Source organism: Neofelis nebulosa, chromosome 12, assembly GCF_028018385.1.
Source record: "Neofelis nebulosa isolate mNeoNeb1 chromosome 12, mNeoNeb1.pri, whole genome shotgun sequence".
Lineage (NCBI taxonomy): Eukaryota > Metazoa > Chordata > Mammalia > Carnivora > Felidae > Neofelis > Neofelis nebulosa.
This window is the reverse complement of record NC_080793.1, coordinates 89,062,982-89,119,539: the sequence shown is the minus strand read 5'-3', so window position 1 is coordinate 89,119,539 and position 56,558 is coordinate 89,062,982. Positions and strand designations below refer to the sequence as shown.

At 39.7% G+C, this 56,558-nt stretch overlaps 1 protein-coding gene across 2 annotated transcripts; it reads left to right on the top strand.

Annotated features, from left to right (window-relative positions):
- The first annotated feature begins 8,535 nt into the window (after positions 1-8,535).
- PLGRKT (plasminogen receptor with a C-terminal lysine) lies at positions 8,536-52,469 on the top strand. Of its 2 annotated transcripts, none has more exons than XM_058695851.1 (6): positions 8,536-8,636; positions 9,883-9,981; positions 11,825-11,911; positions 47,612-47,742; positions 48,320-48,429; positions 52,174-52,469. In XM_058695851.1, exons 3-6 carry the CDS (start codon positions 11,831-11,833, stop codon positions 52,293-52,295), a joined length of 444 nt encoding a protein of 147 aa, XP_058551834.1. In that variant the 5' UTR covers positions 8,536-8,636; positions 9,883-9,981; positions 11,825-11,830; the 3' UTR covers positions 52,296-52,469. The 2 variants fall into 2 exon arrangements, with proteins under 2 accessions (XP_058551834.1, XP_058551835.1); XM_058695852.1 differs by having other exon boundaries at positions 8,620-8,640.
- The last annotated feature ends 4,089 nt before the right edge of the window (positions 52,470-56,558 follow it).

Genomic DNA, 56,558 nt, shown 5'->3' with positions numbered 1-56,558 from the left:
TACTTATGACTTGAATCAATGCTGTGGGACTTTGGGACTCTATGGGAAATGACTTAGTTCTAAGGTATCTCAATAAATGAAGTTCCACTAAAAGTAAAGTTTACAAGTGGGAGATACCCTTTTAGAGGATACTAGAAAATATTCTTTATTGATTTAATATCCTAGACTAAAAATTACGTAAGTGAATGTTATACAAGTCAAACAGTCCCCTCTGAGTCATTTCACTTGATTTAAGGGCATGATTTAGTTCCAGTGTCTCTTGTAGAATTGCCTCCAGAAGTATTATCTTATACTCACACTGAGATTTAAACCAAGAATTATGTGAGTTCTCAATACCGAAAAGTCTTCAAAGCCTCTCCTTTGAAGGAAATAACTGATTTTTCTTCTCTGGTCTGAATAAGTGCTTATTCAAAGGTTATAGTCACATCCAAGTCACAGGATTGAGAACCTACTTAATCTGCCACTGCTGACTGCAGACTCATCATAAAAGAATGAGAAGTAGTTGTTTTTTTCTTCTTGTCCCCACCTTTCACTGAAAGGACATTAAAGCCTTTCTGTTTTGAGAAAGAGAGATAGGCAGGGAAGATAAGCAGTTTACCCATCACCCATGAGGGCTGGCCTAGGTTTGGGTTGGAAAGGTAGTCCTAGTTTTGCTTCTGGTGCAGTAGGGTTGGTATCTGTCACCCTGTATTTCACAGACTCCAATAATTCTGGAAATAACCCTCATTTGATTGGTTTTGGTAAAGGGGATAATTAATGCCTGCTGTAACCACAAACGATTTAACCCAGTTAGGTCATCATTTTTCATGTGTTTATGGGGGGCAAGAGGAAGATGGGGAGCTGACATGGGGAAGAATACATTCTAACATTGAAATGCTTATTCCCAGATTCACTTAGAAGAAATCAATGGGACTATAGCAGGCCAAGTGGTACAGCATTTCCAGGGATGCTTGCCATAGGAACAACAGAAACAGAATGAAGACTGAGGTCTGGGTATGATTTTTTGGTGTCCCTGGGTAGCACAAACATATGTTGTGCCCTTCTTGTGAAGAGTTGAAAAGGAAAGGTAATAGATAATAAAGTGGATCACCTTATTCATCACAGTTCAGAGACTGTTCTCAAATTTTTAAAAAGGGTATTTGTGCTGATTTCTCAGGGGGGCAGGAGGCTGAGAGTCACAGGCAGAGAACAGAGTCATGTGAGCCGCATGGGCTGGAGAAAGAGGAAGTCAGCCCGGGTCTAGTCTAGTGGTCTTCTCATAGTCAAGAAGAAGGAAGAAGGAGGAGAAATATAAATAGGTACTGTGAGTGGAAAAAAATTGGGAACGAGAGAAATATATACAGAAGATCTTGGAGTCTGTTAAACAGGCTGAGGAGAACATTTGCAGGAAATTCTTCAGAAAACTTATGTATTATTTTTCAGTATTTCAGCTGTCAGTTTATATTTCCTTAGAAAGCCATTACATGCTTGGACTGAACCATGTGAAGCCTTGGTTTTATTCACTTTACACTCTGAAATATAATCACCCTTCGCCCCTGCTGAAAAAAGCTTTCCTTGACTCTGCTGCCCCCTTAAATTACTGTCATCTCCGATTACGCCACCTCAATGGCACACCTCAGCAAACTATATCATCACTTTCTTCAACTATCAAATTAACAAAACAAAAAGCAATCATTATAGTAAAGATTAAGATAGTAATAGTAAGACATAGATTTTGTACATGTCGGACACTGTCTTGGTAATTTCCATATATTAGCTTTAAGTTTTATCCTATGAGGAGGGTACCGTTATCACCCCTATTTCAGAGATATGGATACTGAGGCACCAGTGCTTAAGTAACTTGTGTAAGCTTCCACAGTCAGAAGTAGCACAGCCAAGGTTCAAACCCAGGCACTTTGGTGCCTAAGCTCTTAACCACTATACAAGTGTGCAGTGAAATTGGTATCCTTGCTCACTGCTGCTGGCACTGTGTATTTGTTCAACCTCAAGAAGTGAAAGAGGCAACTGGGTGACTCAGTCGGTTAAGCATCTGATTTGAACTCAGGTCATGATCTCACGGGTCATGGGTTCAAGCCCCACGTTGGGCTCTGTGCTGACAGCTCAGAGCTTGCCACCTGCTTCCGATTCTGTGTCTCCCTCTCTCTCTGCCCCTCCCCCACTCTCTCTCCCTCTCTCAAAAATAAACATTAAAAAAATGAAAAGAAACCTGAAACACACTTGCTATCTGACCCAGTAATTCCACTCCCATATATCTATATCTATATCTGTATCTATATGTATATCTACATCTATATCTATATCTGCCTGAGAACTGTTCATAGTAATGTTACTCATAATAACAAAAGATAGGGATAATATAAATATTCATCAATTAAAAATTTTTTTTAATGTTTATTTATTTTTGAAAGAGAGACGGATCGTGAGTGGGGGAGGGACAAAGAGGGGAAGACACAGAATCTGAAGCAGGCTCCAAGCTCTGAGCTGTCAGCACAGAGCCCAACGTGGGGCTCAAACTCATGAGCCGTGAGATCATGACCTGAGCTGAAGTCAGAAGTAACTGACCGAGCCACCCAGATGCCCCCAAACATCCATCAATTTTGAACAGATAAACAAAAGATGGTACACCCACACATTTGCATATTATTCAGCCATAGAAAGGAACAAAGCAGTATTATATGCCACAACTTGGATGAAACCTGAAACCTTATACAATGTGAAAGAAGCCAGAGTCAAAAGACCATATATGTTGTACGACTCCATTTATGTGAAATGTCCAGAATAGGCAAATCTATTGAGACAGAAGGCAGATTAGGAATTGCCAGGGGCTGGGGGAAGCAGGAGAACGTACAAAACTCAGTGATGTTCTCTGTTGGTTCAAAGGTATAAACATGTTCCATGATTCAAGTGTAAGGTTGTAATTTAGACCGTGTTCCCCACAGCTTGGGAAACTGTTCCAGAATAGCTTACTACTGAAGAGCTTCTGGCCTCAGCCCACACTGTGCACCTAGATGCCTTCGTCACAGACCAAGGCTCTTGGCTAAACCTCATTCTCAGATTAATGGAGAAATTCATAGTCCTTGGGAAAGCATCTCTGTTAAAAGGAAATACTACCATACATACCTTGAATTTTCAAAAATGTTGTTTTTTTAAAAACTACTTTATGGTATACAGGGAAATGGTGAATAATTTTACGGTCCTGGGGGGAAGGACTTTCAATGAGTTGAGGATTTTACATCAATTCTAAAATATGTGTACTACTCAACTTGGTATTTACAATCAACATATTAAATGGTTATATATATGAAGCTGTTTATCACAGTGTTATTGACAGTAGCAAAAAAAAGAAAAATCCAACAATGAAAATTGTATACATACTTGCAGAAAGTCATACACCTTTAAAAAATGGGACATATGGGGGCACCTGGGTGGCTCAGTTGGGTAATTGTCCAACTCTTGATCCCAGCTCAGGTCTTGATCTCAGGGCTGTGAGTTCAAGCCCCGTGCTGGGCTCCGTGCTGGGTGTGGAGCCCACTTTTAAAAAGTGGAATGTATGAATGCTATCTAACATGAAAATCATGCTACCATGCAAAATGATTAAAAGCACCTATTTGTGTGTGTGTGTGTGTGTGTGTGTGTGTGTGTAAAAACATACAAACATTTAGTAATTCATACAGTTATAAATAATACACATACTCATTAAAGTTGTATGTTTTTTTTTTTTTTTAAGAGAGAGAGAAAGTGGAAGATGGGAGGAGAGAGAGGGAGAGAATCTTAAGCAGGCTCCACGTCTAGCATGGAGCCCGACACAGGGCTCAATCCCATCACTCTGGCATCATGACCTGAGCTGAAATCAAGAGTCGGACACTCAACCAACTGAGCCACCCAAACACCCAAAGTTATATGTCATTTGATACTGAAATACTTTCCTTTAATCCTCTTACCCGTATTCCATTGTGTTCAATAACTATACGTAGATTTCTCTTAATTCCAAAGGTATATATTCTATGGTCACTTTTTTCACTTCTATCTTAAAATTGTGAACAATATCGGGGCACCTGGGTGACTCAGTCAGTTAAGCATCTGACTTCGGCTCAGGTCATGATCTCGTGGTTCGTGAGTTCGAGCCCCACATTGGGCTCTGTACTGACAGCTCAGAGCCTGGAACCTGCTTCAGATTCTGTGTCTCCCTCTCTCTCTCAGCCCCTCCCCTGCTTATGCTCTGTCTCAATAATAAATAAACATTTAAAAAAATAAAATTGTGAACAATATCATACATATAAGAGCATAATGTAGGTATATCGTTTGAAGTGCATCCATTGGGTTTCCACTGGGAACTGGAATTCTACTCGGTTCAACTGAAGAGATGTTAATGAATACACTATTTAAGAGGGTGTGGGTGAGATTAAGAGAACCATGAAGTTGGGCCTGAACCATCAACAACTAGCAACCGTGGGAAGTCCATACCATCTCTGCACTAACATGCAAAGGAGGAAAGCATTTCCAGAGCTCCATGAGCTAGAGCCACAGAAGAGAGGCCTCTGGTCAAGAGTTCCAATTGTGGAAGGACCCAGCCACTACTAGGTCATCAGTCCCAAACAGAGAAGGAAAGTAGAAAACATATCCTACCTCTTTCCTCCTGCTTCCAGTCTCCTTTTCGAAGTGTCCAAACACAAATGGAAACAAAACGAGCTGTGGTGAGCCCAGGTGATACTCTCCAAAAAGATCTGCCTCTAGAGGCATAGAACAGGGCAGGGGAGGAAGAGTGGATTATGAGGAAAGGCAAACAGAAAACCCAAATGGTCTGCCTGTTTTGCCACTCAGCAATTATTCTTGCCATTGATCAGGTGAAGAGAAGCTCATCCCCTACACATGAGAATCAGAAGCCTACCAACCACTATACTGCTTTGAGGTGATGTCAATTTGGGTATACTTTGACCTAGAAACTAAATTGTAATATTTGTCTCCACCAGCACTCTTGACACAAGGTAACAAGGAAAGAAGGGCAAGGAAGAAATGATCAACATTTTACATGTCTGTCTGTCTCAACAGCTTGTTGCAAGGCTAAAATGGATAATTATAACTTCCTACTTCATTTATGTTTCCCTTGCCCTGTGCGGTTCCTTTGTAGATCAGGAATTTTTTGCCTGGTGTGGTGATACAACATTTAATTTCTGCATGTTCTGAAATTTAAGTGGTCTCGACCTTATCAAGTTCCTGCAGTTATTTAATGACCATTAGTACTGCACATGGGAGTATTCAGATATGCCCAGTGAATCTCTGGTCATCGTGCAGAGTTCTCCTTGCCCTGATTGTATAGCTGCAACCCAATTTCTCCTTGATAATTGGGATCAGTTATCCCAATTCCATCACAGTGAGAAACCAAAATGATGAAGGGGGCAGATCCAGCTTCCAATTCAATAGAACCACAGCTGAGTCCTGTAGTAGAAACATTCCTTTCTTTTGAACTAGGACTTCCAAACATGGTCAAAGTTTGTAGAAATGGTGTGCTGGACATTTTCCATTTGTCCCAGCAGTCTTTGTGCCTAGGAGGCTGACCTCTAAAAACTGCATGAGCCTGGTTTCCTCATCTTTGGCTTCGGGGTAGATCCAGCTAATGGAAGACCTCAGCAGGATATCGGAGCATGAGAGGACACAGACGGGCCTTTCTTTTCCACTCTGTCCTCAATTGGAGCTGAGGGTGTGGCAGTGGCTCCAACGACAGAATCTCACCCTGCTGGGCTAATGGTCAGTACTGACTGCCTTCCTCTGCTGAACAGCATAGCTTCTGTTGGGTAGCCCTCACCTACAGCCACACCTGTGGCTCTTGCCTGGTTTTAGTAACTGTTCCACCCCTCTGGCCCCTTCTGCTCCCAACTATTGCTGGTTATGGCTTGTTATTGAATACAAACTATGTGCCAGACACTGTGAGAATTGCCTAAATACATTATGTCATTTAGTCCTCACAGTCCAATAAGTTCGAAGGTTTTTAGTCCTATTGTAGAGATAATATAGTTTTAGAGATTTATAGAAGCGACAGTGACAGAGTTTGACATAGAATCCAGGGGTCCCTATGCTAGGGTCTCTGCACTCAAATACTATTCCCTGCTTCTTTTATCAGTTGATATCCTGCCTTAAAGAATCGAGGTTCCATATGGCTTTGCTCCTGTGGCACCAAGGATACCTTGACAACACACCCACTCCCACAGTTGGGAACATGAATGCTGGTAAGATTTCCCCATCCAGCCATTCAACAAACAGCATCTGGAATGTAGGACCCAAGCTCCAGAATACTAAGGGTCAGTGCTGACAGCATTAAGGCAAGCCTAGGTAGGAGGTTGGTTTGGTGCTTACTCACAGGGAACAGGGAGCTTTGTGTCTATTATTTTTTGTGTCTATTATTATTTGTGTCTATTATTGTGCAGTACCATACTATTGTGCAGTGACAGGATAGACAGCCCAGAAATAAACCCCACATTTATATGGCCAATTAATCCACAAAGGAGGCAAGAAAATACAATGGGGAAATCAAGTCTCTTCAACAAATGTAGCTAGGACAGCTACATGCAAAAAAATGAAACCGGGCTACTTTCTTACACCATACACAAAGATAAACTCAAAATGGATTGTAGACCTAAATGTGAGAGATTTGAACTAGGACTACCTCCCATATGGTTTTATGAAACCATAAAACTCCTAGAAGAAAACATAGACAGTGATTTGTTTGACATTGGCCTTAACAAGGGAAATAAAAGAAAACAAACTACTGGGACTACTCCAAAGTAAAAAGCTTTTGCATGGCAAAGGAAATCATCAGCAAAATAAAAAGGCAACCTACTGAATGGGAGAAGATATTTGCAAATGATATATCTGATAAGGAATTAATATTCAAAATATAAAAAGAATGTATACAACTCAAAGCCAAAAGACACAAACAGTCCAATTCAAAAACGGGCAGATGACCTGAACAGACATTTTTCCAAAGCAGACATACGGATGACCAACAGACATGTGAAAAGACACTCAACATCACTAATCAAGGGAAATCAAAACCATGAAAATCAAAACCACAATGAGATTTGTGGCTAGAATCAAAAACAAAAGAAGTAAGTGTTTGCAAGAATGTGGAGAAAAAGGAATTCTCATGCACTGTTGGTGGGAATGCAAACTGGTATAGCCACTGTGGAAAACAGTATGCAGGTTCCTCAAAAAATTAAAAGCTGAATTACCATATGATCCAGTAATTACACTATTGGGTATTAACCCAAAGAAAATAAAAACACTGATTCAAAAAGATATATTCACCCCTATGTTTACTGCAGCATTATTTACAATAGCCAAGATACGAAAGCAACCCAAGTATCCATTGACAGATGAATGGACAAAAAGATGTGGTACACACACACACACACACACACACACACACACACTGGAATATTACTCATCCATAATGAGATTGTGCGATTTGTAACAGTGTGGATGGAGGTAGAAGGTAATATGCTAAGTGAGACAGGTCAAAGACAAATATCATATGATTTTACTTATATGTGGAATCTAAAAAACAAAACAAATGAATACACGAACAAAAGTAAAAACAGACCCATAAGTAGAGAAGAAACCAATGGTTGCCAGATGGGGGGGGGGGGGGTAAGGGGATGGGCAAAATGGGTGAAGGGGAGAGGGAGACACAGGCTCCCAGTTATGGGATGAGGAGAAGTCACGCGGATGAAAGGGACAGCCTAGGGAATATAGTCAATGGTATTGTAATCCGGTTGTATGGGGCAGATGGCGGCTCCATTTGTGGGGAGCACAGTATATAGACTTGTCAATCACGAAATACACCTGAATGTAATGTAACATTGTGTGTCAACTATACTTAAATTTTAAAAAAATGCAACTGTGGATCATATGTTTTTTTTTTTTTTTTTTAATTTTTTTTTTCAACGTTTTTTATTTATTTTTGGGACAGAGAGAGACAGAGCATGAACGGGGGAGGGGCAGAGAGAGAGGGAGACACAGAACCGGAAACAGGCTCCAGGCTCCGAGCCATCAGCCCAGAGCCTGACGCGGGGCTCGAACTCACGGACCGCGAGATCGTGACCTGGCTGAAGTCGGACGCTTAACCGACTGCGCCACCCAGGCGCCCCTGTGGATCATATGTTTAAGTGACAACCTCTCATCAGACACATTCTTTTCTGGAAAACAGACCCAACTGTGTGGTTGACACCGCTCCTGGAGAGTAACAATGAGATGGCTCCTTAAACTCTTTAGAAGCTCAGCTGGGCGCGGGAGCAGGGATTTCTCTCATACATGGGTCACTTACAAACCTCACTGAGGCCTCTTCGTCCCCTCAAAACCTGACAGCTGAGCCGCTGTTGGTTTGAATTTGCCTCTTTGATCTCGCCATTCTCTCCCGGGCACCTGGCGGGACACAGTACACTAGGCCTCGGGCAGGAGAGGGGCGTCTTTCAGGAAGCCAAGGGCTGCGCTGATTGGCTAAGCCTTGGAATCACTGTCAAGGCCGTCCAATCCCGAGGCTCCGCCCTCCGAGTCCCGGTCAAGTCTCGGTGGAGGGGATTCCGGGCCTGGAGGCCTCCGCTGCGGTTACCGTCCGCACCTCGGCCGCCGCCTGCTGCCCAGTGAGTGAGCGCCGGGCCCGCGGGACTGGCCGAAGGCTGATGGGGAGGGGGGAGTCCGCGCGGCCGCCTCTGCCGGCGACGAGCTCCGGGGTCCCGGGCTTGCCGGGCAGCGCGGGGCGCCCGCTCCTCGGGGGCACCCCTAGTTGGCTCTCCTCTCGTCCTCCCGGGTGCTGACCGCTTATCCCCAACCTCGTTTCGAAAGAGCGGGCTCTCCTCGCAAGGAACCCTGGCTTCTCCAGAATCGATGTAATCGAGCTGGGAAAGGAGGCAGAGCATTATCCGCGGAAAGCCGCATACCACTGCAGGAAATACCCAAGTTACGGCATTTGGGCCCAGGGAGCGCGGGTGGAGTTACCATAGGGAAAACCTCCCGGAAGCTGTGGGTTCTGAGCTGGAATTCGCGGGGGGGGGGGGGGGGGGGGGGGGGGAGTGACCTAATTTGACAGGGATGCAAAAACGTACAGGAAATTATTGTAATGTGCCACTAGTCTTAAATGTAGGTAATGTACCATTTGATCAGGAAATGAATCAGCACAGACATTTGGATAACAGGTCATGCATGGGTCATGAATCTTTCTTTCTCTTTTTCTTTCTCTTTCTTTCTTTCTCTTTTTTCTTCCTTCCTTCCTATCTTCCTTCCTTCCTTCCTTCCTTCCTTCCTTCCTATCTTCCTTCCTTCCTTCCTTCCTTCCTTCCTTCCTTCCTTCCTTCCTTCCTTCCTTCCTTCCTTCCTTTCGTAAAATCAAATCATAGTTCCCAGGGGTGACAGGAGTAGGGCTGCCCGGAACTTGCAGCCCCTACCTATTCTCCTCAGATATACCTCTTCCCATCTTAAACGATGGCATAGCTGAGGGCCTGAGGCATTGAAGAGCCCTTTCTAAGGTCTCAGGAGTAATCAAAGGAAAAATGAAGGCAGAAGGGACCCGAATCAGCATTCTCAGCCCCTTGAGACACACTGGTATCTAAGCTGTAAGTAGTAAGACATTTGTCACCAGTGATAAAGTTGTAATTTTTGAAAGACACCTTATTCAATTTGGTGAATTCAAAATTATCCCTATTGCAAGATCACTCTTGCTTATTTTCTGATAAATATTTTGTGAATGGGAGAAAGCTGAAAGTATTCTGGACACCTTAAGGAACCGCTTAGATTTTGGACAATGCCTTTGTTAGGGTGGGGCCGGAGGGGAAGGTTGAAGATACTGAACTCTGGGACATAGTTCACAAGGTGTGGTACACTTATTTTCAGGTGTGGGTTCCCTTGGGGACCACAGGGAACTTCTTCATCCTGATTGGATGGGAGCAAGACCCTTGGGAGCAAGACCAAGAAACTGAGGCCCAGGAACAGGTAAGTCTATACCCTAACCTTCCAGATAGTTTCTCCTCCCTAGATGGCTGATGTGAGCACTGTCTCTCCACTTCAGGAGAGATCCCACCCCCTTCTCAACAGGGGCACTGCAAGAGACACAGTTCTATAATTTACAGGGTGAGAGTGTGTGTGTAGGAATGGGATTAGAGGACAGCCGTTTTCTTCATAAATGTTTGTAACATATGTAAAAATTCAATCATCTACTCCTATGTGCAGGAAAAAAAAAAAAAGAATGGCAAGTGACCTAAGCTTGATTTCTTTTGTATCACTCATGTTCTATGCAAACATTTATGGGAAAAAAACATCATGGGGACTTCCAAGATGGATAATATATTGCTACTTCCTTCAAGGAAGTTCTGGCCTGCTGTTGCAGACAACTGACTCGGGGTGCCAAAGTTCAGAAAAAGGAAAGAACTTCTGTTACATCTCCCTACCCTCAGTGGGTGGCCTCTAACTCTCTGGACAGGGGACGGAGTGGGGCTGTGGCAGAGGGGAAGAGAAACCTCATGACCTGCCTCTTCTCTCCAGTGAGTTGTTCAGCCTCCTATGCCCAGTACTGAGGCTGACTCTGGCTCTGAGGTCCCTGTAAATCAAGAATGCATCTTTGGCAAGAATACAGGGAAGTCACTGAAGTCTGGCTTGGAGTGCCCACTCGCCTGGAACCTAGTTAGCAAGGATAACTATTCTACCACCTGGCACAAAATTCCCTCCCTCCCCCATCATCTTCTCCCCAGCTAGCCAGAACCCACTATTTCATGATAAGGCTGTGAAAAACATAAGCTCTGCTGGGTTTCCTACAGAAGAGTGTGGGTCCATTGGAAAGCACTGAGGCTGGTCGGTCCGACATGAGGTTCACAACCTGCTTGGTAGCCTACCAAAGAGAATCAGCACTGTTATTGAGGGGAGAGCGGTGGTAGCTCCCCTAAGTTTTTTTAATCTTCTGAAAGTAAAATTAATAATAAACCGAAGGCCTTCTGTACCTACCCAATTGGATTAAGAACAAAAAACTGAAATTTTGGCTCCCTAGAAGTGATAGAGCACTTAAGAACTTCCTAAGCATGATAAATAAGATAGGCAATACCATGTATTCATTTAAAAATTGTTTTTCCCAGGACATTTAAGTGTCATTATGGTCTTCCCCTCTTGAGACCTTCAGTAGAAGCTGAAGAGAAGAAAGGTGAAGCCAGAAGAGGATGGCCAAGGGATATCACCAGTGGCTGACACAATAGGGGTATATAGGAGAGGGCCAGGGATCACAGGAAGAGTGTTGACATAGTGACCTGGAAACACCTAAAACTTCCTAAACACAAATGCAAGGAGCACAGAGAAATCTGTCTTCAAGGTGTCCTCAATGCATCTTCTGAATCATCCCTTCTCAGAAGCAAAGTTTCTGTCATCCAGTTGTATAGAAGGCCTATACAACTGTCCCTCACAGAAGAGAGAGTGATCTTTTATTTTGTTTGTTTTTAAGTATCCAGTTCTTCAAGATTTACAGTGGGAAGCAAAATCAGGAAACATGGAGCTGTATACCTATAGAGAAGGAGGAGATTCTGAAATCATCTTCGTTCAGTCAGCTGGTCATAGGCTAGCAAATGTTGGCCATGCTGGTTAAGTTTGCCCAAGATCAGACAGCTACTTAGAAGAAAGGACTGTAATCCACACTGTGTTCCTAGCTCAGAATTTGATTTTTTTTTTTTTTTTTTTTACATTTTTATATGGTATCTGGTATCTGGTATTTGTTATATGGGCAGTCCAAAGCATCCTATATGAGGATACATGTAGAATATATCATTTTAAGCCTCATTGCTTTTTTACATTTTAGGTGAAGATGGGGTTTATATTCTCAAAATCTATGAATGAAAACATGAAAAACCAACAGGAGTTTATGCTTATGAATGCTCGACTCCAGGTACATTTTCAAATAATTAAGTTTTTATGTTGTTACAGTGGTTAAAGTTTCTATGACAGGGGCGCCTGGGTGGCGCCGTCGGTTGAGCGTCCGACTTCAGCCAGGTCACGATCTCGCGGTCCGTGAGTTCGAGCCCCGCATCAGGCTGATGGCTCGGAGCCTGGAGCCTGTTTCCGATTCTGTGTCTCCCTCTCTCTCTGCCCCTCCCCCGTTCACGCTCTGTCTCTCTCTGTCCCAAAAATTAAAAAAAAACGTTGAAAAAAAAAAAAAGTTTCTATGACATACTCCAGCAGTATTGTTCTCTTTGGCCCCAAAAGGTAAAATGCTCTTGGGCCTCTATCCTCGGAGCCAAGATGAAATGGATTACTAATTATCTGGTAAATGGGCGTGTTTAAATCTCCAATCTAGATCCTAGTATAAAAATTTCCATACCAAAGGAAGACGTAACTGCTTAGAGTGTAGGGGAGGTAGAATGATGCCCCTCTCCTCACCAAATATGTGCATCCTAACCTCCTGTGGATATGTTGCCTTACATGGCAAAAGAGACTTTGAAATGTGATTAAGTTAAGGAGTTTGAGCTAAGGAAGCTCCTGGGTTATCCTGGATTATCTGGATGGGCCCAATGTAATCACAATGGTCCTTATAAGGGGTACAGATGGGGCGCCTGGGTGGCTCAGTCGGTTAAGCGTCCGACTTCAGCTCAGGTCATGATCTCGCGGTCCGTGAGTTCGAGCCCTGCATTGGTCTCTGTGCTGACTGCTCAGAGCCTGGAGCCTGTTTCGGATTCTGTGTCTCCCTCTCTCTCTGACCCTCCCCCATTCATGCTCTGTCTCTCTGTGTCTCAAAAATAAATAAACGTTAAAAAAAAAAAAATAAGGGGTAGAGAGAGGACAGAGGATCAAAGTCAGAGAGAAAAAAAAAGATTTGAAGATACTACACTGCTGGCTTTGAAGATAGAGTGAAGGGCCAAAGAAGGAATTCAGGTAGCCTCTAGAAGCTGGAGAAAGCAAGGATGTGGATTCTTTCCTAGAGCCCAGAAGGAACACAGCCCGCTTAGGATTTCTGACTCCAGAACTATAAGATAATAAATTTATGCTGTTTTAAGCTTCAAGTATAATTTGTTATAGCAACAATAGGAAATTAATACACACTGTGAAAACTTGACACTGGATTTAGACATAGGCTGATAGCAAAGTAGAAGTAGCAAAGTAGAAGATTGTCTAATTGCCTGATACTGTCTAACTGCCTAAGTGTCAGGAAGTATTATGAAACGTTGTAAAGGTTTGACTGAAATTATTTTCCTAAGGTTTCAGACAAAGATCTCTTGGCTTCTGGGGTTCATTATGGCCCTGGGGATAGAAGGTCCTACTGTGAGGCAGTATGGTGAGTGGTTAAAAGTGAGGACTAAAGACAGACCAGCTAGGTTTGAATCCCATCTCTACCCCTAACTGTATGACTTGTGCCTCAGCCTCCTGGTTTATAAACTGGAGGTAACAGTATCCCCTTCACAAGGTTGCTTTGAGGATAATGATGGTCGTGTAAAGAGAGTATATAGGACAATGTCTCAAGTCCTCAGAACAGTGTCTTTCACTTTATAAGTATTCATGGTTGCTGCCATGATTGCTATTAAGAGTGTCCTGTGCAGGACAACGATTTCTTTTGGGGGAATGGGACAATTTAAAGAATGGAAACTGAATTTTTGTAACACAGAAAAGTGACCTGGGGAGATTAAACATTAGGCATATGAACCAGCCAAGAATGTCATATGCCCAGAGAGTCTTTTGTCCAAGATCTTTGGAAACTATAGATTTTTACATCCATTCCCTTGAAGTCAGGATATGTGAAGGGTGTGAGATTTTATCCTATTTGCAAGGTAACAAATTAGCCTGTTACTATTTATTGGACGCTGGCAGAATACAGGAGACACTTCCATCAGAGACAGAGGACTTCACTACTCAGAGCACAGTAAGCAGCATGAGCTTGAGGTTGGCATGAGTTTTTCCTGTGCCCCTCAAGTCTCAAGAGGGCATGCAGGTTGGCTTAATTGGATGCTGAGGTGGGTACGATGGGTTCGGGACACAGCGGAGGAACAGTGAGCTATGGAATCTACTACTTCTACCGTGACTGGTTAGCCAGGCTGCTCTTAGGTAAGACTTGTTACTTCATTTCTCAAGGTTTCTCACTGCAAACACAACCCTGAGTAATGGCCCATGTAAAGAACAGTCAGACCCTATATCCTTGGCCTACCCAGCAAAAAGTACAGGAATGGCCCATGCAGTTTGATTCTCCCAACATGTGTTTGGTTAGGATGATTCGTTTTTCTTTGTTGATCAGGATAGACTTTATTATTTATCTTCTAATTTCAAGGAAGGATGATAAAAAGAATGTAGATCAACACTATTAAAGCAGCTTTCCACCTTAAAGCTACTTGAGTTCTGATCTTAACTGGGACAGGCTAGAGAGAAACATAATCTGAAGAAATTTTGGAAGATTAGGTGGGTCCTCAAATATTTCCTGTTTAAAGGAATTCAACTTCTAACATCTTTCTTAGGGTTTAGAGCTATTCTTTTATTGAAAAAAAAAAGTATCACAAAACATTTGATACATTCTAGAGAATATATTTATAAGTTATGAAGCATAATAAAATGAGTACCGATGAACGCATTACTAAATTGAAGAATTTTGTTATCACAATACACCTGAAGCTACCTATAGGTTCCATCCTATATGTTGAGTGAGCCCAAACAGTTAAAGCCGGTCTGGAATTGACCTCATATCCCAGAGCCCCTGGGACTGGGCAGGACTCAGAAAATGTAAGGAATGGGCCACTAGGGTAGAAGATTTCTTGTCTTTGTAAGTTCTTTAAAATATTTTTAAAAATCCCAGTTGAAACATCATATGTACTAATGCCTTTAGCCCATGACAGCATGTCTTTTGGTGCTTTTCCTATTTGATGGCATCTCAATAAAAGGGGTAAAGAGAAGAAATAAAGCAAAACTCTTATTAAAGAAAAGCCCAATGACTAGAATACTTTTCCCAGTTTTTTTTTCTTACTTCTACTTTTTTTTTTTTTTTTGGTAAAAAAGGAGATAAATAATAACTCAATCATTCCATATTATTGGGTGTTTTTTTTTTTCATTCAGGGAAAAGAACAAGAATTAGAGATTCAGCTACATCTCATACCAGTGCCCAGGTTCTTAACTGGCTGTACATTCTACTCACTCAGGGCTTTGGGATATTTAGGTCCCACCCCAGACCAATCAGATCTCTTCCTGGCCAGGCATGCTGTCACTGTTCTAAGCTCTCCAGGAGACTGTAATGCACAGTCTAGTTTGAGGTCTTTGCCCTTTTGCTTTCCATGATGCTACATAATTATAATCAATGATTGGCAGGGATTTAACACAATGCATATTGGAGATGAAACCAAATAGTTTTCAATTTAAGTAAGCTAATCAGGAAATTAAATCAGTCACTGGAGTCTGATTAATAAGAATTTGTAAAAGACTTCAAATCAGAAAGTTTTCTCTTCATTACAACTTTGGTTCAAGTTGAGCTAGAGGGGATTTATACTACTAGTTAGAATGATGTTTTCATATCATCAGCAAACCTCAGTTTCCCATTGCTTTGTTTAGCCTCTCTTACTCATGATGGTGGCTATACTCAAGTAAACGAAGTATCAAAGAAAAATGAATACTTTCTTAAAATGCCATTATATGGCATACCTAAACTAATTTCGTATCACTTGAGTGGCCAGAAAAGCATTTTGATATTATATAACGGAATGGAAACTGAAAACGGAAAGCAGAAAGAATGAGGGAAGATTCCATAAGTCTTTGCTGTGCTCTAGCACTCTGTAAGCAAAGCAGTTATGATCCCTGTAAAGATAAGTCAGGTAGTTTATTCACCGTTTACTGTGTATAGACAACAAACTCAAGATTTAAAAAATACGTGATTGTATGTCTATTGTTAGTTTGGTGTTAAAGAAATGAGGTATAGTTATAAACCAAAAAATACATATTTAATATATATAAAATAATGTGCTGTATGCTAAGCAGGACTCAGAAATGCCTAAGGTATGTGCTCTATATTCAAGGAACTTATCATCTAAATTCAAGGAATTTATCATCAAGGGTGAGTCATGCTGCAAATAACCAGATGTTTGTGTGTATGTATGTGGTAAGCAGAACATTGGCTCCCTAAAGATGTCCACACAGTAGTCTCTAGAACTGTGAATGTATTATTTTGTGGCAAAATGGACCTTGCAGATGTGATTAAGGGAACAGACCTTGAGATGGGAAAATTATCCTTGGTGATCCATGTGGACCCAATCTAAACACACAAATTCTTTTTTTTTTTTTTTTAGTTTTTTAATGGTTATTTTTGATAGCGAGAGAGAGAGAGACAGAGACAGAGAGAGACAGAGAATGAGCAGGGGAAGGGAAGAGAGACAGGGAGATACAGAATCTGAAGAAGGCTCTGGGCTCTGTGCAGACAGCTCAGAGCCTGACGCAGGGCTCGAACGCACGATCTGTGAGATCATGACCTGAGCCAAAGTCAGATGCTCAACCGACCACCCAGGGCTACCCAGGTACCCCTAAACACACAAATTCTTAAAAGTGGAGAGGTGAGGACAAAAGAGAGAGAGAGAGAGAGAGAGAGAGAGAGAGAGAGAGAGAGAGAGAGAAATACCAATGTGGAATTTAAGAAACAAGTGAGCAAAGAAAAAAATAGACAAAAAAATAGACTCTTAACTGTAGAGAACAAACTGAGGGCTACCAGAGGGGAGGCAGGATAGGGAGGAGTGAAATAGGTGAAGGGCATTAAGAGCACACTTACATGAGCAGTGAGGAATGCACAGAACTGTTGAATCACTATAATGACACCTTAAACTAACATAACACTATATATTAACTACACTGGAGTTAAAATTAAAAAGAGAGAGAGAGAGAGAGAGAGAGAGAGAGGGAGAGAGATGTGATGTTGCTGGACTGCAACATGGAGGAAGGGATCCCCCACAAGGAATGCAGGTGGCTTGGAGAAACTGGAAAATGCTAGGAAACAGATTCTCCCCTAGACTCTCGAAAAGGAGATTCTTGCAGACACCTTGATTTTAGCCCATTCACACCTGTGTCAGACATCTGATGTCCAGAAGTATAAGATAGTAATTTGTGTTATTTTAAGCCACTAAGTTTGTAGTAATTTGTCTATATAGCAGCATGGACTCTTGATAGGATTGTTTCTGCAACATAAAATATAATGTATACTCAATACATGCTTTTTCAAATATATAAAAATTAGAGCAGCAATAACTATTATGAGAACTTTCTGAAATTGCTTAAACCCCTATAACTCCCAACAACCTGCCATTCTTATGCCCTCTCATCTGTTTTTTGCTTTTGTTTTGTTTTTTTGAGGTGAAAGCTTCTTGAAATAAGAAGGGTTTAATGTTCTGAGGAAAACAAGAGAGTACAGTGTCTGCTTGGTAGAGAGTCTTGTGGCAACAAGGAGCCCAAAATGTAAAGTAGGGAGTGAAGAGGGAGGAAAGCAGCCAACTCTGTATGTGGAAGGACGAGCAAGTGGGAGATGGTTCCAGAACCAGAAGTGGCCAGGAAGTGCCCTGACTAAAAGATCACCATGTCAACACAAGCTCACCAACTCAGATTTGGAACTCTCTTCAACTTAACCCTCTGAAACTCATTGCTGTCCAGTCCTTATCCCCGTTACCTTTGTCCCTCACTCATGATTATTCTTGAGGTTTATTTTTATTGTGGTAAAACGCAAATAATATAAAATTCATCATTTTATAAAATTTTTAAGTGTTTTTATTTTATTTTTGAGAGACAGAGACAGAGAGAGAGAGAGAACAAGTGGGGGAAGGACAGAGAGAGAGGGAGACAGAACCCAAAGCAGGCTCCAGGCTCTGAGCTGTCAGCACAGAGCCCAACACGGGGCTCGAACCCACGATCCATGAGGTCATAACCTGAGCCAAAGTCCGATGCTTAGCTGACTGAGCCACCCAGGCGCCCCTAAAATTCATCATTTTAAAGTGTACAATTCAGTGACATTTACAATGTTGTGTAACCATCTCTGCTACTGAATTCCATAACATTTTCATCAAAAGGAAACCCCATGCCCATTAAGCAGTCACTCTCCATCACCCCAATCCCTGGCAACCACTAGTCTGCTTTTGTATGAATTGATCTGTTCTGGACATTTCATATAAATGGAATCATGCAATATTATTTTTTTGTCTGGCTTATTTCACTTAACATAATCTTTCCAAGGTCCTTCTATGTTGTAGCACGAGTCAGAGCTTTATTCCTACTTATGGCTAAACAACATTCCACTGTGTAGATACACCACATTTTGTTTATCTGCTCATCAGTTTACAGACATTAATATTTCCACTTTTTGGCTGTTGTGATTAATGCTGCTGTGAAAATTCTTATACAGGTTTCTGTTTGAACATTTGCTTTTCAACTCTTGAGTATATACCTAGGAGTGGAATTTCTAGATCACCTACTTTTATATTTAACTTCTTGAGGAACCACAAAAATGTTTCCCTTGGTGGGTGTACCATTTTACATTCTTACCAAAAGGTATGTGGAGGGGCGCCTGGGTGGCGCAGTCGGTTAAGCGTCCGACTTCAGCCAGGTCACGATCTCGCGGTCCGTGGGTTCGAGCCCCGCGTCGGGCTCTGGGCTGATGGCTCGGAGCCTGGAGCCTGTTTCCGATTCTGTGTCTCCCTCTCTCTCTGCCCCTCCCCCGTTCATGCTCTGTCTCTCTCTGTCCAAAAATAAATAAAAAACGTTGAAAAAAAAATTTAAAAAAAAAAAAAAAAAAAAAAAAAAAAGGTATGTGGCTTACTATTTACCCACTTCCTTGCCCAAACTTGCTATCTTCCTTTTTCTTTTCTTTTCTTTTCTTTTTTTTTTTAATTCTACCCATTCTAATGGGTTTGAAGTTGTTTCTCATTGTGGTTCTGACTTGAAATTTCCTAATAACTAATAACATTTTTTCACAGACTTTTTGGCCATTTATATATCTTCTTTGGAGAAATGTCTATTCTGGTCCTTTGCTCATTTTTAAATTGGGTTGTTTTTGTTTTTGACTCTGCAGGAGTTGCTTATACATGATGGACACTAGATCATCATCAAACAAGATTTGCGAATATTTTCTCCCATTCTTTGGGTTGTCTTCTTACTCTCTTGACAGTGTTCTTTCATGAATACACGTTTTTAATTTTTATGAAATCCAATTTATTTTTTCTTTTGTTGCTTGTACTTTAGGTGTCATATCTGAGAAACCATTGTCAAATCCAAAATCATAAAGATTTGCTTCTGTGTTTTCTTCTAAGAGTTTTATAGTTTTAGCTTTATATTTAGGTTTTTGACCCATTTGGGGTTAGTTTTTTATATGGTGTGAAGTAAGGGTTCAACTTTACTCTTTTGCATGTAGATATCCAGTTAGCAGGAGGCTCATTCTTTATGAACATAAAGAAGTCAGGCACTGCACAGTTAAGATTAGGAGTCACATACTAAATCTGTAACTGACTCAGATGACGAATCTGTTCATCAGGGTTCAGGCTCTCTGAAAAGAGCATCTTGGCCTATTAGTGGTCTTCAAGTACCTGAAGTTCAAGACAGTGACAACCTTCCGGTTTCTTTTTCTACTAAAGTTGAAATGGATAGAAATAAGTTAATTTAACTACATTATGAGGGATTCGGTAAATACATTGAATACATTATTTGACTTTTATTTTTTTTTTAATTTTTTTTTTTCAATGTTTTTTATTTATTTTTGGGACAGAGAGAGACAGAGCATGAACGGGGGAGGGCCAGAGAGAGAGGGAGACACAGAATCGGAAGCAGGCTCCAGGCTCCGAGCCATCGGCCCAGAGCCTGACGCGGGGCTCGAACTCACGGACCGCGAGATCGTGACCTGGCTGAAGTCGGACGCTTAACCGACTGCGCCACCCAGGCGCCCCCATTATTTGACTTTTAAAGAGGTTGCTAAAAATCTTCAGCAAATCTCTTTAAATGTGGGGCAAAATATTAATCACTTAATGGAATCACTTAGAGGAGTTAACGAAAATAGTTATGATTTCCTATATTCTGTCCATATTCAGGAAGGGTAGGAAATGAAAGTGAAATAATGAGGTCATTGATGCCACAGGTACTTATCTCTACAGAGGGAAACAACTAAATGACAAGGGTCAAGCCACCAAGCTTATCTTGTGCTACCTAGCCTTTCCCTGCTGACATTGGGTCCAGGACCCTTCAATCAGTTCTCTAAAGGGGACACAATGGTTTTAGGTTTGTTCACAAACTTAAATGAGATCAATGAATCCAGTTATAGACTGCCAGAAGGCTTTTCTTTTTCTTTGCTTCCCTCAACTATAATTCTGTTTCATAAATCTGATCAGAGTGAATTTTAATTCATTTTTAGTTTTTCATTGCTCGAACAAGGGTGGTCACTTTACTTATTTATTAACTCAGTAAAGCATGTTCTGAACGGCCAATATATTCAGAGTCTGGGACACAAAGCTGTTAATTAAAAAATGGTACTATAGCTTTAATAATTTTGTTTTCTCTATAAATCTTCATAACATGTATTCTTTCTCCCTCTCACCCTACCTTACTCTAAAAATAATTTAATGCAGGCTTGCTGTTAAAATCTTTACACTTCTCATATGTGTCTTGTTTCTACTTCATTTTCTTCCTTAAGATAATTAAGAATGTGGGGCAGCAGGAGGAGGAGAATTTTTAAGAGACAAAAAAAAAATATCCCCTATAAATATCTCTAATAGTTAACATTAGGGTAACAATTCAAAGTGTCATTATTCTTCAATAATCTTACTAAGTACAAAATAATAGTGAAACCACATTTTAATAAATGTTTTAGTTTAAAATAATTTTAGGGGTGCCTGGGTGGCTCAGTTGGTTAAGCATCTGATTTCAGTTTAGGCCATGATCTCATGGTTAGTGAGTTCAAATCCTGAATCGGGCTCTGTGCTAACAGTGCAGAGCCTGCTTGGGATTCTTTCTCCCTCTCCCACTCTCTCTGTTTCTCCCCCACTTGTTCTCTCTCTCTCTCTCTCTCTCTCTCTCTCTCTCTGTCTCTCTGTCTCTCTCTCAAAAAAATATGAATAAACTTTAAAAAATAAATAAATAAGGCGCACCTAGGTGGCTCAGTCAGTTAAGTGTCCGACTTTGGCTCAGGTCATGATCTCACAGTTCGTGGGTTTGAGCCCTGCATTGGGCTCTGTGCTGACAGCTCAGAGCCTGGAGCCTGCTTCAGATTCTGCCTCCCTCTCTCTGCCCATCCTCCACGCATGCTCTGTCTCTCTCTCTCTCTCTCTCTCTTAAAAATAAAGAAACATTGGGGCAGTTGGGCGACTGACTTCAGCTCAGGTCATGATTTCATGGTCCAGTCGATGGGTTTGAGCCCCAAGTCAGGCTCTGTGCTGACAGCTCAGAACCTGGAGCCTGCTTTGCATTCTGTGTCTCCCTCTCTCTCTGCACCTCCCCCACTCGCACTGTCTCTCTCTCTGTCTCAAAAATAAATATTTCTTAAAAATTAAAAAAAAAACATTAAAAAAGAACAAGATTAAAAAAATAAAAATAAATAAATAAAAATTTAGATTTACAGAAAAATTACAAAACTAATACAGAGAGAGTTTATGGATACCCTTCATTTATTAGCTTCCTCTAATATTAACAATTTATAATATCAAAATACAATGATCAAAACCAGGAAATTAACATAAGCACAATAAAATGAACCAAACAACTGATCTTTTTGATATTTCACCAATTTTTCTTCTAATGTCCCTTTTCTGTTCCAGGATCCAATCTAAGATCTCACACTGCATTTAACTGTTGTGTCTCCTTAGTCTCTTCCAATCTGTGACAGTTCCTCATTCCTTCCTTCGCTTTCATGATAAGTATTTTGGATAAGTCCTGGTCAATTATTTAGAAGAATTTATTTTACTTTGGGTTCTTTTAGTGTTTTCTGACAATTAGATTCAGGTTGTGCACTTTTTGCTATTATTCTTAAACCACAGAATGCTATTGTGCCTTTCTCATTGCACCATATCAGAGGATACCTGATGTCAGTATGTCTTATTACTGGTAATGTTAACCTTGATCACTTGGTTAAGGTGGTGCCTAGCAGGTCTCTCCACTGTAAACTTACTATTTTTGGTTTTCTAATTGATAAATACCTTTGGGGAGATACTTTGAGACTCAGTTAATATCTTGCTACTACTCACACTTGTGTCCATTGATCTCCGCACCCATTGGTGGGATCTTACATGCAACAATTATTACTGTAGTATCTGCCTAGTGGTGATTTTTGTATCTTCTTCATTCCATCTGTATTTGTTCACTGGAAAAGCTGTTCCTTCTTCACCCAAATTATTTATAGCAATATGGTCTCATGGACATTTTATCCTATGGGTTATAATCTAGTACCACCATTATTTACTTTATGGCTTAAATTATTGTCTTGGCTATTGGAAATTCCTTCAAGTTGGCTCCTAGGTCCTTTTGACATACCCCAACGTTTTTTGAATATTTTTTTATTTTCTGTGATCAAAAGATAGTCCATATATATTGTCCCTGTCCCAGGTCTGGAATTTAACCACTTAATCAAGGAGTCCTGGTTCCTCTTATTGGAGAATAGTACTTAGAAATCAAGACCTGGACTCTAGATGTGTTTGTTGCTATAGTCATTGTTCCTGGACCTATTCAGCAAAGACATGTACATGTACTAGCCCATGCACATACACTAAACCAGGAGTTCATGCTGATATCTCTGATCAATCCAATATGACGCCTCATTCTAGTCTTTCCCTATCCTCATATGTTCTTTATCAGACAGTGAGAAACCTGGCTGTTATTTTCCATAATATATTCATTTCACTCCTAGTAGACAAGTAAAATAATTCTAAAATTGCCAATATATACCCCGGTGAGAAACAGATTCACTAAGTAAAGTACATTTTTTGTTCTTTTCCCCTTTACAATAAATATCCACTCAAAATACTGTTTTCCTGTGAATTGGGTTAGTTCTTCCTGGGCTCCTTCAGAATGGTTAGGTTATTTATTTGTAATATTTATACTTTATATTCTCCCTATGTCTGGTCAGTTTTAATTAGTTGTAGGGTAGGGGGGTATATAAAACATAACTGTGTTCTACTAGTCAAAGCTATACAGCAAGACACACTCCAAGAAGGGTATCTCCCTCCTCATTCCAGCTAACCTATTCCCACCTCTCTCTTTTATATAGCCCCTTCCCACATTCAACCTATAGGTGCCTAATTTCTCTAGTCTTCAATTATCCTTACTGCACTTCTTTTGCACAATAAACTGATACGTGCGTATTTTCTTTTGTCTCCTTCTTTCTTACATAAAGGGTAGTCTACCAATGATACCCTTTTATACCTTGCCTATACATTTAACAGTATATCACTCCAAAGCTGTTCAGAGGTTTTTCTCATTTTCTTTAATAGTTGCATAGTACTCCATTGTGTGGGCAATATTATTTATTCAAATGATGTATGGGCACTGTATTAGTTTCTTACTGCTGTGACAAATTTGTTGTAGCTTTAAATTTATCCAAACTGGCTTCTATCTCTTACAATGAGACCTATTATGATATAAATACAACAAAATACTACCTGTTTCTACACAGCCTTCCAGCAGGGATTACCTAGAGTGCAAAAGCATTTTTCTGCTAGGTTTCAGTCCTTCCTAAAAAGTTCTTCATTTAAGGGGCGCCTGGGTGGCTGAGTCGGTTAAGCATCTGACTTCAGCTCAGGTCATGATCTCACGGTTTGTGAGCTACAGCCTCGTGTCTGGCTCTGTGCTGACAGCTCAGAGCCTGGAGCCTGCTTCGGATTCTGTGTCTCCCTCTCTTTCTGCTCTTCCCTCACTCATGCTCTGTCTCTCTCCCCTTCAAAAATAAATATACTTTTTAAAAAAAGTTCTTCATTTAATATTTTTAAATGCCTTCTAGATGTTAAGAGCCTTTAAATGTAAAAATAAAAATAGCCTTTCATATGTGAAAATGTTCTATTTAAATACATTTTTTGGTCTTGCTGTTAGCATTCATAAACCACCCAGAGACAGATTCATTTAGAATTACAAAGTATGATTGAAGGTATTATGTTAAAGAATACAGCCCTAGTGCATTTCTTAATAATACATTACCAAGTAAAAAACCCACTTTTGGGGGGAGTTGATGTGTACATGAGGATTTTTTGGGAAAATCAGAACCATGCAAATTAGGAATAAGAAACCACATCTCCATTTGGTCCTTAGTGCCTATTCCAAGAGATGGGCTTCCAAATTATACTGCAGAAGGACAAAGGAAAATGCAGTGTGAGGTAGTGAACAGAGATTATTACACAGAGAAATGTGCACTGTTCTAAAGATGTTCTTGAATATAATGTTTTCCTCTCAACTTCTCCTACATTATGCTCTGCTCCCTGATGCATACTTCTTACTCCCTGACAATCGCTGCCTCTCCTCCTCTTATTCCCTGTCGATCGCTGCCTACGTTATGCTCTGCTCGCTGATCCATACTTTCTTTTATTTTTTATTTTTTAAAATTTACATCCAAATTAGTTAGCATATAGTGAAACAATGATTTCAGGAGTAGATTCCTTAATGCCCCTTACCCATTTAGCCCATCCCCCCTCCCACAATCCCTCTAGTAACTCTCAGTTTGTTCTCCGTATTTATGAGTGTCTTCTGTTTTGTCCGCCTCCCTGTTTTTATATTATTTTTATTTCCCTTCCCTTATGTTCATCTTTTTGTCTCTTAAAGTCCTCATATGAGTGAAGCAATATGATTTTTGTCTTTCTCTGACTGACTAATTTCACTTAGCATAATACCCTCCAGTTCCATCCACGTAGTTGCAAATGGCAAGATTTCATTCTTTTTTTTTTTAATTTTTTTTAATGTTTATTTATTTTTGAGACAGAGAGAGACAGAGCATGAACAGGGGAGGGTCAGAGAGAGGGAGACACAGAATCTGAAACAGGCTCCAGGCTCTGAGCTGTCAGTACAGAGCCCGATGCGGGGCTCGAACTCATGGACTGCGAAATCATGACCTGAGCCGAAGTCGGCCGCTTAACCGACTGAGCCACCCAGGTGCCCTGATTTCATTCTTTTTGATTGCCGAGTAATACTCCATTGTATATATATACCACATTTTCTTTATCCACTCATCCATCGGTGGACATTTGGGCTCTTTCCATACTTTGGCTATTGTTAATAGTGCTGCTATAAACATGGGGGTGCATGTGTCCCTTCGAAACAGCACACCTGTATCCTGTGGATAAATGCCTAGTAGTGCAATTGCTGGGTTGTAGGGTAGTTCTATTTTTAGTTTTTTGAGGAACCTCCATACTGTTTTCCAGAGTGGCTGCACCAGCTTGCATTCCCATCTGTTCCATACTTTCTTACTCCCTGATAATCGCTGCCTATGTTATGCTCTGCTCCCTTATCCATACTTTCTTATTCCCTGATGACCGCTGCCTACGTTATGCTCTGCTCCCTGATTCATATGGTCTTACTCCCTGATGATCACTTCCCTTATTTCCTAATGAAATTGCTTCATGTTTCTGTGGAGGTACCTATAGAGACATGGTCAGAACTGTGGAGGTATCTACAGGGACACGGTTAGAACTGTTGAGGTACCTACAGAGACATGGTTGAACTGTGGATGCATCTACAGAGACACGGTCAGAACTGCTGACCAAGCTTTCAATGACTTCTGGATTAAGTAACTGACTGTGAAGCTCTCTTGCCAATTATTGGAAACAAATTCATATCATGCCTCAGAGTAATGATCACCTAGTCAAGGTAAGATTCATTTCTTCAGACACATGTTTTTATAGCTTACATAATTAATTTCACCCAAGCCTTAATAAAAGTCTGTCCTCTGCCCCTGATCTCTGCCCTCGGAACCAGCAACACATCAGAATGTGGTTTGCAAAGAGTTCAACCTTAGGCTCTATCTCAGGCAAAAAGGGAGTTGATTAAAAAAACAGGCATGTTTAAGTCAGTGTTAGAGGGAAGTGATAGTGAATTTTGTTTGCAGCATCTAATGTGTGGTTCTTTTTTGTAAATGGAAAGTTACTTTAAAAAAACTCCTTATGAAAGAGTCCTCATATTGGGAAGTTTCATTCAATTATATTATTTCCAATTATTTTCCCCTCTTCCTTCATTTCCTTACATCTGTACCATTCATTTTTTTCCCTCAATGACTATGTTGAAAACCTCATAAATATATTTTGCCTCCTCTACTTTCTCTCCACCTTCCCTTCCCAACTGATCAGCAAGTAAATGTGGATCGCAAGTTCTTACTTCCCAAGAATTTAATAAACCTCAGCCACTACATCAAAAATTCTAGATTAGGCCTTTCAAAATTTTTGAAAAATTGACTTAACAAAGATAAATATAATTAATGTTCACAGTTCTTAAGAAAGGGATATATGTGGGGCGCCTGGGTGGCTCAGTTGGTTAAGCGTCCAACGTCGGCTCAGGTCATGATCTCGCGGTTCGTGCGTTCGGGCCCCGCATCAGGATCCATGCTCACAGCTCAGGGCCTGGAGCCTGCTTCAGATTCTGTGTCTCCCTCTCTTTCTACCCTTCCCCTGCTTGTGCTCTCTCTCTCTACCTCTCAAGAATAACATTAAACATAATAGTAATAAACATTAAAATAATAATAAAACATTAAAAAAATAATAATAATTGCCAATTTTTACCGAGTGCTTGTTAAATGCCAGCCACTATTCTATACATTTTATGTATTCTCTTATTTTGTTTCATAATAACCTGGTAAAGAGACCCTATTATTATGACCATTTTATAGATGAGGAAGCTGAAACCCAGAGAGGTTAAGGAGCTCGTCTAAAGTTACGCAGCTGGTGTGGAGTAGAACCAAGATTCAAACCAGGGAGTCTGACTACTTTTCGCACTTTTACATAACCATATTTGTCTCTCCCTGCTTCAATTATTCACTCATAAGACATACACAAAATCCAGGGCATTAACCAATATGAGAATGTAAGTTAACCTTAAACAATTTGGCTTATGCATATCTATGTAATAATTACACAGTAGTGACATAGTAAATGGGAAGCACAAGTAGAAGTTTTAAGATAAAATTTAGGATAAGCTGTGGAAATAAGAAATACACCCTTCTGGGACTTATTGTCAATGACAAGTTACATAAGCATATCAACCCTAAGCAATTACTCAGAATTATATAGCATCTTTACTGTTAACATCTATGACAACTTGCCAAGTATCACTTAATTTATCCCAAGAGGCCCTCCCTGGAGCAGTCCTGAGGAGAGCAGATTATATAATTTATCACAATGTCTAAAATATAAATGGAGAAAGGAAAAAACAAAGACACTGAAAAATCAAGAGGTTTGTTCCAAAATGTGCAGACTGTTTCAGTCTCGTTTTGATTAAACCCTAGTACCCGGCATTGTTGTTCTAAGAGATTTGTTGCCTTTCCTTCTGGATCTCATAGTGCAGGTAACAGAGCTCTAAGTGGTGTGAGGTTCATTGCTGCCCAGGCCAGGCCAACTCCTCACCTCTGTGCACCCTTGCAGCAATGGAGATTGGTGTAGGATTACCTGATTGAGGAGAATGTGCCCCTACCCCCTTGAGCCTGGTAGCGGTGGGAAAGGGGAAGGTGCATTGAATTATCTGTGAGGCTTTTCCAACCAAACCTCCTTCCCACAGATTCTCTACTCAACCTAACAAGTGGCCAGCTTTAGGGTGTCTTGGCTTACTAAAAGGCTGAGGACAGCTGAGCTGGACAAAATATGAAAACAAATGAACATACCAGGGTGGCTGTGGGACTGCCCTTTTTTCCTCATGATTGAATACAATTCAAGGCCAACCTTACCTCTGCTCCAAGGCCACAGACCCTGCCTTTGATTCTGGAGGACAGTCTCAGTAATGTGTGCCACTGCTCACAGGGTGATGAGGAGAAGGCAGTGCTGAATCAACACCGAGTTTACCACTGCTTCTGACCAAAGACTAAGGAATAGCCAGTGTGACATCATCTTTTACCCAACAACACAATTCGTTACATGTGACAAACTAGTTTTGTGGAATTTTCTGACATAAAGCCCAAAGTGCGCTGCCCTCATGAAAAATATTGTGATAATCTAGATAAAATTAGTATTGCAGTTGGTTATGACTTCCTTCTGTTATCTTAGCCTTTTCCCCCCAGGCAATGTTTTTGCACATCTTGGCTATTTTCTGTTTCACCCTGAATAATCAAATGTCAAAAATTGCAAATGCTTCAAAGATAAGTAATCTTATTTTGATTTAGCACAAATCAAAACCATATTGCATCATATAAAGTTGTGTTAAATCAATGATTATAGATAAACTGAATGATGCTTTAAGCACATACAAACATTTAATCTTTGAAGCCAAATTCCAAGGGCTTTTGGTGGCCAACATAAATTCAGTCAAGTATTTTTCTGTTGGTATATGCTATATATCCTTCATTTGTTTTTCTTAGAAAATTCTGCTACTTTGATATTTAGAGTAGGGAGACCTAGTAGGGCAAAAGAACAAATATCTCCTTTGCAACAATTTTCTGACAATTAGGCATTATAGTAGTCAACAGAACTTTTTTTTTTTTTAAGATTTAGTCTTTTTTGAATTTCAAAGACATTTAAAAAGTTCTCTCCTGAAATGTTCCTGTTTGACATGATACAGGGAAGGCAGCACACATGTAGATTTGACTGCCATCACTACACTTTATTTCCAACACCCTGGACTTGCCTTTTTACACTTACTGTCTCTCAAGAGATTTGTGAGGTAGGTGTGTAATCGCTGCATTTGATGGATTGAGGTAACTGCTGTGTAGAGTCCCACATCTAAGACCAGAGAGCTAACACCAAAGGAGCCTGAGGTCGGAGTCTGGATCTCCCCGGCTCCAAAGTCACAAACCCCACCTTCATTTGGTGAATTATGGAAGGCCACCAAGAATAAACACTGTGGAAGAAAGGCAAGGATGGTGTACTGGTGTTCACGTTCTGCCCTTGGGTCCTGTGCCCTTGGGAGAGAGCCCGTGTAGGAAGGGTCCCCAGGCCCCACAGCTACCTCTCTGAGTCTCTGCCTAAGGCCCCTCTGTTTGGCCTCTCCTGTGATCTTCAGATTCTGAAAATGGTCTAGCATCAGTCTGCCTTGGCCAATTCTGTCAACATGTCCAGATCTTCCCTTAGCACTCCCGTGGTTTTACAGGTTAATTTTACATGGACAAAGGTAAGCAAAATAAAGACAAAACTAGTTTATGAAAATATAAACTTAACTAGATACAGAGTGTGCTGTTCCTGAGATTCTAAGCCAAAAAACATCCTAGCCTGAGGCAGATGAAGGCTGGCACCAGGGTTTCAGAATCTTCTAGACAGCCTGTGTTGGTTCTTCAATGAATATCTAAATCAGATGATACCTTCCTGGTGCATCTGGCCACATTCACCAACCATCCTGGGTATTTTACACTTCGGGCCCCTGGAAACCTCACCTTTGCTCCTCACTCCTCCTTGACATTTCTCTTCGTCACTTAGGTTTTCCTGAAGCACATTCTCATTGAGAGCTCCCAGGGTCCCTATCCTTCAGAGGAGGTGAGTTTCACGTACTGTGAAGCAAGTCCCTCCACTTCATATTTGTAAAGGCTTTAGGTCACAAAGGAGAAGGCCATCCTACCCTGGAGTTCATGCCAGAATCCCTTCTCTCCGAGGGCCAGAGGCAAACTCCCGTCACTTCCTATTTTCTCTCTGGTATCACTGTGGATGACCCACTAACATTCTTTCCCTTTCTAAGAGCTTCTAGAGAGTGGGTCATCTGCAAAGCAGAGACGATGGGTACACTTAGGATTAAATCCTCAGATTTTTCCTAGATCAGTTTATCCTCTCTGGCCACCTCCCCAGGTCCTCCTTGATGACTCATTACTCAGATGTTATCAGAAGAAATTAAAAAAAATCTTCCCAGAGTCTTTTAATCACCCCCTGAAAGCACATGGCAGTTGGTACAGACTGAGAAAGAAAAATGTACCCCTGACAGCTAGGCCCTGGCACTACCAGTTAGGCCATGGTGTTCTCCTAGGGAACATAAGCAGCTTCAGAGAGCACCACCATCAGACAAGACCACTCTATAATCATGTCAGAAAATAGACAAAGAAATGGACATCGTCCAAACTACAGAGATGACTGGGCGGCCCCCCCGCCCCATGCTGACTAATGTGAGGGCTGTTCCTTCTCTACTATTTACAACTTGCACATGCTTAGTACCTGCCACCTTCTAGATAAGAAGACTTAAAATATCCAGTCATGGAATTATTCCCACTTTCTGACAGCACTCAGTCCAGATGATCTCTGAACCTTCCCCCAAATTATTTAACACAAGTCCATGTCCTATAAATCTCTTCTAATAGTCTCTTACTGAGACACCCCACACTTCCTATGGTATGTTTCTCTTTCGCTGCAACAAGTCAATGAACTCTACTTTTTTTACTTTACTTTGCTGGTGGTCTTCAGCAGGAGGAGCACTAGGATAAGATAATAAATATCTAATTCTTATTTAACATTTTCTCTATGCCAAGTACTATTCTAAGCTCTCTGAACATATTAACCCCTGTAATCCTTGTTACACATACTGAGATTGCCACTATTAACTATTTCCATTTTGTAGATGGGAAACCGAGGCACCAGGAGGTTGAGTAAGTGGCAGCCCTGTTTCCCAGAAGAGGAACACTCCATCACAAGTTTGGGCAGTCTTTAAACTATGGAACAGACAAGAAAACACTTCAGTTCTCCATGTTCTTTAGGACCAGGGTGATAGAAGGCTAGACTAGTTCCCTAGGACTATATACTTGCTAATTTTAAGCCAAAACTTGGAAAGTCAGAGGGAAAGAGTAGGAGAGTGACCTCATTTCTGAAGAATTTTTATTTTCTTCACTGCAAAAATATGATCTCCTGCCAAGAATAATGAGTTTATATCGGTTTTAAGGTATATTCCCCATGATATTCTCCACATAGCCTGTGATATTTGAGTGTTTACCAATGTGACAGGCATGGTTTCAGATTATCACTAATCAACAGAATTAATATCTCAGGGCTTGGCTCACTCGATTTCTCAACAACTCTTGATACAGTTGATCACTGATCACTCCCTCCTTGAAACTACTGTCCTCAATGCTGGGAAAGCCTATCTCCTGGTTCCCTTCCTCCTTCGCTAATGAAGCCATCTCAGTCTCTTCTGCCTCCTCTGCTCCCTGTTGCACGTTCCAGGAGTGGCCCTGGCTCATATCACAGTTGTCTTCTCTGTCTGTGCTCATGTCATAGGGGATCTCATTCCATCTCCTAATTTCAAATACCACCTATATAACTGATAACTTCAGATTTATATTTCTACCCTAGACCGATCATACTGTCTACTTGACGTATCTACCTAGATGTCCATAAACACCTCAAACTAACATGTTCAAACCACACACAATTCCTTATTCTCACCCCACCGATCCCATTCTTAGCCATCAGATCTGCTCATCCTGGAGGCTTCCCCATCTCCACAAGTGCGACCACCATGCTGTTCTCAGGCTTCAAACCTGAGGTTACCTCTTACTTTTCCCTTTCTCTCACACCCCATTACCCAGTCCATCAGAAAATCACTTTCAGCTCTAAGTTCCAAAATATCCAGAATCCAACCACTTCTCACCACCTCCATCCAAACCCCATCTTTTGCCTCCATTCGTGCTATAGCCTCCTAACTGTTCCCCTACAACTTATTTCCTTCTTATACTGAAGCATGTCATAGACATAGTGAAGTACACAAACCCTATGTATCCAGGTCAATAAATTTCTACATATGTTTATACCGGTATAAGTATCACCAAGATCAATATATAGAACATCTTCAGCCCTTAGGAGGCTTCCTCCTGCCTCTCTCTCTCTCTCTCTCTCTCTCTCTCACTGCTTAAAGGCAACCATTATCCAGACCTCTATCCTCATAAATTAGTTTTGCCTATGTTAATGCTTCGTATGTATGCAATCACACAGTATGCATTCTTTTGTCTTTTTTTCCCATTCAATATTATGTCCACATTGTTTATTCATATTGTTGCTTGTAGCCATAATTCATTTTTTCCAGGCTTTGTAGTATTCAATTACACAAAACCACGATTTATTTACCCATTCTATTGTTGATGGGTATTTGGATTGGTTCCAGTTTGGGTCTATTATGAATATTGCTGCTTTGAACACACATGCTCATCTCTCAGACTGGTCCTGTTAAAGCATCAAATCACACAAATTCCTGCTTATAACCTCCAGCAGCTTCCTATATTCTTCAGAGTAAAAACTAAAGTTCCAGCAAGGCATGTGAGAAACTGAATTTTGAATTTTATCTTATTCTAATTAATATCATTAATTTCAAGTTAATATATTGCTAGTGGCTACCATAATGTACAACACACCGCTACAGTAACTCTGGATGTCTGGCAGGTAAAGCAATTTTCAAAATAGTTTTTTCTGGCATATTTTTCATCTAAGTAAATGTACAACAAGCTTGTGAAGTTCACTAAGATAATTCCTGATATGATTCTGGTTGGAATTTATTCTTGGGTATTATATAGTATTTATAATATTATAAATCGTTTTTAATGGTTTCTGGCATATAAACATTTTTAATTTTTGTATGTTGAGCTTATATGATCTTATATTCAGCCATCCTGCTAAATTATCTTGTTGATTTTCATAGTTTTGGGGGGGGGTTTAGTCATTTTTCAACTTATTTTCTCAAATCTTATAAATAATCATTATCCATTTGTTTTAATTCCTACTTTTACTGCACTATGGTTAAAAATGGTCTACAAGATTTTTGACTTGAGGATTTATTGGGATATTTTATTGTGGCATAATACAATGTTCACTAAATATTTGTAAAGAATATTTTCCTATGTTTATTGGGCTATACACATATACATAAAATTAACTTGTTAATTTAGTTGCTCAAATCCTCAATATTCCTACAATTTCTTTTTTTAAAGTTTATTTATTTATTTTGAGTGAGAGCGGGAGAGTGGCTGAGACCAACTGAGCCACCCAGGTGCCCTAAATTGATTTTCTATTGGATTTGATACAGGGAGTGCTGTCTTCCTCCAGACTCAGAATTAATGATGCCAATATCTTTCATGAAAACTCATGCCTTTCCCTTCCTACCACACTGTCTTTTATGTGGCCTTTCCCCTGCCTCCCACTGTGGGCTGATACTAAGCCACTATTGCTTTTAATACTTCACATCTTAGCTTGCTTATCAGTACTATCAAATTAGGTTTTAGTTTTCAAAAATGAGGTCAGTGTGAATAAACATCCCATCACAAAAAATGTATCTCTTTCTCATTAAGCAGAAACATTCATGAGGATTATAGAAGAACATTTTATAGCACAAACCTCTAATTACATTTATGTTTATGTTTCCCAATTTGACCTCTCCCTGTCTGTGGCTATTCAGTTTGGGTTTTTACTTAGCATTATATTGCAGGAGGAATGAGTATTTCTGCAGGGATTTAACAGCAGCAAATCGAAGATTTATTGGTTATGACTGGGTCAGGCTCACCTTTCTGTAAAACTCTTAGACCCATACACATCAGAAAAGGACAAAATGTAAAAATAACAATTTCTTCCATTTCAGGAATTAATGGTTATTTTCTTATAATAATGAAATGGTATTTTATTCTTAAAATCACATGTGAACATGAATATTGGAAGTACTATTTCCCAGAAACAGGAAACTAAATAATGGATTCTTTCTACAGCCTACTTCTGTCTTTATACTGAAATCAGGTTTAAATAAGAAACTTCCAATATAAGGTTTGCCAAAAATTCATAAGAACTGGAGATGACCTACCCCATGAATTCTTCCTATTAGCAATTATGTCGCTATATTAACTTTCTGATATTAATTGGATTCTGATTTTAGTTATTGTGCAAACATATTTTCTTCTAAATAAAAGAATATCCAGGTTAACAACCATACAAACTGAGCTCCCCAAATACCCTGTAAAAAATGGTGATGGGCTGATATCTGAGCAATGTTTTAAAGGAAGGCAGATCACTTCAACTCACCCTCTTGACCAAAAATTTACTATGGTGTATATGGCACCTCTATAGGGCAAGTAAGCATCTAATACTCAAGGACGGTGATATTAGTATCAGACATAAGAAAACTTGAAGAAAATACAGAAACATTTACTGAGCAAAAAAACCCAATATTCTTCCCACCTCTTGCCACTGCAAGGAAAACCTGGTGTGTTTTGGTATGAGAATAGAAAAATATGGAATATAATGCTTGAAAGTAATGATTTGTGAAAAGGAATATATATATATAATGCTAAACAGTTTTTCCTTTCTTCTTTTATAAATGTAAAGATGGAATGTTTTATTATAAAATTATTTATAATTTTTTGCATCTGACTAGAATTATTCCTTACCAAGTGGTTCAGATGTTTTTGAATAATTTACTGAGAGTGGAATACAAAAGGCCTTTTTAAGATACAGGAAGAATTACGAAGTCAGGCGACTATATAACCACATATCTTTCTTATTTTTTATAATGATTTAAAGTAAACACATGCTGGGGCACCTAGGTGGCTCAGTCGGTTAAGCATCCAACTTTGGCTCAGGTTATGATCTCACAGTTTGCGAGTTCGAGCCCCGTGTCAGGCTCTGTGCTGACAGCTCAGAGCCTGGAGCCTGCTTCAGATTCTGTGTCTCCCTCTCTCTCTGCCCCTCTCCTTGCTCACACTCTGTCTCTCTCTCAAAATTAAATAAACAGTAAAAAAAAAACTTAAATAAACACATGCTGTCACTTACCTATCATGACTAATGCTGAAAGGGTAGTCTGTCCCATTTCTTTTTTTTTTTTAAACACCTTTGCTGAGGTATAATTGACATAGTATAAAATCCACCCATTGTAAGGATTCAATTCAGTTATTCTTAGTACATTTATAGTGTTCTGCAACCATCACCATAATCCAGTTTTAGAACATTTCCATCATCTCCAGAATTCCCTTGTGCTCATTTACAGTAAGTCTTGGATCCCAACACCCCACCTGGAAAATCACTAATCTACCTTCTGTCTCTATAGATCTGCTTTTTCTAGACATTTCAAACAAATGGAATTATACAGTACTGTATCTGTCTGGCTTCTTTCACAAAGTATAATAATTCTGAGTTTCATCCATGTTGTAGTATATTTCCTCCTCCGAGGGAATTTTAGAATCAGCTTGTCAAAAAAAAAATGTTTTATTTATTTTTTAACTTTATTTATTTATTTTGAGGGGGAGAGAGAGAGAGAGAGAGAGAGACAGAGAGAGGGAGAGACAGAATCCCAAGCAGGCTCCATGCTGCCAGTGAAGAGCCTGATGTGGGCTCGAACCCATGAATTGTGAGATCATGACCTGAGCCAGATTCAAGAGTCATAGACGCTTAACCGACTGAGCCACCCAGGTGCCCCTGTCAAAAAAATGTTTTAAAAACTCCTGCCAGCCAGGTGGGAAAGTCTTTGCTCAGCATAGCCTTTAATGACTCTTGTTTCTTGCTTGGATTCTCCATCTGCTGAAGTATTTTGGAATAATTATTTTAGATTTAGAACATTTCTGAATGTAATAAAACTACATGAAAGTACAAAAGTACTTTTTATTGGATAAAGACCTTCAGTTTCAGGATTCCCTGAAGACATCAACATGTAGGATTAGAAGCACTACCATTGAGAAGACAGAAAGGAAACTAAATAAAGAATATCTACATGGTTATAGTTGTATTCAGTGTGGTTAGTGTTATCTTTTTTTTACTTCTCTTTTGCTTTGGCTCATATCCTGAAAATAAATACTTTGCAAATTTCCTGTCTATCATGGTAAGAGGTGTTAAACAATATTATTCTCCATTTTATTGTGACTGTAATAGCATCTCATTAGACCAAAGTCATGTATCTGACAACTTCTTGTCTGGCACATGATGAGGAAACAAGGAGAAATAACTTAAAGACAAAAGAACCAAATAATTATAACAATTGTTATTAATAATTATAACAGTTATATTTATATACAATTGTATACATATAATATATATAATTATTATAATAATTGTAATAAGTATAACATACTCATAGGATGTCCCTATCAGGTCCTCATTAGAAATTTATGTACTTCTACTTTTTTTTTTTTTTTATTTTTAACGTTTATTTATTTTTGAGACAGAGAGAGACAGAGCATGAACGGGGGAGGGTCAGAGAGAGAGGGAGACACAGAATCCGAAACAGGCTCCAGGCTCTGAGCGGTCAGCACAGAGCCCGACGCGGGACTCGAACTCAGGGACCGCGAGATCGTGACCTGAGCCGAAGTCGGCTGCTTAACCGACTGAGCCACCCAGGCGCCCCATATGTACTTCTACTTTATACACAGTTCTAACAAGCTTTGCTCTCTTACTGCCCCTAAGACAATCAAAAGCAACAGATCATTGAGAGGGAGAGAAAGAGAAGAAAGGGAACCAGGAGACACTGGTGCTTAGAAGAGGATTTACTACTAAGAGTGAGAAATAAGCACTTGATACAGGAGGAGACAGAAAATAGATGCAGAGGCCTGGGACCACTCAGCGAACTATGACAGCACAGCTGGATTACAGCCCAGGAGAGCTAATGATGAGTCTATGTCTTTACTAAAAGAAGGTTCCTAATGTTCAAACCTAGAAAAAAGGTATGTAACTACTAGCTAACTAAATTCATAAATAAATAACCAAACTACTTTGGTTTGCTATATTCTATTATGAAGGCAGCAGCATTTATACCACATACTGCAGTAAAAGCAGTATATAGCTTTTAGACAAATGTCTGTTAAAATGGTTAGAAATCTTTTGCAAATTTCTTGCTAGAAGGAGTATATTTCAGTCCTCAGGATAATGCTTTTATTTTTTATTTATTTTTATTTTTTAATGTTTATTTTTGAGAGAGAGAGAAAGAGTGAGAGAGAGAGAGAGAGAGAAAGAGTGAGAGAGAGAGAGAGAGAGAGAGAGAGTGAGAGGACGAGCAGGAAAGGGCCAGAGAGAGAGAGGGAGACAGAATCCAAAGCAGGCTCCAGACTCTGAGCCATTAGCACAGAGCCTGACATGGGGCTTGAACCCACAAACTGCAAGATCATGACCTAAGCTGAAGTCAGAGGCTTAACCACCTGAGCCACCCAGGTACCTCAGGATAATGCTTTTAAATATGAACAGATGATTCCTAATATTGCTGAAAATGTAGCGTTTCTGCATTTCTTATTTTTTGGCCTGTCCTCATCAACTGACAGAAATTACGATGCTGGGCTAATCTTTGGGAGATTGCAGCAACCCCATTAATAACTAGATATTATAACATTTAAAGCCCATACTATAAAGATGTTATTGATTATTGTTGGGTTAAGTTACATTTGCAGTAAACTAAACATCTTATGAATTAAGTTGTATAAAACATTTTTCTATTACTAAATGAACATGGGACTTATTATCTGAAAATAAATAGTACGGAAGATAGGTTTCACTGAGAACAATGGATCAACAGTCCAGAGAAGGAGCTTGCGCCCTGCCAACTACTCATTTGGCAAACTTGCACGTGCCTTTTAACCTTCTTGAGCTACAGTTTCTTCATCTAAGAGGTAAAAGAAAACCCAGTACAAACAGAACTACAGATACAGGTGAGTTACCTAATCATTCTTACCCCTCAGTTTCCTCTTTTGGAAAAAGGGGGATGTTTGTTACCTCTGCCAAACAGACTGTTACAAGGAGTAAATGGCTCAATAACCATTAGCTTTTAGGAATCATATTGTCACTTGTGTGCAAATTTTGTCTTTTTCTCCTGAAACATATTTTTACTTCCCTAGGCTTCAAGATTTACAGAAATGTATTTCCATCTGATACTGTGTAAAGCTGCTTCTGCTCTTCCCATGCAAACATCCTTTCCTCCACCAACCACAGGCATGTTTAAAAAAAAAAAAAAAGATGCTCTATATACATAATTTCTTTTTAGCCCCATAAAAAAGTAAACCTACGAGGTAGGTACTATTATTATCCCCATTTTACAGATGAGAAAACTAGAGCATACATATGTCGTGACTCACCTAGGTCACAGGGCTGGGAAGAGACGAGTGGAGTCCCACCTAGAAAACTGTAGGAGGCCAGGCTGACCAAAGCTGGGAGGGGCTGCAGCAGACAACAAGGTTAGGACATCCTGGGGCACAGATATGGTCTGAAGGACCTGGAAAACTGAGCAGAGAGGCAAAAATAGAAGCATTAGAAGTTTTCGAGGAGGGGAGCACCAGGGGCAGAATCGATATTTACAAATAATCAATCTTACAATTCTGTATCTATTTTCTAGGCAAATAATGGCAACTAACTTTTATTTAACCCTTATTAAAGCTCTGCTCTAGACCTCTGCATGTATTTGCTCATTGAATACTTATAACAACTCTAAAAGGTAGGCACTGTCATTTGCTCCATTTTACAGATGAGAAAACTGAGGTGCAGAAAGATGCAAGAACTCACCAAAATCCAGACAGCTTGCAAGTGATGGAACTAGGCTTCCCTGGCAGGCAGCCTGGCCCTGGTGTCTACTGTGGCCTCTGTGCCACAGTGCTTTTGTTAATAGATATATACCGCAGTCTAGACATATAAGGCTAGCAGGGGAGGCAGCAAGAATGGAGAAAAGGGGAAATTTTGAAAGAAAAGTGGGTGGGATTTCTGGACTAACTAGAACTTGGGGGGAATAAGAAGGGGAGTAAGCTGAAAATGAAATAAAAGTTTTCATTCCCCTGGGAGAATCACGGCGCCTCTGAGGAAGACAAGGAGCTGGTCTGAAGGAACCACGATGGAAATGCAGGTGGTGTTGAATTCAGGGTAGTGCCAGGAATGCTAGAGAGATGGCTGCAGCTGGCAGCATTGCTCAGTGAGTAGACAGCACCCCGGAAAGAGATGTGAGGGCCTCCTGCAAAGATAAACTCTCAAGTCAGGAAAACAGAAACTCTCCAGGGAAGAGAGAGCGAAGAAAGGACAAGAGTAAGTCTCTAAATCTAGGTAACCACCAAGGACAGGAGATGAGAGGAAAGAGCAAGACAAAGAGGCTAACACATACCAGTGCCCTTGGCGCACCAGCCCTTGCAAATACACCGTGGGATTTAGGAGAGCAGCCCTGTAAGGCAGCTAATGTTGCTCCTGGAGATAGAGGAATTTGAGTTAAGGCATTCAGGGGTCTTTCCCACAATCACACAGCAAGTAAGTGATGTAACTGGAATGTGAACCTAGTCCGTGCAATCCCAAAGTCTATCTCTTTCCATAAACAAAAATGTGTGGGAAGGGGAAAATGCCTGACACAGGTGAAGGCTGGTGGCTGGTGTCTTGGACAAGGGTGGCAGGACACAAAGCCCTAGAGGCGAAACAGAATAGGATTTTAAAAGGCTACATCATGTCTAGGAACTAAAGAGCCAGTGGAAGTTTTTCAGCAGGAAAGTAATATAAGAATCGTTTTAAGACAAGAATATAAACAAATATAAAAAGACAACTATTAAAAAATGGACAGGGTGGGGAAGAAACTAGGACCAGAGAACACAGATGGCGGTAACGCTGTACTTTTTTTGATGAGTAATGATGCTCTGGGCTGGAGCTGGAACAAAGGCAGCACGGAAGAAAGAGACTGGATTCAGGAGGTATGCAGAGATATTACGGTAAGACCTGCCCATCCCTCTCCCAGGGGAGGTCCCCAGAAGGCAGCTGGAAATAGGATCGACCACTGAAAAGAGTTGTAGGAGGGAGATTTAGAATTCAGAAGTCATCAGGAAGAGATGGTATCACCAGGAACTCGAAGACCAAGAGAAGATGACCAAGCAGGAAATTCTGGGGGCAAAGTAAACAAATAGAGGATCTGAAGGACCATTTCTGGAAAAGGCTCCAGTGCTCATCTGCTCTTACGAGTTTCCTTTTCCTTTTGTATCCTGTCTACAGAAGGGGAGCGGGTCTTGACCTTTCAGAACTTCCGTTGCTCCCTGTTCTGCCCTCATCTCGAGCACAGACACTATTTTCCTTACAAAGCCATGGGCTGGCTTTGTTCTCTCTCAGGGAGAGATCCCAGAGCCCCAAACCCATGCCTGTGCAACAGGACAGGGGAGGTCACATCTCAAAGAAATGTTTAGACAGTCAAGTCTGCAGACCCTGGTCATTATTCGTAAGTGGTGGTGGCTACTGGTTCTCTGAGAAATCCGCCGTGGCACTGAAAAGGGCGTCTTGTAAGGACCATGAAACGCTCACATTCAGAGAGCGGTAGTTACCGAAACCACTGAGAAGAGGGGAGCATGAAATGCTGGTAAGAAATTGGAGGCAGTGAGTTGTTGAGGTTCTTTCAAAGAGATTTAAACAGAATATTCAGGTCAGTCTGTATCCCAGGTCAATTGAGAGCTCTTTATGCAATCTTTCTAAAATTATGGCATCAAATATATGGAAAGCTAAAGGTTTTTCAGATGATGATCACATACCCTGCCATTCACCCCTATTTTCTATACTGACTTGATACTTCAGTATACTTAACAGTAGACTGAAAATTTGGACTTTGGGACAGGCAGGTCTGGGTTAGAACCCCAGGTCTGCTATTTAATAACTGAGGCCACAGGGGAAATCACTCAAACTTTGAACCTCAGTTTCCTCAACTGTAAACTGAGATAATACCTCCTGTGGCCGTCAATATTGACTGGATTGTTTAACTTCTGTTCCATTCCAACTCCCTTATCAAGTGCCTGTGGATACAACAGAGGCTGGAAAAGTCAAAGGCAAGTTTCCCAGACTCCCTTGCAGCTGGGTTTCATATCTAACCTAGTTCTGCCAGGTAGGGCATGCCTGAGGGAGACTGTGGAGGTAGACGTGGGCGGGGTAAAGCTCCAAGAAGACACTGGATCTTCTAGTAACCACTGTAGAAGTGACTGGTATTTTGGGAACGTGGAGGTGGAGTTTCAGCATTTGGACCCAAGTATGTGACAGGAGACAGTAGCTGTGGGGTTCCCCCAGAAAAGTCCCATGTTCTGGCTGAGCATTCTCCTGGTTGGGTTGTTCCTGACAGTACAGAATGCAAACTGATTTTCCCTGCTCCCCCAGAAATTCTTAAGCTGCTAACTACCCTGCAATAATTGTCATTTTGTTTAAACTACTAGTTGGAATGGATTCCCTTTTTTTCAACTCATAGACCAACCTCATAGGGTTTTGTGGGAAAGGCAATGTATGTAACTAGTACAGTGCTTAGCACCTCATGAGCCACGTTACTATTATTAGTGAATCGTATGTCCTCAATCGTATGTCACAATTAGCGAATCAGTGTCCACAATGAAGTAAAAATAAGCATCCTGCAATTTCTTAAGGATTTTCTGATTTTAGTTTTTGAAACATATTTTGGTTCTAAGATTCTTAGTTCTACGTATTATAGAGGTTTTAGTTTTGTGCACAGTTAGGATCGACAAAGTGAAACATTAATTATCAAACTAAGAAATACGTCCTCTTTAAAATGAGGAAAACCAGGATAAAAGAAAACACCCGTATTGTTTTTTACTTAAGTTGTGGAATTGTCTACAATTTCAGTACCAGACACAGTTAGGAGTGATCTTAAAAGACTTTTAGACAATGGCTGAGAAGGTCAAAGGTCTTTTGTTCTTTCCCAGGCTCTGCTTATCTTGTTAGCATCTTCTGATCTCGTTGGGGAGATTCCATTTATTTTGGAATCCATAACTTAACATAAAAGGTTTTTGCCAAACTTGCATTCTTATCTTTTATTTAGGGAGACCTTACTGTTTTCAAACATTTGAGAGTAAGAATGGATTTAGTTGTGTTTAATCTTTATTGGAAGATATGTAACAAGATGCTGTAAGCAAAGCTTTTAAGCTTCTAAATACTACTGTGATTTTGTTTATGTTCAATTACTTTCATAAGTCATTGACCAAAAAAATAGTAGTTTTTTTTTTAAAAAAAACTTGAATTTATTACTCATTTTCCTTTCTGGATTCTCCCCAAACTATTTACTGGATGTTGAGCATTTAAAATATCTGTAGAGCGGGGCACCTGGGTGGCTCAGTCAGTTGACTCTTGATTTCAGCTCAGGTCATGATCTCATAGTTCCTGGTTTTGAGCCCCACATTGGACTCTGAGCCAACAGTGCAGAGCCTGCTTAGGATTCTCTGTCTCCCTCTCTCTCTGCCCCTCCCCTGCTCATTCTCTCTCTCTCTCTCTCTCTCTCAAAATAAATAAACAAACTTAAAATATATCTATCTGTAGAGCCAATTAAAGACAAATCTACTTGTTACAGTTTTCATTGCAGATGCTTCATGTTAGCAGTCTTAGTCTATGTTCTATTTATCTGAAATTCTGATTTTGCTTTTAGTTTGGGGGTATCAATGATGTCTCTGTTAATTTAACAAAGGCCCAGACAAATATAAAATATTTTCAATTCTGATAAAAAAAAAAACAAAACTTCTTTTGTGACAGGAGGCATAGAATTCTTTTTGGCATTCCCCAATTAAGCAAATAAAAAGACAACTTTTCTGTTACTTGGGAATATATTATGCATAAGTTAAAAGGCCACTTTTAAACTAAAAAGAAGTAACTGAATTTTTTCATGATTGGCCTAATTATTTCTCAAAAATAGAAAAGGCTCCAATGGAAAAAAATGCAATGAAAATAATTTATAGGACAATGTCATTGCCTTCTTTGAGCTCTGAAAATATTTTCTGCGTCCAAGTGAAATTTAATCACTTTATTATTGTATTAAGGGGAAACTTGCATTAAGTGGTCTGTGGAACTTTATGTAATTGTCCCTTCTGAAACTCAAGAGATTGATAAATTACTGAGGTCAGTAATTTTGTGACTGTTCTTAATATTTTTTAAACAAAGAGGGGTGCCTGGGTGGCTCAGTTGGTTAAGTGTCTGACTCTTGATTTCAGTTCAGGTCATGATCTCACGGTTCGTGGGATTGAGCCCCTGCAGCTGGCTCCTCTCTGGCAGTGCAGAGTCGGCTTGGGATTCTCTCTCTCCTCTTTCCCTGCTCATGTGCTCTCTAAATAAATAGATAGATAAAGCTTAAATATATATTTTTATATAAAATATATTTTATTAAATTATTTAAATATAACAATTAAATATATTAATATGTTAAATATATATTTATTTAAAAATATATATGTATAATATAAGTATATATATAAACACAGAAACTGAAGAATTAAAATATACAAGAGGGGGTTGCCTGGGGTAGCTCAGTCAGTTGAGTGACCGACTTGATTTCAGCCAGGTCATGATCTCACTGTCATGAGATGGAGCCCTGTGTCCAGCTCTGTGCTGGGCATGGGGCCTGCTTGAGAGTCTCTCTTTCTCTGTCCCTCCCACACTTGTCCATGCACTCTCTCTCTAAAATAAATAAATTCAAATTAAATAAAATACACAATAAAGAGCAGATATAACAGTTTTATGAAGGTAGTCAGGATATGGTTTCTACTACTATGCACAATTAAAAAAAATTTTTTATGTTTATTTATTTTTGATAGGGAGAGAGAGACAGAGTCAGAGCATGAGTGGAAGAGGGGCCGAGAGAGAGGGAGACACAGAATCTGAAGCAGGTCTGTCAGCACAGAGCCTAATGTGGGGCTCAAACCCACAAACATGAGATCATGGCCTGAACTGAAGTCAGACACTTAGCCGACTGAGCCACCCAGGTGCCCCTATTTCAATTATTTTTAATAAGCTAGTTTCCTTTTATTATGTTCTCTTTAAAATGAATTGTGGTTCTATAACTGTTAAACTAGTATCAGATAAACCTATAAGAACATTAGAGTCTGAAGTCATAAGCAGTAACATTCTAATTTCAAATTGTTTTGTAAAGCAATACCAAAAATAAGAGACAAAAAAAAAACCCTAGTATTATAAAAAGATCTAAAATTCTTTTAAAATAGGATGAAGAATTTTACATTTATGATTTGGGTTAAAAACTGCTAAGGAGGGGTGCCTGGGTGGCTCAGTCAGTTAAGCATCCAACTTTAGCTCAGGTCATGATCTCACAGTTCGTGGGTTCAAGCCCTACATCGGGCTCTGTGCTGACAGCTCGGAGCCTGGAGCCTATTTCAGATTCTGTCTCTCCCTCTCTCTCTCTGCCCCTTCCCTACTCACGCTCTGTCTCTATCTCTCAAAAATAAACAATAAAAAAAAATTATTTTAATTAAAAAAACTGCTAAGGAAACTTACTGTACATGTTCTCTTTTTCTCGTATTTCTTATGTGTCAATATTTGGGAAGAAGGGTGAAAATGAATGTACATTTATTAACATGATGCCTATTATTGGTAAATTAATATAATTATCCCTTATGGCTGCTGAAAAAGTTTGTTAATAAAATTCATTAATTAATCTGAAGTTTGAAATGTATTTAGATCTAGGCCTATGATTTTAAGCATAATTTATGAAGCATGAGATAATTAATAAACTTAATTGGTAATTAAAATTATAGCTCAGTGATGTCTTTCATCAGGAATTTTTTCCCCACAGAGAGGGTATGCATAGATTTTTTTTTAGTGCTAGGCTCAGAGTTTATTGTAGATACACAGTCTTACTGATTATCACAATTTATGATATACAGAGATGAATGCCTCTATTCTTATTAGAAGAGACACATAAAATAAGATTTGTTCATAACCATTTTTAAAATAAACTTAAATTTTAGAACAGCTTTAGTTTTATAGAAAAAGAGGACAGGGGCGCCTGGGTGGCTCAGTCAGTTAAGCGTCTGACTCTTGGTTTCAGCTCAGGTCATGGTCACACGGTTTTGTGAGTTTGAGCCCTGCATCCAGCTCCGCTCTGACAGTGCAGAGCCTGCTTGGGATTTTCTCAATCTCTCTCTCTCTCTCTCTATCTCTATCTCTGCCCTTCCCCCACTCATACTGTCCATCTCTCTCAAAATACATAAACTTAAAAAAAAAAAAAAAGAGGACAGGGTTCTTGAATACCCCATACTTAGTATACTCTACAGTTAATATCTAACATTATTTTAACTGTCACAACTAAGAAATTAACATTGGTATATCACTATTAAATAAATTCCATATTCAAATTTCATTAGTTTTTCCCTAATTTCCTTTTCTGTCCCACGATCCCATCCAGGATGCTTCATTACTGCATACAATGCGATTCACTCTTTGTGCGTGAAGTTTAAAGGTCTTTGGCAAATGCAGTGTCACCTTTCCACCACGACAGTGCCATACAGATTAGTTCCACCACCCTTACAAAGCCCTCTGTTCCCAATCTTTTGAGAATTCCCAGAGGATCAGTTTTCAGACTGATATTTCAGCTTGATCTTTGGTTGGGAAAACCTAGGCTGTGAATTTTTTCAGGCAGTGGTTCTCAATCCTAGTTGCACACTGGAATTACCTGGAAACCTTTAAAAAATATTAATGATTGGGGCGCCTGGGTGGCTCAGTCTAAGGTTAAGCATTCGACTTCGGCTCAGGTCATGATCTCCCGGTCCGTGAGTTCAAGCCCCGCGTCAGGCTCTGTGCGGACAGCTCAGAGCCTGGAGCCTGTTTCAAATTCTGTGTCTCCCTCTCTCTCTGACCCTCCCCCATTCATGCTGTCTCTCCTTGTCTCAAATATAAATAAACGTTAAAAAAAAATTAAAAAATATTAATGACTGGTCCTCACTCCAGATCCTAGTTTCACTGGTCCGGGGTGTGGGCCTGGGCATTGGGATTTTGAAAAGTTCCTGAGAGGCTCACAATGTGCAGGTACGATTCAGAACCACTGATCTTGTGTTCATCTGTTTCATGATTGGATTCAGCTGCATTTTGATAAAACACAAATGATTAATTGATGCATCTACATCACTTTGTGGGGGGGGGATACTATGAACTATCATGTAAGTTTTTGAATAAGTAAGATAGCAAGGATGCATTTCACATGCCAACTAATAATGTACACAAAACACTCTGGCTGGAGGAGGCTTTTCTGCTGTTATTTCCTGTTTGATCAACCTGGGCAGCTCCAGGTTATTTCCTCGAAGGGTATTCAGCCATGTTTCAGGTTGGCTTGACCATCATCTCTGGACTCTAGGATGCTGCTAATCCCCTGATATCCAGCCACTTTCCCTACCCAGCACGTGGTTTATGGCCCCTGCCTGAGTGTCTGTTAAGGAGTCCCCAGGCTCTAGGTTTTGTGGACTATCTGGTAAGCCCAGACCCGCCTTCAATTGTCAGCTACCTTCTGTGACCCTCTTCAGGTTGACACAGGAAACCTGCAAACATTCTCCATACGCCCTGGCAGCTGAGGGAGACTGAGTGGCCTCTCTCAGGTCTGCTCATTTCTGCTCCACTTCAGTTGCCCCTTGCCAGAATTCCCAACAGAAGATAGGCCCACAGGTGCACTCTGGGGATCCCCAAACCCTAAATCCATCACAACCCTCCAGAGCTTCAACCCCTAAGAGGGGCCAAGGAGCCAAGCCCCATCTTTAAATCTAAAATCTCCCTTTCTTCTTCTAGTTCCTTCTTACAGTAGAAAGGCAGCAAGAAGGGAAAATGGAGTCGCGTTATTTCCCATTCCTTCCCACCCTATGGTTTACATCATGAATTCTATGCTTGCTGTCCTCTGTGTTCTGCTAATGATACACAGTGCCAAGATTTTAGAAGTTAAAAAACAACTTTTCTCTCTCAAGAATCTGACTTTCTTGGGGTGCCTGGATGACTCAGTTAAGCATCCGACTTCAGCTCAGGTCATGATCTCACGGTTCGTTGGCTTGAGCCCCATGTTCAGCTCTGTGCTGACAGCTCAGGAGCTGCTTTGGATCCTGGGTCTCCCTCTCTCTCTGCCCCTCTCCCACTCCCACTCTGTCTCTTGCTCTCAAAAATAAATAATAAAAACATTTAAAAAAAAAAGAATCTGAATTTCTCAAAATAATGGGCTGTCAGACAGTTGCTTCTCTTGTGTTTTCTAAATATCCCTTCAGAAATCCAGTCTCCTTTTGTGCTCTGGGCTGTATATGCTTTCTGCTCCAATGAAGCGAAAGACACTGACTAAAGTGACAAAGCACTTGAGGCAAAAAGAAGATTATGGCAAAGAAAAATCTCTATTGATGTCTCAGAGTAATACCCCTCTACAATCATATCATAAAATGATATGGACCTGCTACATCAAGTGAATGTCAATTTGCAACCAGATAAATTTGGAAAGCAAAATGATTTCAATGCAATTTCTAATAATGGCCAATAAGATGTACTTGCATTTAAAAGCACATAGATCTTTCCTCACAAGTGACAGAATAGGCTGAACATATATTTTAGGGTTGAATAAAATTTCAAGATCACATGCATTCAAGACCTGAGGACACAGAAGAATATCATATCCAGTCTGTATGTATATTCCAGGAAGATTTCACTGCCAAGGTGACAGCTGTGGATAGCTGTCCAGAGGAACTTCAGTCAAAGTCTATTGAGATTAAAAAAAAAAAAAAAAAGATGAATAAAAACAAATGAAGAATGAAAATCCCTTGGAAGAGCAGATTATTAACTCTCTGCTCCAAATCAAAAGATGAGTAACCAGACTTTGCTATTTGTTTCTTCCTCAGCTGGAAAGACAGCTAATGATGCAGAATGAAATGAGAGAAAGGCAGATGGCTTTGCAGATTGCTTGGTCTCGAGAATTCCTCAAATATTTTGGAACTTTTTTTGGCATTGCAGCCATCTCTTTAACAGCTGGGTATGTTTGCTATTTACTTTAAACTTGTCTTAAGTAATTTACTTATTTTTTCTTTTGACATTACATATTATTATCAAGTTGACCAAGATAGGACTTTGTTGCAAATAGTGTATACGTAAAAACAGTAACCCCTTATAGCTTAGTCCTTGGAGATAACTGTAGAACCAGGGTAGAAATAGTTAATTCTACCTCTAGTGTCTCAGATTTCTTCTATCCTTTTCTCCATTTTATAAGTTACAGGACTGACTTAATACCAAGATAGAAGAAGTCCTCTGCTAATTTATCTCCACAATCCATAAGGGGGATATAGCAATACTTAACCATTTTTTAAATGATTAATCTGAGCCTCAATGTCAAATAAAGACGAGCAAGTCATAGACTCTGCTCTTGAGAATTGCAGACTCTGGGGAGAGGTTGTGGGTAAGAAAATTCTATTTCTGTAAAATACTCAAACGTACTAAGTACCTTCTAAAATGGAGGACATTCGTCCAAAAGCAGGTAATTTTTTTTCATTGAGTATGGAGATAAGTATTTACATGCCATTCTTGATATTTATTCTTTTTTGTTCTTGAACCAGAGCAATAAGAAGGAAGAAGCCAGCCTTCCTCTTCCCTATCATTCCACTAGGCTTTGTCTTCACCTACCAGTATGACTTAGGATATGGAACCCTTCTCCAAAGAATGAAAGGTCAGTTTTTGATAAAGCAGAGTCTATTTCTGATTCATCTTCTGGTTCAAGGATCCTCTCCTTATGATCCCTTCATTTATGGGCATTTTGACAAGACCCCTCTCTGAGCTTCCAATGACCAACATATCTGCTCCCTCTCATAGCAGTGTGCTAGAGTCAACTCATACCAGCTCACGTGAACTATCAAATTTTCAGGAATTTGTAAGCTGGTTGTTAAATACAGTCATTATTAAAAATTAACTTATATAAACTTATAATTAAATAAATTACAAAAATAATATTAAATTCTATTAAAAACAATGGTAATATATACTCAACTTACCAGTTTTTCATTATTTTACTATTATCAGTACTCCTAAGTTATGTGTATCTATTTTATGTGTATCTACTGTATCTGCATGGCAGAAATGCAGATACAATAGACAGACACAATAAGATACAGATACAACCCTGACTTCAGTGGCATCCCATTGGTAGCCTGAAGTTGGTCATGGTGGGAATATTTACACATGGAAATCTGCAAACACCAAATCAAGGCTTGACTTACTATTTTGTTGATTGTCTAAGCCAGGGGTTGGCAAACTATGGCCTGCAGGCTGGCCACATGTTTTTGAAAATAAAGTTTATTAAAACACAGACATGCCCATTGATTTCTGAATTGTCTGTGGATATATTCCCATTACCACAACAGAGCTGAGTGGCTGCCATAGAGACATAAGGTCCCACAAGCCTAAAATATTTACTGTCTGGCCCTTTTAAGAAAGCTTGCCAACATGGTCTAGACTGAAGGAAGTGAAGAAGAAAATGTTAATACTGTAGATTGTGCTTAAATGTTTGTTGTGTCAATGGCTATTACACTGTGACTAGCACAAACAGTTGAGGAAATATTCTCCCAACATTTAAAAACTGTTATCTGAAAAATAAATAAATAAATAAATAAAGTAAAATAAAATAAAAACTGTTATCCGATTCAGCTAAGTTGTTTACATCATTCTCAAACAAATAACATTCCAACATATGTTATTGTTTCCACTTTTGTCCTACTCATTAGTATAAATGAAAATACCAACAAATATTCATGTTGGAATTATACTCTCTCATCAATTACAACTATAGATTAGCTATGAATATAATATTTCAGGAAAAAAACAATAAAAACATTCTGAGAATCAATTTGCTAGGGGAAATTTATGATAAAGTATACAGAACATTTTATTATTTTTTTATAAATTGTGTGCTACATTTATTTTATATAAGTAAAATTTATAATAAACTTATGTTCATAATAAACTTATATGCTTTTTTTTTTTTTCCGGGAGAGCTGGTTGTTAAATAATCACCAGCACCATGCTGTTCGCACAGAACTCTGGATTTTATTGCCCTAGAAAATAGCACTGCCACTGTCCCTTCTTCTTGAGCCTTTGACCCAGAGCATATTGGAAACAGTGCTTTCCCAAGCCTTTCCTCTCATGGGCTCTATGGGCACATCACTGTCTCTCAAGCTCTGTGGGGACTGATTTGGTACAGGAAGGGAAGAAGTATAGACTCCTTTGCAGGTATTGGAATCAGGGAGTAGAACTTCTCTTTCCCAAGCCTAGAGAGATACAAGGGTTATATGTTCTTAAAAATTCCCATTTGAAGATGGAAATACATTTTCCACACAAAAACTCTGCAAAAATGTTCCTTGGGGTCAAGCATCATTGGTATCATATCATAGTTCAGCTATATTGTGGGCGAAATAGTTTTTTGTTGATGGCCTAGAAATTTCTTGATTGCATTATTACTATGGGAAAATGCATTAAACACTGACCTACAAATTAAATTCTGGAGTGCAATCTCATTTTATGCAGGAGACTAACTACACAACTGATTTACCAATGTTAAAGCTCATTTCAATAACCTACTCAGTTTCATGCTATTCATCTGCTTAAGAATTCATTAGTCTGATTTTGCAAGATGAGGAGCTCTGGAGATAGATGGTAGGGATGCCTGCGCAGCATTATGAATGTTTTTAATACCACTGAACTGTACGACTCAACATGGTTAAGACAGTAAATATTATATGTATTTTACCACCATAAAAAAGAATGGGGGGGAAAAACTCACTAGTCTTGAGTTCAATTGTTTCATTGTTTATATGGACATTAGAATTCTTAGCGCCTCATAAAAATTAATATGTACTATTAAATGTCAAGCCTGTTACACAGCATTCACTTGATCATATTACTAATAGAGAACAAGTTTATTTTCTAAGAACACTGTGATTGTATGTTTGGGAAGTAATTTTATTACAGGTCCATCAGAATCCACAGAACATATAATTTTAAAATTTCAAGACACACTGTCGGAATTTCCTGTTTAAAAAATATATATAGGGGCACATGGCCAGCTCGGTCAGCTCTTCTCAGCTCAGGTCTTGATCTTACGGTTGTGAGTTAGAGCCCCATGTTGGGCTCCTCTAATCTACCAGGAAATGTGCCATCTTCGAAAGTTTAGGTTATAACATTTAGCCCTGTTAACTAGTGATGACCCAATATATACAACCCTTGTTTGACTGAATTTATCATCAGCCTTTCTGCAAACACATGGTGAGAATTTGCAATATGTGAGGCCCTATCACATGGAAACATCTAGTATGTCATCAAAGGCTTGTCTAATTACATATAATTTATAATGATTTTTACTTACTACTTAAGACAGAGGCAAAAAAAAAAGATGTTTGCAGATGGTTGAAACATTATAATTTGAAAATTGTAAGCCCACCCTCTTGGGCCTGGGGTACAAATTAACTGTGTGCTAAAATAGAGGTACTTAAAGGAAACATTTGCCTTCATTCCCAAGGAAAGTTTATAGAATGTCAACAATGTAGATTATAATTTTTTTAATCTTGCTAATTAGTCTTCAACTGGGCCCAAGACAGTACTAGCTGTTATTTGAAAGAGGAATTGTTTATAAAAATGTATATTCTTGGGAAGCCTGGGTGGCTCAGTTGGTTAGGCGTCCAACTTCGGCTCAGGTCCTGATCTCACTGCTTGTGAGTTTGAGCCCCACCTAGGGCTCTGTGCTGACAGCTCAGAGCCTGGAGCCTGCTTCAGATTCTGTGTCTCCCTCTCTCTCTGCCCCTCCCCTGCTCACGCTCTGTCTCGCTTTCTCTCCCTCTCTCTCTAAAATATAAAAAATAAAACATTAAAAAAAATTTTTTAATGTATATTCTTGTGTGTATGTATGTATACAGACTAAAGAACATTTAATATTATTTTGGGTATAAGTGGTTTCAGGTAAAAGATTAGCTTTTCTGAAAAAGTAGAATTTTAATAAGCTTTATTTTCTCTTATGTGTGTCACTTATATATTAAGCAATATAGCAAAGACTTTTTGGCTTCTCCATCCCAAACCCCTCCAAACACAACTAAGGCTTACCATCCTGACTTTCCTTCAAGGGATTAAGTATTATATGTGGTATTCTTTTTCTTTTACATTTTAAAATGCTGTCTTCTATCAAGTAAAATCTATGGCATATCATTTATCTCTGAGTCTTCAGAATTCCTTTCCTCCCAAAGGAAAGAATGGCCTTCCTTTGGGAGTTTCCTTCCCCTAAGGACAATGGGTGAAACATGTGAATGTGAGATTTAGGGGCATGCCTCCAACACTGTTACAGCTTGTCATTGCGATATAGCAATTTGGCCTTCTCACAAAACACTAACGGCCATTTTGTCACCTTGCATATTTCTGTACTTTATTTAAGGTGAAGCTGAGAACATACTGGAAACAGAAAAGAGTAAGTTGCAGCTGCCGAAAGGAATGATCACTTTCGAAAGCCTTGAAAAAGCCAGAAGGGAACAGAGTAAATTCTTCGTAGACAAATGAAATTATGTTTACCCACCGAATCTCAAAACACATCATTGTTGACTTGAATCATGGTTTTTACAATTTTTAGATGCTTGAGATTTTGATATAATGGATTTTATTTTAAAATATTAAAATGCAAGATGGGTTTTGTTAAATGATTTTAAAATAAAATTTATAACATTCAACACAAAATTATGGAGGTACTCTAAATAACTTATTTCCTATATATGTGTGTATTACAAATATCTAAATGTATAATTAATAAATTATGTTGTTTTGAATTTCTGGAAGCAAATGTCCTGCTGCTCTCATTTCTCTGTCACACATGTTCCCTATCACATTTCTCTCCCACCAATACTTCTTTTATTTGGATTTGTCGACTGTCCTGTCTCTACATGATAGAAAACAACTAATGTTAATGACTAACATGAATATTGTACTTATTGTGGCCACTTATTTTTTTTGCATATATTATTGTAATCATCCCAACAATCCCATAAAGCAGGCATCATTTTACGGCTGTGGAAACTAAGACACAGAGAACTTAAATTACTTGCCTAGAGCCATATATAGACTTGAACCTAAATGGTTTGGCTCCAGTGAATATGCTCTAAAAGGCCTTGAAAAGGTTAGACCTTTAACATATTCTTGCCAAGCGAAGACAGCTGTGAAAGACAAAAGGTAAACACAGTCAAATGATGATTCAGGACAGAGCTGCTAAAGAGGTGGCAATGAGGGGAGGTTGATTAGGATCCTACCTTTTTACTTCCACTCACCAGGAAACCTATACTCATAAGATAACCCTATTTAGCCCCATTCCTACAGTTGCAAACCCTACATATAATAGAATAGTTACAAAGATATTTCCTGATACCTACTCTGTATCAAGCACTATTGTAGGCCCTAGGGTTACATGAGTGAATGAACAGACAAGGTTGGTGCATCTCAGGCAAAGGAATGTGTTCTAGTAAGGGGTGGAAGAACTGAGGAAAGGAACAAACAAACATGGAGATAAACAAGACCATTTCTGATGGTGATGAATGCTCCAGTAGAAATAAAACAGGATGATAACAGAGTGATTGGGAGCATGTGGGGAGGGGGGACTATGGATCTGGGACAGTAGGAACTGCCTCTCTACAGAGGTAACATTTGGGCTGATACTTGAATGGTGAATTAACCAGTCCTGTGAAGAGCAGGTAGGGGGACAGGGAAAGGATCTCAGCAAAGGGAAGAGCCAGAGGAAAAACTCTGAGACCTGGCATGGCCAAAGAATAGAAAGGCCAAGCAGAATAGGAGGAGATGAAATCTGAAGGGGGAACAAAGGCCATTGTTATAAACAATAGTCATTATACTCAAGCAACTGACCACATATCAACATATGGTTCTGACAGAATCATAGTTGTAGAGAACATTGGGTGAGGTCTTAAAGGATGCACTGAAGTTCTCCATGAAGATAAGGAGGTGCAGAACAATGACATGCTGGGCAGAAGAAGAGGCTTGATTAAAGGCAAGACAGGATGTCACGTCCAGGGATTTGCTGCTGGTTCGATTTGCCTAGGCTGGGGGGTTCCTCCTGTGAGGGACGTGTTAAGAAATGCACTTGGAGGCACAGATTATCTCTGGAATGGCTTTGGGTTTAAGGAATCTGCATCCTGAGAGTAATGGGCATGAAATATCTGCACTGGGTTTTACTGGAATTAGTCACTATAGGGGGAAGATCCCAGAGCCCATGCAATGAAGAACGGCAATAGTCCACCCGAGTACTGGCCAGGGCCTGAACTAAGGCTGTGGCTTTGAGCATAGGTTCAGGAAAGTGACACAGAAGAATTGCAAAACTGGGAAACTAGTTTGAGTTTGTGGAGGGAGAAGAAAGTAAGTTCTCTTCATTGAATCATTAGCATGGATTTCCTGGAGGACATGGGAAAGTAGTGATTAGGAGGCACACTGGTGGTCTAAAGGATACTTAACATCTAGCACTGGTTCATAGACCATGCCAGAATCTGGAATTGCATTTCTTTTACCTTAAATTCAATCATTCTGTCCAAACATTCCTGATACGGTCTAGCCAGGGCCCACCGAGAATGGGCTTAAGTGTCCTGCAAAGACTGACTGGCTAAAGACCTTACACAAGATGTGTGTCAGTGTGCAACATATCAGGCTGGGGTCCCTCTGGACCACCAGGACATTCATTTGTATTGGCCTCTCACCCTGGCATTAACCCTGAGTTCGTTAGTAATTATTACTCAATAGAGCCTCTGCTAAACACACACACACTCACATTTTTGTGCCTATTGTGAGGCAAAAATCAAAGCAGAGCTATTAAATAAAGGCTTTGCAATTCAACTGTATTAAAATATATTCCAATTGTCTTTTGTATTACTGATTATCCAATGCTTTTTCCCTTATTATTAAACATAATAATATTTATATTATGAAATATAATAATATTTATAATTGAAAGGACAAACATTTTTGCTCTGACACTCGAGCTGTTAGCCATTTATGTTAATACTTGCATTAATTACTATTATTATTATTATTATTATTATTATTAAATTCTGATTACCAACTAGACATCTTTTTTTTTTTTTTGAATTTTCTAATGTTTCTTTATGTTTGAGAGAGAGCATGAGCTGGGAAGGGGCAGAGAGAAAGGGAGACAGAGGATCTGAAGTGGGCTCTGAGTTGACAGCAGAGAGCCCGATGCAGGGCTCAAACTCACAAATTGTGAGATTGTGACCTGAGCCAAAGTTGGACGCTCAACCAACTGAGCCATTCAGGTACCCCTAGACATCTAACATTTCTAAATACTGAACATGATGTGGTCTTTGTTCAGGTAGCTTATATTTACAGATCTTTGTGATATTACAAGAAGAATAAGGAAATTGTTGTAAGAAAATATATTAGAAGAAAAATAAGAAACTAAGGTCTGATTATAAGCAAAGATTTAGAGATTTGAATAAGGGTAACCTCACCCAGTGACTTTTCAGTGATTAGAAACAAAGCTGGGGAAAATCTCATCCCTATCCTATGTGGCTGTTCATCTTCCCCCAAGACACTGCAGACCTAACCAAAGCAATGCAGAGATTCCCTCACCTTCACGTGGAGGTTAAGTCGTGGTGGGAAGGAAATAAATACGGGCCCCAAAATTTTCTGCACCAGAATGACCCTTATTGGAAATCAAATCACTTTATAATAATAAAATAATAGAATAGCAAAAACAGTTTATAAAATCACAGTACTTAGCCATTTTGAATGTTTTTAACTCATATTTAAATGAGAGAACTGGGGACTAAAATTACAGTCACTAAAATTACAAATAAACTAAGTTTATATGATATTACACCCAACTCAGTTTGTGTTTGGGGGTAAAACTGAAGGGTCCTTTATGGTCCAGTACCTAACTTCACTTTGTAAAGATTATAAAAGTGTCCTAAATCTACTGAAAACAGTTTTAATGACAAATACTGAAGTTATTGTCCAGATGTTAAAAAGAGAAGACCCTTGGAAATGGTCTACTATAAGCTCCCATTTTCACATTTTCTCAAGAAAATGGAGGCTTTTGTGATTTACCTAAAATTCCACATCTGGTAATGGTAGTTTGTACTAAAATGTTGGTGTTTTGAATTCCTGGCAGGATTCTCCCTGACTCTGAAAGAACAGTGACAATGAAAGTCAAAATCAAAAATATGCTTCTATAATATCATAGATACTCAGTCTCAGAGGCTTAGAAGAGGGGATTAGAAGGGCAGGGTTTAGGGCACCTGGATGGCTCAGTTGGTTAAGCATCCAACTTTGGCTCAGGTCATGATCTCATGGTTCGTGGGTTCAGACCCTGCGTCGGGCTCTGTGCTGACAGCTCGGAGCCTGGAGCCTGTTTCGGATTCTGTGTCTCCCTCTCTCTCTGCCCCTTCCCCGTTCATGTTCTGTCTGTCTCAAGAACAAATAAACATTTTTTAAAAAATTAAAAAAAAAAAAGAAGGGCAGGGTTTAGAAGAAGATGAGGAGGGAGCAGACTCAAATTACAAAGAATAATCTACAACCAATGTAATCTGAATGTGAGCAATCTGAAATTCATAATATATTTTATAGACTTTGACAATTTAATACATGCATGGTCAAAGGTTATATTCTAGAGACACTAGCCAGAACCTAGATAGTGTTTCTGCTCCACTGTTCTGGGAAAGGAACAAACTCTTGCTGGGAAAATATTATTAAATAAAGCCCACTAGCCAGGGATCACACTATCTCTTGGCCTTGGAGTGTGTTTGTTCTGCAAGA

Bases quoted from the DNA above. Each gene is read 5' to 3' on its own strand.
- PLGRKT (XM_058695851.1), top strand. From the start codon at position 11,831: ATGGGGTTTATATTCTCAAAATCTATGAATGAAAACATGAAAAACCAA. The intron at 47,743-48,319 runs GTATGTTTGCTA...TTCTTGAACCAG, and splicing joins GCCATCTCTTTAACAGCTGG to AGCAATAAGAAGGAAGAAGC. The intron at 48,430-52,173 runs GTCAGTTTTTGA...ACTTTATTTAAG, and splicing joins CCTTCTCCAAAGAATGAAAG to GTGAAGCTGAGAACATACTG.